The 54,812-nt window shown below is 42.8% G+C and overlaps 5 protein-coding genes across 7 annotated transcripts; 1 reads left to right on the top strand and 4 right to left on the bottom strand.

Moving 5' to 3' along the window:
• Nucleotides 1-1,325: 1,325 nt before the first annotated feature.
• On the bottom strand, nt 1,326-6,754 carry LOC110537321 (uncharacterized). Its single transcript, XM_021623267.3, has 3 exons — nt 6,489-6,754; nt 5,848-5,979; nt 1,326-1,957 (listed from the first exon to the last, which is right to left on the bottom strand). The coding sequence occupies exons 1-3, from the start codon at nt 6,540-6,542 to the stop codon at nt 1,817-1,819; spliced, it is 327 nt and encodes a 108-aa protein (XP_021478942.1). The 5' UTR covers nt 6,543-6,754; the 3' UTR covers nt 1,326-1,816.
• Nucleotides 6,755-10,002: 3,248 nt separating this feature from the next.
• LOC149979124 (succinate dehydrogenase assembly factor 1, mitochondrial-like) lies at nt 10,003-15,823 on the bottom strand. The gene is made up of 2 exons (XM_090192141.1): nt 15,687-15,823; nt 10,003-10,756 (listed from the first exon to the last, which is right to left on the bottom strand). The coding sequence occupies exon 2, from the start codon at nt 10,630-10,632 to the stop codon at nt 10,384-10,386; it is 249 nt and encodes an 82-aa protein (XP_090048267.1). The 5' UTR covers nt 10,633-10,756; nt 15,687-15,823; the 3' UTR covers nt 10,003-10,383.
• Nucleotides 15,824-16,970: 1,147 nt separating this feature from the next.
• LOC110537320 (glutaminyl-peptide cyclotransferase-like protein) lies at nt 16,971-22,231 on the bottom strand. Of its 3 annotated transcripts, XM_036937305.2 has the most exons (7): nt 21,524-22,231; nt 21,029-21,175; nt 20,570-20,872; nt 19,896-20,057; nt 19,698-19,797; nt 19,161-19,277; nt 16,971-18,833 (listed from the first exon to the last, which is right to left on the bottom strand). In XM_036937305.2, the coding sequence occupies exons 1-7, from the start codon at nt 21,755-21,757 to the stop codon at nt 18,688-18,690; spliced, it is 1,209 nt and encodes a 402-aa protein (XP_036793200.1). In that variant the 5' UTR covers nt 21,758-22,231; the 3' UTR covers nt 16,971-18,687. The 3 variants fall into 3 exon arrangements, with proteins under 3 accessions (XP_036793200.1, XP_090048265.1, XP_090048266.1); XM_090192139.1 differs by lacking the exon at nt 21,029-21,175 and having other exon boundaries at nt 22,052-22,227; XM_090192140.1 differs by lacking the exon at nt 21,029-21,175 and having other exon boundaries at nt 20,570-20,763; nt 22,052-22,189.
• Nucleotides 22,232-35,968: 13,737 nt separating this feature from the next.
• Nucleotides 35,969-45,270, bottom strand: LOC110537318 (uncharacterized). The gene is made up of 8 exons (XM_021623263.3): nt 44,971-45,270; nt 43,696-44,095; nt 42,832-43,212; nt 42,382-42,547; nt 41,597-41,825; nt 41,322-41,448; nt 40,982-41,060; nt 35,969-40,847 (listed from the first exon to the last, which is right to left on the bottom strand). Exons 2-8 carry the CDS (start codon nt 44,049-44,051, stop codon nt 40,689-40,691), a joined length of 1,497 nt encoding a protein of 498 aa, XP_021478938.3. The 5' UTR covers nt 44,052-44,095; nt 44,971-45,270; the 3' UTR covers nt 35,969-40,688.
• Nucleotides 45,271-53,745: 8,475 nt separating this feature from the next.
• Nucleotides 53,746-54,517, top strand: LOC149979123 (WD repeat-containing protein 87-like). The gene has a single exon (XM_090191373.1). It carries the CDS (start codon nt 53,891-53,893, stop codon nt 54,515-54,517), a length of 627 nt encoding a protein of 208 aa, XP_090047499.1. The 5' UTR covers nt 53,746-53,890.
• Nucleotides 54,518-54,812: the final 295 nt, after the last annotated feature.

The raw sequence follows: 54,812 nt of genomic DNA, 5'->3' as shown, positions 1-54,812 counted from the left end.
GTATTCAGACCTAGAGCTGGCCTCTCGGCCAAACTGAGAAATCGGGGGAGATGGCCTTGGTCAGGGAGGTGACCAAGAGCCTGATGGTCACTCTGACCGAGCTCCAGAGTTCCTCTGTGGACATGGGAGAAATTTCTAGAAGGACAACCATGTCTGCAGCATTCCACCAATCAGGCCTTTATGGTCAAGTGACCAGACAGAAGCCACTCCTCAATTAAAGACACATGACAGCCCACTTGGAGTTTGCCAAAAGGCACCTAAAGGACTCTCAGACCATGACAAACAAGATTCTCTGATCTGATGAAACCAAGACTGAACTCTTTGGCCTTAATACCAAGTGTCACGTCTGGGGGAAACCTGGCACCATCCCTACGGTGAAGTATGGTGGTGGCAGCATCATGCTGTGGGGATGTTTTTTAGCAACAGTGACTGGGAGACTAGTCAGGATTGAGGGAATGAAGACTGGGGCGAAGGTTCACCTTCCAACAGGACAACAATCCTAAGCACACAGCCAAGACAATGCAGGAGTGGCTTCGGGACAAATCTCTGAATGTCCTTGAGTGGCCCAGCCAGAGCCCGAATTTGAACCCGATTGAACATCTCTGGCCTGAAAATAGCTGTGCAGCGATGTTCCCCAACCAACCTGACAGAGCTTGAGAGGATCTTCAGAGAAGGGCAGATACTCCCCAAATACAGGTGTGCCAAGTTTGTAGGGTCATACCAAGAAGACTTGAGGCTGTAATCACTGCCAAAGGTGCTTCAACAAAGTACTGAGTAAAGGGTCTGACAACTTATGTAAAAGTGATATTTAAGTTTAAAAAATGAAATTAAAAATGTGGAAAAAGTCAAGGGGTCTGAATACTTTCCAAAATCACTGTATTTCCTTTTCAAAACATTAGAAAAAAATTCTAAAAACATGTTGTTTTCACATTGTCATTATGGGGTATTGTGTGTAGATGGGTGAGAAAATATTTAATCCATTTTGAATTCGGGCTATAACAACAAAATGTGAAATAAGTCAAGTGGTATGAATACTTTCTGAAGGCACTGTACAAAATACCCTTCAACTGACACTTCTTTTAGTGATTTCAGATCGTATATCAATGTGTCCAGGAAAGCCTATTTTAAGAGCATATCTGCTAGCACAAGTTTAGTGCTGTAGTCTTGTGTTCAGAAGTTTTTTTGCATCCATAATTTTTCATCTTAAAATGCTCATGTGTCACTTATCATGCTGTTATACACAGAATAAAACATGGCAATATCCCCAAATCCTACAACCCATTCCTTTTCTTTATCCAGTGTTCAATAATTTGCCAAAAAAAGCATCAGAAGAGTCTCCCTTTTAATATCAATTCATTACAATAATTCAAATAAGGCAATATGTATAATATTAGACAATATATGAAGACAACATACAACAGATAGACAACAATTACATCTTCCTTAGATAAGGCTATCTACGTTATGAAAATTATATCAAAAACATGGTTTAGATTAAATTAGGTTAGATAACAATCTAAACAGACTGGCTGGTGGAATTATTGGAATGTTACCAAAATGTACAGTTGTCTGGTCATCTCCTGGTCCATGACATAAAGCTTTTTATCCAGTATTCTTTGTACTGTAGCACAACATTGCAATAGGGTTGTTTGCAATACAGCATGAGAGAGAGAGAGCGCAGATAGAACCCATGTGTGTAGGCATACCTTGATTGGTGTAATAATTTCTTAATTTTAGAAGCTTTTCTATTCAGATACAGTGGTCAGTCAGTGATAGTGAGCTACAACAAAGAAGATGTGTGTAAGCTGTGTGGGACTCATAGTAGGGGTGCAGAATCAAGGGCCTGTACTCGAGCAGCAAAAAGCAAGACATGCTTCTCAACTGCTGTGTTGATTTCCTTTTGTGAAGCACGAGGATTCTTCTGCACAAAGTCTGCAATGCTCTGGATACATTCTTTCTGTGAGGACAGAAGTAAAGCAAGCAGGTCAGCAAGTGTCTACCCAGACACATAAACATGAACCACATGAACACTACAGTCAGGGCCGGCTCTACGGGTTGGTAAAGCCGGGCATGGACAACCTCCAGTTTTGTTTCCCCATAAACATAACAAATGGTATATACCCGGTTTTGCCAGGCCTGCCAGAGACACAGACAGGGACAGAGGCTATATGCCGGGTGTACGCTCATGATCTGAGGAGGGGTGAGGGAGAGGGTATGCAATAATGTAATATTTAGTATTTAAAATAAAAAAATGCATTCAATTGGGCACCTAGCCATGCAATGTCACAAGGTACTGCCTTTATTGCCTTGTTTAGGAAGCTCATTGGATCCCAGGGTCGGTTTTATTTTTTTACAGAGAGGGGGAAAAAGTTATTAACTTTTGCAGACAGCGACAGCTAATAATAGCCTAGCTAGTAGTTTCGTTAAGTTTTGGTAATGGCGCGCTGAATAATTATAGCTAGTTGGCTAAGCTTTTATCAGCATGGATATCCAAAAATGCCTGGGCACTACCAAGAGCAAAAAAACTGATGACCACCATGTCGAGAGTAGAGGTTGACCGATTAATCGGAATGGGCGATTAATTAGGGCCGATTTCAAGTTTTCGGAAATCAGTATTTTTGGACACCGATTTGGCCAATTATTTTATTCATTTTTTACACCTTTATTTAATCTTTATTTAACTAGGCAAGTCAGTTAAGAAAACATTCTTATTTTCAATGACGGCCTAGGAACGGTGGGTTAACTGCCTTGTTCAGGGGCAGAACGACAGATTTTTACCTTGTCAGCTCGGGGATTCATAAACATCAATGCCTTTCTTAAAATAAATACACAGAAGTATATATTTTGAAACCTGCATATTTAGCTAAAAGAAATCCAGGTTAGCAGGCAATATTAATTGTGTCACTTCTCTTGTGTTCATTGCACGCAGAGTCAGTGTATATGCAACAGTTTGGGACGCCTAATTATGTAATTACGTTATTATGACATAACATTGAAGGTTGTGCAATGTAACAGGAATATTTAGACTTATGGACGCCACCCGTCAGATAAAATACGGAACGGTTCCGTATTTCACTGAAAGAATAAACGTCTTGTTTTCGAGATAATAGTTTCCGGATTCGACCATATTAATGACCTAAGGCTCGTATTTCTGTGTGTTATTATGTTATAACTAAGTCTATGATTTGATAGAGCAGTCTGAGTGAGCGGTGGTAGGCACCAGCAGGCCCGTAAGCATTCATTCAAACAGCACTTTCGTGCATTTTGCCAGCAGCTCTTCGCAATGCTTCAAGCCTATCAACTCCCGAGATTAGGCTGGTGTAACCGATGTGAAATTGCTAGCTAGTTAGCGTGGTGCGCGCTAATAGCGTTTCAAACGTCACTCGCTCTGAGACTTGGAGAGGTTGTTCCCCTTGCTCTGCATAGGTAACGCTGCTTTGAGGGTGGCTGTTGTCGATGTGTTCCTGGTTTGAGCCCAGGTAGGAGCGAGGAGAGGGACGGAAGCTATACTGTAACACTGGCAATACTAAAGTGCCTATAAGAACATCCAATCGTCAAAGGTTCATGAAATACAAATGGTATAGAGAAATAGTCCTATAATTCCTATAATAACTACAACCTAAAACTTGTTACCTGGGAATATTGAAGACTCGTGTTAAAAGGAACCACCAGCTTTCATATGTTCTCATGTTCTGAGCAAGGAACTTAAATGTTAGCTTTCTTACATGGCACATATTGCACTTTTACTTTCTTCTCCAACACTTTGTTTTTGCATTATTTAAACCAAATTGAACATGTTTCTTTATTTGAGGCTAAATTGATTGTATTGATGTATTATATTAAGTTAAAATAAGTGTCCATTCAGTATTGTTGTAATTGTCATTATTACAACAACAAAAAAAAAAGTTTAAAAAAATAGACCGATTAATCGGTATCTGCTTTTTTTGGTCCTCCAATAATCGGTATCGGCATTGAAAAATCATAATCGGTCGACCTCTAGTCGAGAGTGATGCCAACTGACCAGCCTGCAAAGATATGGCGGGCCTTTGTCAGCAATGCCTACTGTGCTGTTGGCACTGAAACATGACTAACATTTTGGGGGAATCTACGGCAATGTGTGAAAATTCGTTCTCCAGAACATAGTCAGTGAACACAGAGCATGTTACATCAATGAGAAGCCCAGCTTATCCAGTTAGCCTTTGAGAGGGACCTCATATTGCTCAAATGAACAGCAAACGTGGTTTCTAAAAACAGATAAAGCAACACCTCACGGCACAACGCCTCTACAGTGGGGAGAACAAGTATTTGATAACCTGCAAAATCAGCAGTGTTTCCTACTTACAAAGCATGTAGAGGTCTGTAATTTTTATCATAGGTGCACTTCAACTGAGAGAGACGGAATCTAAAACAAAAATCCAGAAAATCACATTGTATTATTTTTAAATAATTATTTTGCATTTTATTGCATTTAGATTCCGTCTCTCACAGTTGAAGTGTACCTATGATAAAAATGACAGACCTCTACATGCTTTGTAAGTTGGAAAACCTGCAAAATCGGCAGTGTATCAAACACTTGTTCTCCCCATTATTTGACCTAGATAGTTTGTGTGTATGTATTGATATGTAGGCTACGTGTGCCTTTTTAAAAAATATATGTAGTTCTGTCCTTGAGCTGTTCTTGTCTATTAATGTTCTGAATTATGTCATGTTTCATGTGGACCCAAGAAAGAGTAGCTGCTGCTTTGGCAACAGCTAATGGGGATCCTAATATAATACAAAAAAATAACTGACAAGTATATTTTGCCAGGAAGAAGAATGAAAGGTTGAGAGGATGAGAGGTTAAACACAGCATCGAGGAGACTGCAACTCTTATTAGCATCTTTCAGATTTATCTGTGATTCTTAATGTCATCGATTGCTTTTACGGGTCTAATTGCTAATGATAGATATACAGCTTTGAGTTATTTGAAGGGTATAAGGACAATGACCAATGTAGCCTAATTGGTTGTGCTATGAGGTGAGCCCTGGTGCAGTGTTCCTGTTGTCCTGGCTGTCCACTTCAACATCACATGCTTTCTTGTGTGCAAAATGACATGTGTTGTGTATATGGCTGCATTTCAGATTGGCCTACATTTTGTATGTCTCAGTATTAGGACCAATACCATGTGTAGCCTACTAAAAGAAGCAGGCAAACGTTCACTCTTATCATTCATTTGCATTACACAGTCATTGTGTGATAGTATTGACATCACCTTTACAGTAGCCTATGAAAACGACACACAGCCTACTTTTTCACCCCCCTCCCTGCTCTCTTGCTATAGTGTGTGTGTGTGTGTGTGTGTGTGTGTGTGTGTGTGTGTGTGTGTGTGTGTGTGAAACTGTGAGAAACTCTCCCACACAGAAAATATTGTGCACCTGGAGAAGTGGCAGCTTGGTTATGCTTATTGCGTAGTGTCACAAATTCAACAGCAATGTAGCCTATAGTTGTAATGATTGAAGTTGATGCTATGAAGCCTGTAAGAATCTTTGATAGCCTAGTGGTGCTCATTCTGTCGAGCTGATCTGTGTGTGTTGGTAGGCGCAAATTATGTGTAGGCCTTAGACAGCTACGGCTGCATTTCGGATACACTAGTATGTCTAGTGGGGTGCATATATTTATTGTGTTATTATATACAACAAAGGTTGTTGATATTGTATGACCATGGACTTAAAATGCCCCCTTAGGCATGTCATCCTCGAGCGGGGCCTGACTAGAATATGTTTGACAACTTCTGCCAAGATTATTTAGTATGTAGACTGCTCCTATAGATTATAAGAATTGTCTTTCCATTCTGTTTAATCAATTCACCTTAAAAGCGTCCACTTCTCTTTGTCCTGTGAGACGGTTCATGAGCTCTCGTGCCACCTGAATGCCTGTGATGGCCGTTAAGATCTCCTTGTCTTTTTCGCTGTCTGAACGGAGCCAGCCCAAAAGCGCTAACTGGGAAAAGAGAGGGCAGGTTAGCAGCTGAGTACATGTTACAGCAACCACATCTTTAATCTTACAGCACAATTCTTAATGCATTTTTCAGCCAAACGAAAGCCCTGCCCTCCCACTTAGTTTACTATAGCTGAGCTATGGGGCTGGAGAAATAACCACTCTCAAATTCAAAGACGGACCTATAGACGCAAGAACTGACATTGCTTATAACCATCTGAGTAAAACAACCTTGTATTTTGGGACATAATGAAATAAGAAAAATGCTATATGAAGTACCCTGCCCGGTTTTGCCAATGAATGTAGCGCTAGGGATATCATTAATTTAAATAGCCATTGAACAGATCAAACAGGCTCTAACCAATAATGTATATGCCTATGACCAGAGCCATGTATTAAGATACATCTAAATATAGCTATGGCTCTGACTAACCAATCTATCTGCATGACATTATATCTATTATAATTTGTAAACTAAATACGTCCAGGCTTTATCAATCGAAAATACTGACCTGCTGGAACAACTGCGAATTGGACATTTCACCTGGCCTCGATGATCCGGACATGTTCAAATATTTTACGTAAAACAAATATACAAGCTACTATAACAATAATTCTGTAGTAATGTAATTATCCAATTAAAATGAACAAAAATGTAGTCTCAATCTCAAGACTCACAGGCCAAGAACGAACCCCGTGTATCCACTTCCTGTTTACATTTAACTACGCTACGTCGTGTGCTAAGATCTGCTACGCAAGTTACCACCACCGTGTGGCTATAGCGAGAATCTTACATAGTAATATATAATAATAATATAATTAAGCAATAAGACCGAGAAGCCCCTGACTGCAGTGTGCAGTTCCGGTCCGGGATCAATGTGGGCGGAGTCAAACGCGTTTAACCCGAACCCCTCCTTTCGGGTGACCTAAATAGTTTTGTTCACGTCGAAGGTATCAACGTCAACGAAAGCGAGTCTTAATCGAATTTCATCTAGTTACATGGATAAACACATTGGACATTAGGTGTTAGTAAATTTAGTTTTGCCTTTGTTAACTGTAAAACGAAGTTGCTCATTGCCGCTCTGATTCTTTTCTAGAATTACAATGCGTTATAGCTGTTTCATTAACCACTACCTATATAGTTTTTCAGTATAAATCCTACTATTTTAAAGTCATAAGTTTGAAAGTTGTATGTCAAAGTGTGTCTGTTCATATTTGAACACATTTAACAGATACTGAGGCCACAAGCTAGGGAGATTTTCTTTCTTGATCCCCTCCATGGCACTGGCTGGAGAGAAAAGTTGCACCCAACCATTCAGGTTTTTCGGGCACCCGGTTTCATCCCATCTGGATAGTGGTAGTTCAGTTTAAAAATTGTACTTTTTCTTAACTTTCACATACACTGTGTTCACAGAAACATTGCTCGAATCTTGTCCCCTGGACCTTGGAGGACTTTTGGTGTGGATGATGTTTAGGTCAGATATTCCTTTAAATGATTCCACTGAACCATTTGATTGTCATTCCTTTATTGAAAATTGTACCTTGTTCACACCACAGGGCCTACCAACGCAAAGTTTCTCAAACAAATGTGGGGTGTTTGTTTTGATGGTAAGATGCTGGTTATTCAGTATTTTATATTAGTCCTATTTTCTGTTGTTATAACATATGAACAATTATTATTTCTGTGCTTGCAGCACACTATTGTGGTGCCTAGTTCTCCTGCAGAACTTTCCATGTCGTATGTCTTTTTTAATTTTACCTTTATTTAACTAGGCAAGTCAGTTAGTGGGTTAACTGCCTGTTCAGGGGCAGAACGAGAGAATTGTCAGCTCGAGGATTTGAACTTGCAACCTTCCGGTTACTAGTCCAACACTCTAACCACTAGGCTACCCTGCCACCCCAAAGTCTTGAACATTATACAAACTTCCTTAAAATAATTTGTTTCACTGTAGCCAGACTGACCTGAATCTATTTTATGTATGTAATGTACGTCATTCACTCACTAAGGTCTGAAGAAGTGAGGTTGAAAGATCGACGAAAAAGGAGGCGAAAACAAAACACAGGTAGGAGGTATCATATGATGAGTGGTATAGTCTTAAACCAATGTTTAAAGACTTAACCCCCCCCCCCCCTCCAATATATTTCAGGATGATGTATATGACTCTCCCCCAAGAAGTCACAGCATGTCACATCAGCCTCCAGCTCTGCAGGATCAGGTACTGTATAGACTATTAGCTAAAGTAAGGTGCATTCCTGTACACACATCCCTAGAGGTTCCCTTACATTGCTTAATGACAACAATCGGTTTTCTTTCTAGACAATACTGAAAACAAAATGCAAGGCGAACTGGGAGCTGTGAACTGTGTATGTAGTCTACTGTGTGTAATGCTGAAGGCTTGATGCATATAATAGACTTGTTGAGTAGTTATAGATATCACTGAAAACCTCTTTAGTAATGGTGGCTTTTGTTTCCATGGTGGTATTGTAAAAACTTTACTTGATCACCCAATGAGGCACAACTCTTAATTTTTCTTCTTCCTTTTTCTTCAAGGAAGCAGCAAGGTGGTGCGAACGGCAAACATTTAAAGGCAACATTTCCCTCCCTAGTGTAATTGGGATGGAGGGTGGAAGACCGTATTACAACCCTTAAAGAACTACGGTTGTATGATGGCCTGGATGAGGAGGAAAATATTCTCCTTGAGAAACCATTCATGTTCTCGTTCCAGTTACAGAGAGATGATGAGATGTTCTATGTGGAGGCAGTTGACAACAAGAAAATTACTGTCTTTGCCTCTTTTGAGGAGCAGGAGTGAAGCAATTTTTGAGGAGTGGTCAAACCTTGTTTTTGTCTGCTGTGTTAATTGTTTCATTTGTTAGTTTTGTTATGTTGTTTAGTAAAGATGACTTAGAAGTCACCCGAGTCTCTGATCTCTTTACTGGAGCTGGTATAACTTAATGTACAAAGCACATTCAGCTTGCCTATATGGTATAGTCTGTCTCCATTCTGATGAGGAAAGTAAATAGCATTATAAATCAGGATAGCTAGTAACTGTATATTTATTCTCAATTAAATAATATAATTAAAGTTAACATTTATCAACGCAATCTTAACAGTACATGACAAGTCTGTTGTTCACCGCAACAATATCAGTAGCTTGTCTCAAATATAGCATGAAGCAAAAAGTGTTTCAACATATGTGCTGGTACCACTTTATATAATATTTCTTACGATCTTCAAAAAGGAAATATGTTTGTATTCAACGTGTTCCTTGCACAAACGTGTGTGTTTGTATTCAGTGTGTGACTGTCAAACCTGTGGAGGACTTTAAAAAAATACAGTGGGCATGGTCAAATGTTTGACTCCGCCCACATTGAGCCTCACCCCAAACTGCACATTGCAGTCAGGGGTACATTGCCAACATACATAATCAGTACATACACACAATATATAGGTCTAATAGTACAGTGCAAATTACAATACATTATACAGTATATACAATGTCTGTGTCTCTTCACAGTCCCCTTTGTGCAGTAAGGTATTATTTTATCTGTTTTTTGAAATAGGTTTTATTGCTGGCTTGAGTTACCTGGGGTGGCAGAGATCCGTGTAGTCATGGCTCTATTTGAAATCTATTTTGGACAGATTTTGGCGAGAGATAACCCTCTTGCTTCACCTATTCCTCTCTGATAGGGCGTAGGGTCAAGGGGTCAATTTGGGATTGGACCATTAGATTCGTCTACTGTCTGTTGCTGACTGGCAGTGTCTAAATTACTCAGGCATTTCTAATTGACTGTATATTTCATGAGCATTAAATTAAATCAAAGTTTATTGGTCGCATACACAGATGTTATAGCTGGTGCAGAAAAATGTTTATGTTACGACCTAACAATGCAGTAAGAGTACACCATTTCTATTTTTAAAAGTATTATAAAAATCTAAGATCCCATAACTTGACCTCCTGTGACACGTAAGCATATAATAGTATTAACTAGACCTTTTACATAAGTCAAATTCACTTCCCATACTGATGATAAAAGTCTTTAATCCAAAACACTCAACAGGTAAATGTAGCTAGATGAAAGTAAGTATTTTACAACAATGACCAGAGCAACTGGTCTGCTCAACCCAACAAACTCACTGGCCAGAGATTGACTTAAACATTTATCATCATCATCATCATCATCATCAGTGGTATCCAGCTCTATGAAAGAGCACAGTGCATTGGTACTGTCATACAGTTCAGAACAATGGCCATTGCTTAGGACAATGACTGCACTTACTCAGCTGCAGATTGAAAGTAGTAATCTGACTAGTGAATGATGAATGTAACACAATGGATAACGCTGTATTATCCACATAACTAGAGGTAGCTACAACAGAGGGTGTGGAGACGGAAATAGTGTTGGTTATCGCTCTGCCTTAGGTTTGGAGAAAGTTCCTAGTTGCTTTGTGTTCACATCTTTCAGCTGGTCTAGCTGTCTCTGTCCGCGCCGGTAAAGGTATTCTATGTGCATGACATCAGTCTTCTTGATGCTGGAGTTCTCTCGGAACTCATCCCGGATCCTGGGTAGAAAGCCTGGCTTGTCCTGGCCAGCACGCAGGAACTGGCGGTACAGAGACAACACCTGTTTTTGCAGCTTACTGTGGCGTGCCATGGTGTGGAACACAGGGCAACAGCAACACAGTTGGCAAGGGAGGACGACTAACCGAAAGATTAAGCAGTCTCACCGTTGACTAAGTCACAAATGCATCAGAGTGTAGATGAAGTGTCTCCTAAACCTATGGGGAAAAGACATAGTTGCTGGTGAAACAAGGATCTTATCTGGCCTTGTTATAAATCTTATCTTATGGTTGTAGCTAGGTGAATTGCTGAAGATACAACTACTGTCCAAAATAATGTATTAGCGTCATGACAATGCCTCTTCCCCCTCAGGAGGCTGAAAATATTTGTCATGGGCCCTCAGAAAGTAGTACATCTGCACCATTGAGTGTCTGCAGTACTGCTTGGTATGGCAACTGCTTGGCATCCGACTGCAAGGCGCTACACATGGTAGTGAGTATGGCCCAGTACATCACTGGGGCCAAGTTCCCTGCCATCCAGGACCTCTATACCATGCAGTGTCAGAGGAAGGCCCTAAAATTATCAAAGACTCCAGCCACCCAAGTCATAAACTGTTCTCTCTGCTACCGCATGGCAAGCGGTACCGATGCACCAAGTCTGTAATCAACAGGACCCTGAATGGGGCGGCAGGTAGCCTCGTGGTTAGAGCGCTGGGCCAGTAACCGAAAGTTTGCTAGATCGAATCCTCGAGCTGACAAGGTAAAAATCTGTTGTTCTGCCCCTGAACAAGGCAGTTGACCCACTGTTCCTAAGCTGTCACTGTAAATAAGAATTTGTTCTTAACTGACTTGCCTAGTTAAATAAATAAAAAACAGCTTCTACTCCCAAGCCATAAGACTGCTAAATAGTTAACCAAATAGCTACCTGGACTACCTGCATTTAAAGTTTGTCCAAAAAGGCTGACTCATCACATACGCTGCTGCTACTGTTTATTATCTTTCACTTTATTCCTAGCTAAACAGTGCATTCAGAAAGTATTCATACCCCTTGATTTTTTCCACATTTTGTTACGTTACAGCCTTATTCTAAAATGGATAAAAAAATTACAAAAAATAATCAATCTACAATACCTCATAATGACAAGGCAAAAACAGGTTTTTAGAAATGTTTTAAAATGAAAAATTACACTTACATAGTTTATTTTTTTTTATTTCACCTTTATTTAACCAGGTAGGCCAGTTAAGAACAAGTTCTCATTTACAACTGCGACCTGGCCAAGATAAAGCAAAGCAGTGCGACAAAAAAAAAGTTACACATGGGATAAACAAACAGTCAATAACACAATAGAAAATATGTATACAGTGTGTGCAAATTAAGTAAGGAGGTAAGGCAATAAATAGGCCATAGTGGTGAAGTAATTACAATTTAGCAATTAACACTGGAGTGATAGATGTGCAGATGAGGATGTGCAAGTAGAAATACTGGTGTGCAAAAGAGCAGAAAAAACAAAAAGACAAAGATGGGGATGAGGTAGGTAGTAGGTTGGATCGGCTATTTACAGATGGGCTGTGTATAGCTATACCAATCGGTAAGCTGCTCTGACAGCCGATGCTTGAGGTCAGTGAGGGAGATACAGTGGGGCAAAAAAGTATTTAGTCAGCCACCAATTGTGCAAGTTCTCCCACTTAAAAAAATGAGGCCTGTAATTTTCATCATAGGTACACTTCAACTATGAGAGACAAAATGAGAAAAAAAAATCCAGAATATTTACATTGTAGGATTTGTTAATGAATTTATTTGCAAATTATGGTGGAAAATAAGTATTTGGTCACCTACAAACAAGCAAGATTTCTGGCTCTCACAGACCTGTAACTTCTTTAAGAGGCTCCTCTGTCCTCCACTCGTTACCTGTATTAATGGCACCTGTTTGAACTTGTTATCAGTATAAAAGACACCTGTCCAAAACCTCAAACAGTCACACTCCAAACTCTACTATGGCCAAGACCAAAGAGCTGTCAAAGGACACCAGAAACAAAATTGTAGACCTGCACCAGGCTGGGTAATAGGTAAGCAGCTTGGTTTGAAGAAATCAACTGTGGGAGCAACTATTATGAAATGGAAGACATACAAGACCACTGACAATCTCCCTCAATCTGGGGATTCACGCAAGATCTCACCCCGTGGGGTCAAAATGATCCCAAGAACGGTGAGCAAAAATCCCAGAACCACACGGGGGGACCTAGTGAATGACCTGCAGAGAGCTGGGACCAAAGTAACAAAGCCTACTATCAGCAAGGGCATTGAAGATGAAACGTGGCTGGGTCTTTCAGCATGACAATGATCCCAAACACACCGCCCGGGCAACAAAGGAGTGGCTTCGTAAGAAGCATTTCAAGGTCCTTGAGTGGCCTAACCAGTCTCCAGAGCTCAACCCCATAGAAAATCTTTGGAGGGAGTTGAAAGTCCGTGTTGCCCAGCAACAGCCCCAAAACATCACTGCTCTAGAGGAGATCTGCATGGAGGAATGGGCCAAAATACCAGCAACAGTGTGTGAAAACCTTGTGAAGACTTACAGAAAACGTTTGACCTCTGTCATTGCCAACAAAGGGTATATAACAAAGTATTGAGAAACTTTTGTTATTGACCAAATACTTATTTTCCACCATAATTTGCAAATAAATTCATTAAAAATCCTACAATGTGATTTTCTGGATAATTTTTCTCATTTTGTCTGTCATAGTTGAAGTGTACCTATGATGAAAATTACAGGCCTCATCTTTTTAAGTGGGAGAACTTGCACAATTGGTGGCTGACTAAATACTTTTTTGCCCCACTGTAAGTCTCCAACTTCAGTGACTTTTGCAATTCGTTCCAGTCATTGGCAGCAGAGAACTGGAAGGAAAAGTGGCCAAAGGAGGTGTTGGCTTTGGGGATGACCAGTGAAATATACCTGCTGGAGCGCTTGCTACGGGTGAGTGTTGCTATGGTGACCAGTGAGCTGAGATTAGGCGGAGCTTTACCTAGCAAAAAAAATGGTATTCAGACCCTTTACTCAATACTATGTTGAAGCACCTTTGGCAGCAATTACAGCCTCAAGTCTTCTTGTGTATGATGCTACAAGCTTGGCACACCTGTATTTGGGGAGTTTCTCTCATTCTTCTCTGCAGATCCTCTCAAGTTCAGTCAGGTTGGATGGGAAGCGTTGCTGCACAGCTATTTTCAGGTCTCTCCAGAGATGTTCGATCAGGTTCAAGTTCGGGCTCTGGCTGGGCCACTCAAGGACATTCAGAGACTTGTCCTGAAGCCACTCCTGCGTTGTCTTGGCTGTGTGCTTAGGGTCATTGTCCTGTTGGAAGGTGAACCTTCGCCCCAGTCCGACGTCCTGAGCACTCTGGAGCAGGTTTTCATCAAGGATCTCTTTGCTCCATTCATCTTTCCCTCGATCCTGACTAGTCTCCCAGTCCCTGCCGCTGAAAAACATCTCCACAACATGGTGCTGACACCACCATGCTTCATCGCAGGTATGGTGCCAGGTCTCCTCCAGATGTGACACTTGGCATTCTGACATGCACTGTCAACTGTGGGACCTTATATAGACAGGTGTGTGCCTTTCCAAATCATGTCCAATCAATTGAATTTATCACAGGTGGACTCCAATGAAGTTGTAGAAACATCTCAAGGATGATCAATGGAAATAGGATGCACCTGAGCTCAATTTGAAGTCTCATAGCAAAGGGTCTGAATACTTATGATAATAAGGTTAATGTTTTTTATACATTTGCAAAAAATTCTAAAAACCTGTTTTTGATTTGTCTTTATGGGGTATTGTATGTAGATTGATGAGGGAAATTAATTTAACAAATTTTTGAATAAGGCTGTAATGTAACAAAAGGTGGAAAAGGGAAGGGGTTGAATACTTTCCGAATTAACTGTATGTACATATCAACCTCAATTACCTCGTACCCTTTGTACAGGGTTGGTTCCAGGCATAAGCGACATAAGCAGTCGCTTAGGGCCCCCAGCTGCTAGGGGACCCTAAGGAACTCCGTCAGGGTCTAAACTTACTATTTAGACTAGAGTAAGAATAGTAGAATACACCAGGTGCAATTTTGAAATTTGGTTGTGCATCAGCAGTTTTGCACTTGTTATATCAGTGACTGACAGTCACTCAATTAGCCATGTCTGCTAACAACTTTTAGATTGTTAGTTAGTCTAGCCAGTTAACTAAACTTGTAGTATTCATGGCCGAATACCGACCAACATGCAGGGCAAGTGCCCAGGGGCCCTGACCTCCAGGGGGCCCCTATTCCTTTTGTAAGTCATTCTCACTAAGATATCATATTAACAGAAGTCATTACAAAATGTGTAGAATTGCAGGAAATCAGCTTCAAAACTGCAAAAATGTCTCTCCACCGATGGCAAAATGAGTAGCATTGCAGGAAAACATACATTTCTCTCCACCATCAAGAAGGGGGCCACTATAATGTTTTATCATGAGGTGGAGGGCCCCCCAACCTCATTTTGCTTAGGGTCCCCAAAAGTCTTGAACCAATGTATCTATTGTTCCTTTTATTATAATGTGTTTTACTTTTCTATTACTTCTCCACGTCCCATGGCAAAATGTGTAGAATTACAGAAAATTAACTATAAAACGTACAATTCTCTCCACCGTCAAGAAAGGGGGCCACTATGTTTTACCGTGAGGTGGAGGGCCGCGCTTGTATATAGCCAAGTTATTATTACTTTTATATTACTTCTCCCAAAAAATATCTCTATGCATTGTTGTGAAGGGCCCATAACTAAAAATGTCACTGTTAGTCCACACCTGTTGTTTATGAAGTATGTGAGGAATACAATTTGATTTGATGACAGCCCATGAACCTTATTATCCCTGACGATTAATAAAGTATGGACAGTACACCAACAGTATTATACCAGTGAGTCACATCAATAAAATCGGAGAACTTCTAGCTTGCGCGCTTTCTGACTGACCTATACGAACAACAAAGAGGAAAACTTTACAACACATTTTACATATAGACTGATACCCGAAACACCACAATATGGGTTAAAGTCAATTAGCTAGATAGCTAGCGTAGCTTTACAGGGGTAAGTTAGCTAGAACTGCTAGCTAGCCAGCTGACCTACCTTGATAGTCAGTGTCAACTTCGAAAAAAGCTTCGCTTGTCTTTAACAAAGAAGTGCGTCTCATATCAGCTCTGAACCTTTCATTAATAACCTATTTAGCTACAACTTAAACAGCACGAGGAGAATATTGCTAACACACACTACCACAGATGAGCATAATGAGCCAAACTTTTTACCAGATGTGTAAATCTGAAGCATCCGGTTGGCGTTACCACTCACCACCAAATATGGTGATCAAAGCAAGCCCAGTGGCTGGCAGTGGGAGAATATGGAGCGAGATGGATTTTGGCCGACATACTGCACATTTTATCATCGATGAAATATTTGATCTCAAAACAGTTTTCTGTTCCCAAAACTATAATATATTAAGAACAGAGTGAACTACGTTTTGTAGACTTTACACTTAGCAAAAGCTTCTAAAAATGTGCGTTGTTTAGTAGTGCAAGGGCAAATTGAGTTATTGCACATGCGCCCTTCACAGAAGAAGCGTTCCCTAACGGATATATGCAAATTCATGCTAGAACCCGCCAATAGGATCTCGCTAGCTCTTGCTTGACACGGCCCACTATGATTAATTTGCTTCTGTTGGAAACGAGTCTGTGGTCTATCTTGGGTTCGTTAAAAAAATATATACTAGCCACTAGCTAACAGTATGACCTTAATGATAACTCATGTTATGTTCATGTTACGAAAGCCAAAGACGACGGTACTATTGCTTTGGGTATTACACTTCCCTCTATTGGCTTGATTGTCTCACTTCTCAATGTTGCTGTCAGCTCAAATCAAATTAAAGTTTATTGGTCACATGCACTGTGAAATGCTTACTTGCAAGCTCTCAGAAATAGTGCAATACACATTTATACAAACAAATACACAGTAAATGATAATGTTTGTAAATATTTACACATAATAAGAATATACAGACCTAACTATGAATTTTGCTAAAGTGAGTAGGGACATGGTAGAGTAGCTTAGACAAATAGTAGCAGCAATGGTGCATATGTGTGTGTGTAAGGGTGGGTGAGTCTGCAAATAGTCTCTAAGATGCAGGTGTGAAAAGAGCAAGTGCAAATAGTCTAGTGCAGGTGAGTACAGGTAGACAGGTCTGTGCAGGTAGACTGCTTCGGGTTAGCTGTTCAACAGTCTTATGGCCTGGAGGAAAAGTTGTCCCGGAACCGACGAGATCTGATGCTCCGGTACCGCCTGCTGGAAGGTAGCAGCTCAGATGTTGGGGAAATTAACGTTTCAACCATTTTTTTCATTTATGAAATAAAACAAATCAAACAAGTTCATATATTTTTTTATTTAAGAAAATATACTCAGAGGAATTCTATGCAAGCTATCATTCATTTCACATCAGTTTTTTTTTATACCCTACAATGAAAGTATGAGGCAATGTCAGATACTAGTGCAATACAAGGGTTGAGGTACCATTACAAACTGTGTATTTTGGGTCCTGGTTGCTGATTGGCTAAAACAGTATTTCAGTCTTGTATATCAGACAATATACCATGGGTATGACTCAAAAATACTTATTTACTGTTCTATTTATATTGGTAACCAGTTTACAGTTTACAATAGCAATAAGGCTTGTGGTATATGTCCAACATACCACACCCCCTCGGGCCTTATCGCTTAAGTATAGCATCAATCAATCTTTCACATAGGCGATTAGATGACTCAAATTGGAGCCTGGGTGCCTGCTTGTTGTGCATAAACAACTGAGTGTTAACAGACGTTATACTTAGCAAGTACCACTTCTTCTTGACTCAGGTCACATGAGGCTCGTACCCAGGACCTCTGCCTTGCTAACACACGTGACCACCTTCCTGAAGCATCTTACCAGTCGACACCACGTGAAAAGCTAGCTACACACTGGTGCAAGTAGGGACACTTCAGGCTGAGGAGTAAGTTTCACACATCCCCATGTGCTACATTAGCAGAAACAGACTGGAACCCAGGCTATTAACAAAACAGTGGCAGTTTCAGCATCCATTCACACAGTATAATAATGTTGGAACTGAGTATGCTGTAACAAGTATTGCGCATTAAATAGTTTCTCATTATGCATTATTACATTCTGCTGGCTGACACCTCAAGGTCATTGTTATGCTACAATAGTGGATGCATACAGTATGCAATAGATAATAGTTTTCAATGAGTTATTATCACTTTTGGCCAGTTAACTGGTAGATGCAACTCTTTCAGTATACAAGTGATATGTAAAGCATTGGCACTGAACCTAGTTTTGATTTTAGACGAATATCTCTAAATATCTTAATGCTCCATATACAAAGTCATACCAATACATTTGATTCATCTTCATCCTAATACATATATTTCAACAAACAGAGTTCGTGGGTGTATGTACTACTGGAAACTTTTACTTTGTATTACTTGTATTAGCTACATGCAATTATATTCCATATAATCTGGCACTTGTCAAAGCACATATTTATTGCTATATTATTACTGGGCTGGACTATAACTTACTTTTTGGGTGAATAAATATGTACAGTAATGTCTGTATATCACCTCTTTATTTCGCCTTTTAAACTGTTTTTTCTATCCCTCACTGGGAAGCACTATATACTCTAATGTTCACAACCTTATTTACTGAACATATTGAAAAAAGGCACATTATCAAGTTTAGCCATGTGTTTTTGCATAAATATGAGACCCACATCGATTATGAGAATTAGAGGGACAGGGTATGTAAAAGGCCTCTGTAATCACAATCCTAATTTCAACAGTTTTATAGTTTGGCTCCAGAATGGATAAAGAAAAAACAATAAGAATAGGGTATAGAATGTGGGATTATAGGTGATGTGGAAAAATTAGGACTTTGGAAATGTATGATGTGGGGATGTGATACTAAGTAATCAAGTAATTAACTGTAAGTGGGAGAGTGGCTGATATTATAAAACAAGGGTGGGTGATTGTGGCATAAAATTGAACGGATCAATGTGTATGGTCAATAATAATGGGGGAAAAATGTCAGTCAGAGTCCTATGTATTCAGCAAGGAACACCACTAGCACCTTGGTGAGATTCTCGATAGTCTGAGAATGGATGTGTTCCGCTGTGTCCTCCAGAGTGTGCATAAAGGAGGGGAAGGGCGTTGTGATCATGTGTAGTACTGGAACCCCTGCAGGCATAGAGCAGAGTGGGTGGGAATGGCAGAGAGATAGAGGAAGAGAGAAGAAAAATGAGATAGGGTAGAGTGTAGAGGACAGATAGGGTAAACAGAGTTTGATAGAGTGAGAGAGAAAACAGGCAGATGGTACATTAAGTTCTACAGGGATAAAACTAAAGCAGGAGGAAACCAATCTCTGTAGATACAGTACAGTCATAAGGCCATAGTCTAATCAGCTGTGTAGGTATTCAATGTGTACTGTTAAACATCCATTCTTATTAGTCGGTAAATGTGCTCTCTAACCATCTGTCTATCTATGTACAGTAGGTGTGCTCTCACCCTGCTGGAGGAAGGGCACATGGTCGTCCTCCACAGGGCCCAGGTTTATGTCCTTCCTAAAGTAGCTCACCTCTCTGGGGTGGGAGGACAGCAGACCCAGCTTATGGAGTCTCCTCTCTGGCAGACGGACATGACAGCCACCGCGGGCCATGGTCAAGGCCAATGATAAAGAACGGGAGGAATAAGCAGAGGGGAGACAGAACATTGAGGGAGTAAGAACAGCTCACTCCAGGTGTCTTATTACTGTGCCTGAGTGAAATTAAAGTCAGATCAGCACTGGAGAGCCTGGTCCTGTATCAGCATGAGTCAGTCATCCACCTACCTAACTCTCTTTGCCTTGCTCCCTGGCTCTTTCTGTCATTCTAGTGTACCTCTGCCTCCTTCCCTCTACTTCACAATCTCCATTACAACATGTTTTTGCCACATTATGATTAAAGTGAGCAATCAATGTGCTAACAATTCTTTCATTTATCTGGCAATTTTTGTGATACTGTATGTGGAGTAAAAATGTTGAGAAGTGGGGTGGGGGGGTCTTACCTGCATATATGAGCTCATCAAACCAGCGTACAGTGTTGTCAAAGTGGTTGACAAACATAGGGTCAGGTGCACCAATCAGATCCAACAGAACAAACAGGTCCTGCCAGTAAAAAGTCAGCAAATCAACACACAGAACACATTGCATACTACATATGGCTTGGCAAGGGAACATTGTAACATACACTAAAAAAGCCTCACCAAAGCATTTAACAGGGTGGTATGTTCGGCTCCTGGGGGGTGAGGGGTGCGGGACATTTGTTCAGCAAGGTAACGTGAGCCATACAGAGAGTCGGAGGGGCTTGGCTGCTCAAACGCCTCATTACCATCAAAGAAAACCAACTGCAATGTCACCTGTGACTTCTACCAGAGAGAAAAACAGACAGAGAGAAAAAATGTACAGGGGATGGAGTGGTAGATCTTCTTGTAATATAACATACAGTATATGTTTAGAAAAAAAAGTTATAGGTCGAATAATATGTGACTACCATTCAATATCCTTTAAAATGCATTGCTTCTGCTGCCAACATGGGAGATGACAGGTGAGTGTTAATGATGTCTGGGCTCCAACCCATCAATGTCTGCACAGTTTAAATTGGAAATAAATGTATAAATAATTCATGTGTAAGCATGGGTAAAACTCCAGATCTATAAATAGTCTGACATCTTGGGAGAGTGGCAAACTCTTCAGAGGGTAGTCCACCCACAAACGATAGCACATAATTTCATCTATTTCCCTACGCTTTCTGCAAATCCAACATTTTATTTTCCCCATGCAACCGAGAACTTAAAAGGATCTGTGAAGTCATCACTTTCATCCTTGCCCTCTAAAGCATACCTTGGCCCTAAAGTAGCAGAGCAGACACAGTATTTACCTGTTGTTTTAGCACTTTCAGGTGGACGTCCAGTGCAGTCACCAGCTCCAGTATCATGGCACAGGGGACGGCCGCGTCGCTGGCCCCTAGGAACCTCCTGAGAGGACCGTCGGGGGTTTTGGAAGCTGGGGGCATGGCCTTGGAGTCGTAGTGGCAGGCCAGCAGCAGACGACGCGGGGCCGAGGGGTCCAGGACTGCTAGCAGGTTGGAGAAGGTGATTAGTCCCTTTGGGGTAGCAGAATTAAAGGAGTCGACCTCCAACGACCAACCCGCTGACAGGAACTCTAGATGGCTGTAGATGTGCTGTGGCAATCACAGAAAAAAAGTGTGGTTTTAATTCCAGTAAACAAAATGTTAATTGTTAGAATAACATGTAAAACAGAGATTGAGAGATACCAGTTCAGACATTACAGACGTTCTACCCTGATGTCTCTTGCAGGAGTCAATAAATGTCCTAACCTCACGCACCCTACGGCTGCCTCTTGTACCTGGTAGTCTCTCTACCAGGATGGGCCTCAGGAGAGAGTACCAAAGCCTCCCCGAATTTACCTGGCCCACCAGACGTTTGATCTGGGCCACAGTGGACCTACGGGGGTTATGGGTCAACTGCAGAAGGGGAGGACAGCAGGAGAGAGAGGAGGCAGTTGCAGTATTTTTTTCACATATGCATTTTGAAAAACTGTCTGTTACCTTGCAGAAAATATTGTTAATTATTGAGCAATCAAATATCTGACTTGAGGTTAATTTTCTACCATCAGTGAAATGTATCAATATAGATGCTTATATAGCATCTATAGTTGAACAGACAGGGTTAAGTATTCCTGCTAGCTGGGGTGTGTAGGCTGTAGCAAGATAGCATCACCTAAAAAAGTATGCTACTCCTTTCGGATTGGTGCAATATTGGAAAACTGGAGGCTACAATATACAATAAACAATACAGTATCTATCACCTACCTTGTCTCTTATTAGGTCTGGCACACGAAATTGTATGTTATCGTGCATATGAATACTGTCATCATCATCTCTTGTATCATTACTCGACAAATAAAATCCAAGTGTCAGAGCCATAGCCAGCATCCCGCATAGACAAACGAGAAGCATCCGAACTCGGGACATCCGGAGCCGGTTGCAACGTCCCAGTAGCAGCTCCGTGCCCGTAGCAGATCGGTGCCTCCGGATGGTTCTCATGACTTGAAGTATGGATAGATTCACACAACAGTACAGTCTGGTACAGAGCCTTTCTCAACTATTTGCGTTAAAGTGCATATGATTCCAGGCTGGCGTATGGCAATGGAGAAGAACGCGCATGTTAATTATTACAAAAAAACAATATGACACCTTCCATGACTGATTGACTGTTTATGTAATTAATGAGGCCACTGGCTGCTTAGACTCGAGCCCATGTATGACATCTATTATTTCATTTGACACAATCTCAACAGGATATGCTACCATTCAACAAGAACATAGAGGATAATTTACCTGAATGGAACACTTTACACAGTCATGTTGGGACATGCATGCATCGGCAGATCTATTCAATTAAATCTACCAACGTCCACACCAGTCGAATATTGATTCCGCCATATCATTCGTTATGGCCTCATTTTTGCACGCCGAAGTTCCGTGTCTGCTGTTGGTGCAAAAACAAGAGCAGTATTCAGGCAGACAAGTTCAGACCGGTACCTGCTGCGAAAATGGTCGTGCACGAAAAGGTTTAGGTTTACAATCGATGGAGAAAAAAAGTACTGGAAAAGTGGCTTAGTGTTTTTGGAATACATTCTGAAATGACAACAGGCTAGATTTAAACAAATAAAATAATCCCACATTAGCCCCCAAAATATATATGTATTGTTTTATCAATATCTGTATAATTGTACATTGTTGAATAAATGATTGAACCAGACAACTGATTGGTTAATCAAGTAGGCCACATTTCCACATGGTAATGTTCAAATCCAATATATTTCTTACAAATCTTAGAACATTCACTGTACTCCCTAGGATAGGTCTGTGTCTAGCCTCGTGCAAAGGGATTGGCTTTTTTTTTTTATTGCCAATGAGGTGACATGACTAGGACTAGCTGACTAGAGTAAAATGATTTGATAAATAGAGAAAGATAGGCACAATTTCCTTCACTGCTAAACTTCTGCTTGGTAAGTGATTGGCCGTAAATCAACACTAACAATTACGTCCACAGATATTGATATTTTTTATTTAGTAGCTAATAATTGTAATTTATATTTCGCTTGCTTATCTCTGCTCGTCTGCTCACTATCAAAAAATGAGTCAAGTTACTCAGCTAACGTTAGCTGGCTACCTGGCTAGCTAGCTATATCGATTTTGCTATAGAATTAACGTTAGCTCAAAGATATTTTAGTTAAAGCAGCTGAGGAAGAGGCGAAGCATATAAAAGTAAAAAATAATATTTGGTTAAAGGCGTGAAATTAAAACCAGTAACGTTAGCTAGACTGAGAGATGGCAAACTTCAGCTAGCTAGCAAGCTAACGTTACTTTGTATGGGTCTGTGAACGGTAATCGTGCATATTTGACGCCCCCTGTGGCAGATTTGAGCAATGGCACCAGAACCCGCAGGCAGGGACGAGACTCGCTGGAAAAGGTAGTTTTAGCTTCTAAAATGGCCTGTTGCATGTCACTGTCAATAATTAGAAACGAGGCTTGAATGAGATCATGATAATTATTTACTGTAGCTAAACATTTTTACTTATCTTACAGTGAGGATCAGCTGGACTGGAGCACATGCTGGAGGAACAGAGATTGCAGGCCTCCTGCCCATATCTGAGCCTAGGAATGGCCTCACCAAGGTTTATGCACTGACATTCTTGATTTATTTGAATTCATGAATTCTCTGTACAAGTCTTTGTGTCCGTTTATATAGACAGTATGTGGGTGCATGTCTTTGCCTGAATTCAGTACGGTTACATTATGTGGGTGGGTGTTTCTGTGTGTGATGTCTCTCCTCTAATCTATCTTCAGAAGGAGACTCTGGTCCACATGCTGCGCTATTTTGACTTTCTTCAGAGTAGGATGAGGACCCCGCAGTGCCGCTTGCCTCCCCAATGCACCCCCAAGCAGGAACCCGACACAGGTACCACAACCCCAGCATCAAGACAAGTACAGACTATGTGCTTGAGTTTCATATCAATGCATTTACACTATGTGTTTTTGCATGCACAGGTTCTGAGAGTGAAGAGAACACCCCCTTTGAGCCCTGTACTCCCCCTCACAATCTAAAGGCCAAATGCAAGTATGTCTTCAGTCGTTCCCGCAAGAGACCTGCCCCCACCTCAGGTACCACTGCCTGCTGCCTGAGGGAAAGGAGGAGCTCCACGGTAACACTTTTATTAATATCACACGCTCAATATTAAGCTGTTTGAACCTTGTCCTTAGTGACCAAGGTGTTGCTGCTTTATGTTGGGTATGTATTAGAGGTCGACCTATGAATTGGGGCCGATTTCAAGTTTTCATAACAATCTGTTATCGGCCTTTTTGGATGTCGATTATGGCCGATTACATTGAAATCCACGAGGAGACTGCGTGGCAGGCTGACCACCTGTTACGTGAGTGCAGCATCAAAAGGACCTTGTGGCTGCAAGGAGCCACGGTAAGTTTCTATCAAGCATTACACTTATAAAAACAATCAATCTTCACATAATCACTAGTTAACTACACATACTTGATGATATTACTAGGTCAACTAGCTTGTCCTGCATTGCATATAATCAACGCGGGGCCTGTTAATTTGTCATCGAATCACAGCCTACTTCAACTTCGCCAAACAGGTGATGATTTAACAAAAGTGTATTCGCGAAAAAGCACAATCGTTGCACAAATGTACCTAACCATAAACATCAATGCCTTTCTTAAAATCAATGCACAGAAGTATATATTTTTAAACCTGCATATTTAGTTAAAAGTCATTCATGTTAGCAGGCAATATTAACTAGGCAAATTGTGTCACTTCTCTTGCGTTCAGTGCAAGCAGACTCAGGTCAAATGCAGCAGTTTGGGTCGCCTGGCTCGTAGCGAACTGTGTGAAGACCATTTCTTGCAAATAAGACCGTAATTATTTGGCCCGAATTGTATAAAATTATGACATAACATTGAAGGTTGTGCAATGTAACAGCAATATTTAGACTTAGGGTTGCCACTCGTTCGATTAAAATACGGAACGGTTCCGTATTTCACTGAAATATTATTTTTTTAAATCCCAAAATGATAGTTTCCGGATTTGACCATGTTAATGACAAACGGCTCGAATTTATGTGTGTTTATTATATTAGAATTAAGTCTATGATTTGATAGAGCAGTCTGACTGAGCGGTGGTAGACGGCAGCAGTCTCGTAAGCATTCATTCAAACAGCACTTTCCTGCATTTGCCAGCACCTCTTTGCTGTGCTTCAAGCATTGTGCTGTTTAGCCTATCAACTCCCGAGATTAGGCTGGCAATACTAAAGTGCCTATACGAACATCCAATAGTCAAAGGCATATGAAATACATATGGCATAGAGAGAAATAGTCGACGTGTCATAATAACTACAACCTAAAACTTCTTAACTGGGAATATTGAAGACTCGTGTTAAAAGGAATTGCCAGCTTTCATATGTTCTCATGTTCTGAGCAAGGAATTTAAACGTTAGCTTTTTTAAATGGCACATATTGCACTTTTACTTTCTTCTCCAACACTGGGTTTTTGCGTTATTTAAACCAAATTGAACATGTTTCATTATTTATTTGAGACTAAATTGTTTTTATTTATGTATTATATTAAGTAAAAATAAAAGTGTTCATTGTTCATTCAGTATTGTTGTAATTGTCATTATTATTACAAATATATATATATATATATATATATATATAAAAACTGTCAGATTAATCGGTATCGGCATTTTTTGGTCCTCCAATAATCGGTATCGGCGTTGAAAAATCATAATCGTGCGACCTCTAGTACATATAAGACCCTGCCTGCCATTTTATTTTCCTTTTATTTATTTTTTTACCTTCATTTAACCAGGTAGGCTAGTTGAGAACATGTTCTCATTTACAACTGCGACCTGGCCAAGATAAAGCAAAGCAGTGCGACACAAACACAACACAGAGTTACACATGGAATAAACAAACATACAATCAACTACACAATAGAGAAAGCCTATGTACAGTGTGTGCAAATGAGGTAAGATAAGGGAGGTAAGGCAATAAATAGGCCATAGTGGTGAAATAATTACAATTTAGCTATTAAACATTGGAGTGATACATGTGCAGAAGATGAATGTGCAAGTAGAGATACTGGGATGCAAAGTAGTAAAAAAATATATTTAAAAAATAACAGTATGGTGATGAGGTAGTTGGATGGGCTATTTCCAAATGGGCTATGTTCAGGTGCAATGATCTGTGAGCTGCTCTGACAGCTGGGGCTTAAAGTTAGTGAGGGAGATATGAGTCTCCAGCTTCAGTGATTTTTGCAATTAGTTTCAGTCATTGGCAGCAGAGAACTGTAAGGAAAGGAGGAATTGGCTTTGGGGGTGACCAGTGAAATATACCTGCTGGAGGGCGTGCTACGCATGGATGCTGCTATGGTGACCAGTGAGCTGAGATAAGGCGGCGTTTACCTAGCAGAGACTTATAGATGACCTGGAGCCAGTGGGTTTGGCGATGAATATGAAGCGAGGACCAGCCAACAAGAGCATACAGGTCGCAGAGGTGGGTAGTATATGGGGCTTTGGTGACAAAACGGATGGCACTGTGATAGACTGCATCCAATTTGCTGAGTAGAGTGTTGGAGGCTATTTTGTAAATGACATCGCCGAAGTCAAGGATCGGCAGGATAGTACGTTTTACGAGGGTAAGTTTGGCAGCATGAGTGAAGGATGCTTTGTTGCGAAATAGGAAGCCGAATCTAGATTTAATTTTGGATTGGAGATGCTTAATGTGAGTCTGGAAGGAGAGTTCACAGTCTGACTAGACACCTAGGTATGTGTAGTTGTCCACATATTCTAAGTCAGAACCGCCCAGAGAAGTGATGCTGGACGGGCGGACAGGTGCGGGCAGCGATCGGTTGAAGAGCATGCATTTAGTTTTACTTGCATTTAAGAGCAGTTGGAGGCCACGGTAGGAGTGTTGTATGGCATTGAAGCTTGTTTGGAGTTTTTACACAGTGTCCAAAGAAGGGCCAGATGTATACAGAATGGTGTCATCTGCGTAGAGGTGGATCAGAGAATCACCAGCAGCAAGAGCAACATCATAGATGTATACAGAGAAAAGAGTCGGCCTGAGAATTGAACCCTGTGGCACCCCATAGAGACTGCCAGATGTCCGAACAAAAGGGCCTCCATTTTGACACATGGAACTCTGTCTGCGAAGTAGTTGGTGAACCAGGCGAGGCAGTCATTTGAGAAACCAAGGCTGTTGAGTCTTGACGATAAGAATGTGGTGATTGACAGAGTCGAAAGCCTTGGCCAGGTCGATGAATACAGCTGCACAGTATCGTATCAATGGTGGTTATGATATCATTTAGGACCTTGAGCGTGGCTGAGGTGCACCCATGACCAGCTCGGAAACCAGATTGCATAGTGGAGAAGGTACGGTGGGATTCGAAATAGTCAGAGAACTGTTTGTTAACTTGGCTTTCGAAGACCTTAGAAAGGCAGGGTAGGATAGATATAGGTCTGTAGCAGTTTGGGTTTAGAGTACCTCCCTCTTTGAAGCTGACTGCATCAGCTTTCCAATCTTTGGGGATCTCAGATGATACGAAAAAGAGGTTGAACAGGCTAGTAATAGTGGTTGTAACAATTTCGGCGGATAATTTTAGAAAGAGAGGTTCCAGATTGTCTAGCGCAACTGATTTGTAGGGGTCCAGATTTTGCAGCTCTTTCAGAACATCCGCTATCTGATTTGGGTGAAGAAGAAATGGGGGAGGCTTGGGCAAGTTGCTGTGGGGGTTGCAGGGCTGTTGACCGGGTTAAGGGTATCCCGGTGGAAAGCATGGCCAGCCGTAGAAAAATGCTTATTGAAATTCTCAAGTTTCGTGGATTTATCGGTGGTGACAGTGTTTCCTAGCCTCAGTGCAGTGGGCAGCTGGGAGGAGGTGCTCTTATTCTCCATGGACTTTACAGTGTCCCATAACTTTTTGGAATTTGTGCTACAGGATGAACATTTCTGTTTGAAAAAGCTAGCCTTAGCTTTCCTAACTGCCTGAGTATATTGATTCCTAACCATTGAAGTGTATTTGAAGTGTTCTGACTTCAAATAGATTAAGGGAGGCTCGCTGTAGTGTGCATTCTACCAAGCAGTGCAGTCTGTAAAAGCTGGCTTTAACTCAGTTGGAAGGATTCCATCAGATTTGAATCATCTACAGTTCCTGGTGCAAGGGAGAGAGACAGAGAGAGAGTGGAACATAGCCAACATAGCCCTTCATCTTTTTACAGTGCTATTCGAGGATGTTTGGGTCACCCCTAAAACAACCCACACGAAAGTGTCCCGCTTGCCCCGCCATGACCCCACTGACTTGGTAAGCCTCGCAGAATCATGTTTTCACAACACAAATCTTGAGTGTATAGTATGATGCCGGAGAAGAAGGCTGGCGTTTTACATGTCCCCAACCGATAGTTTTTTGTTTGTTTTAACTTTTTTTTTTGTTATTTTGTTCATATTGTTGCCGCTACTGTCTCTTATGACCGAAAATAACTTCTGGATATCAGGACTGTGATTACTCACCACGGACTGGCAGAATCCTGTCCTTTAACGAGTCTGACGAGCCCGACGCAAACGATATACTGCTTTCTCTGGAACAGGCCCAGATTCCCGTGATTTGCATGAAGAGGAGGGGGAGAAAAAGGGGCCAGAGGGCGAGCTGCGTTCTGAGAATTGTTAGGCGATCAAATAAACCTCCACTTCCTTCCATTCTGCTAGTAAACGTGCAATCTTTGGAGAATAAAATAGATGACCTAGGCGGAAGATTAAACTACCAACGGGACATTCAAAACTGTATTAACCTATGCTTCACGAAGTCGTGGCTGAACGACAATACTATCAACATACAGCTGGCTGCTAATACGCTGTACCGGCAGGATAGAACAGCGGCGTCTGGTAAGACAAGGGGAGGCGGATTATGTATTTTTGTAAATAACAGCTGGTGCACAATATCTAAGGAAGTATCGAGCTATTGCTCACCTGAGGTAGAGTATCTCATGATAAGCTGAAGACCACACTATCTACCTAGAGAGTTTTCATAGCTGTTTACATAACACCACAGACTGAGGCTGGAACTAAGACAGCATTGAATGAGCTGTATTCCACCATAAGCAAACAAGAAAACGCTCACCCAGGGGCGACGCTCCTAGTTGCCGGGACTTTAATGCAGGGAAAACTCTGGACCACCTTTACTCCACACACAGAGACTCGTACAAAGCTCTCCCCGCACTCCATTTGGCAAATCTGACCATAATTATATCCTCCTGATTCCTGCTTACAAGCAACAATTTATGCAGGAAGCACCAGTGAGTGACTAGATCAATAAAAAAGTGGTCAGATGAAGCAGATGCTGAGCTATAGGACTGTTTTGCTTGCACAAACTGGAATATGTTCCGGGATTCCTCCGATGACATTGAGGAGTACACCACATCAGTCATTGGCTTCATCAATAAGTGCATCGATGACGTCGTCTCCACAGTGACCGTACGTACATACCCCAACCAGAAGCCATGGATTAAAGGCAACATTCGCACTGAGCTAAAGGCTAAAGCTGCCCTCAGACGAACCATCAAACAGGAAAAGCGTCAATAAGGGACTAAGATCGAATCGTACTACACCAGCTCTGATGCTCGTCGGATGTGGCAGGGCTTGCAAACCATTATAGACTACAAAGGGAAGCACAGCCGAGAGCTGCCCAGTGACACGAGCCTACCAGGCAAGCTAAACTACTTCTATGCACACAGAGGCAAATAACACTGAAACATGCATGAGAGCACCAGCTGTTCCGGAAGACTGATCACGCTCTCCACAGCAAATGTGAGTAATTAAACAGGTCAACATTCATAAGGCCGCGGGGCCAGATGGATTACCAGGACGTGTACTCTGAGAATGCTTTGACCAACTGGCAAGTGTCTTCACTGAGATTTTCAACCTCTCCCTGTCTGAGTCTGTAATACCAACATGTTTCAAGCACACCACCACAGTCCCTGTGCCCAAGAACACTAAGGTAACCTGCCTAAATGACTACAGACCCGTAGTACCCACGTCTGTAGCCATAAAGTGTTTTGAAAGGCTGGTCATGGCTCACATCAACACCATTATCTCAGAAACCCTAGACACTCCCATTTGCATACCACCCCAACAGATCCAAAGATGATGCAATCTCTATTGCACTCCACACTGCCCTTTCCCACCTGGACAAAAGGAACACCTATGTGAGAATGCTATTCATTGACGACAGCTCAGCGTTCAACAAATCAAATCCAATTTTATTAGTCACATGCACCGAATACAACAGGTGCAGTAGACCTTACAGTCAAATGCTTACTTACGAACACCTAACCAACAATGCAGTTTAAAATAAAATAAAAATACAGGTAAGAATAAGAAAAAAAAGTAACAAGTAATTTAAGAACAGCGGTAAAATAACAATAACGAGACTATATACAGGGGGTACAGGTAAAGAGTCAATGTGCGTAGGGCACCGGTTAGTTGAGGTAATATGTACAGTTGAAGTCAAAAGTTTACATACACCTTAGACAAATGCATTTAAACTCAGCTTTTCACAATTCCTGACATTTAATCCTAGTAAAAATTCCCTGTCTTAGGTCAGTTAGGATCACCACTTCATTTTAAGAATGTGAAATGTCAGAATAATAGTAGAGAGAATGATTTATTTCAGCTTTTATTTCTTTCATCACATTCCCAGTAGGTCAAAAGTTTACATAAACTTAATTAGTATTTGGTAGCATTGCCTTTAAATCGCTTAACTTGGGTCAAACGTTTCAGGTAGCCTTCCACAAGCGTCCCACAATAAGTTGGGTGAATTTTGGCCCATTCCTCCTGACAGAGCTGGTGTAACGGAGTCAGGTTTGTAGGCCTCCTTGCTCGCACACGCCTTTTCAGTTCTGCCCACAAATTTTCTATGGGATTGAGGTCAGGGCTTTGTGATGGCCACTCCAATACCTTGACTTTGTTGTCCTTAAGCCATTTTGCCACAACTTTGGAAGTATGCTTGGGGTCATTGTCCATTTGGAAGAACCATTTGCGATCAAGCTTTAACTGATGTCTTGAGATGTAGCTTCAATATATCCACAGAATTTTCCGTCCTCATGATGCCATCTATTTTGTGAAGCGCACCAGTCCCTCCTGCAGCAAAGCACCCCTACAACATGATGCTGCCACCCCCGTGCTTCATGGTTGGGATGGTGTTCTTCGGCTTGCAACCCTCCCCCTTTTTCCTCCAAACATAACGATGGTCATTATGGCCAAACAGTTCTATTTTTGTTTCATCAGACCAGAGGACATTTCTCCAAAAATACAATCTTTTCCCCCATGTGCAGTTGCAAACCGTAGTCTGGCTTTTTTTATGGCGGTTTTGGAGCAGTGGCTTCTTTCTTGCTGAACGGCCTTTCAGGTTGTCGATATAGGACTTGTTTTACTTTGAATATAGATAATTCTGTACCTGTTTCCTCCAGCATTTTCACAAGGTCCTTTGCTGTTGTTTTGGGATTTATTTGCACTTTTCGCACCAAAGTACGTTCATCTCTAGGAGACAGAACGTGTCTCCTTCCTGAGCGGTATGACGGCTGCGTGGTCACATGGTGTTTATACTTGCATACTATTTTTTTGTACAGATGAACGTGGTACCTTCAGGCATTTGGCAATTGCTCCCAAGGATGAACCAGACTTGTGGAGGTCTACAATTTTTTTTCTGAGGTCTTGGCTAATTTCTTTTGATTTTCCCATGATGTCAAGCAAAGAGGCACTGAGTTTGAAGGTAGGCCTTGAAATGCATCCACAAGTACATCTCCAATTGACTCAAATGATGTCAATTAGTCTATCAGAAGCTTCTAAAGCCATGACATAATTTTCTGGAATTTCCCAAGCTGTTTAAACGCACAGTCAACTTAGTGTATGTAATTGTGAATTATAAGTGAAATAATCTGTCTGGAAACAATTGTTGGAAAAATTACTTGTGTCATGCACAAAGTAGATGTCCTAACCGACTTGCCAAAACTATAGTTTGTTCACAAGAAATTTGTGGAGTGGTTGAAAAACGCTTTTTAAAGTGTATGTAAACTTCTGACTTCAACTGTACAAGTGGGTAGAGTTATAAAAATGACTATGCATAAATTATATCAGAGAGTTGCAGCGGTGTAAAGGGGGGAGGGCAATGCAAATTGTCTGGGTTGCCATTTGATTAAATGTTCAGGAGTCTTATGGCTTGGGGGTAGAAGCTGTTTAGAATCCTCTAAATACCATAGTACCCTCAAAGCTAGTCAATAAGCTAAGGATCCTGGGACTAAATACCTCCCTCTGCAACTGGATCCTGGACTTCTTGACGGGCCACCCACAGGTGGTAAGAGTAGGTAACAGCACGCTGATCCACGCAGATAAGAGTAATCCGCCACGCTGATCCTCAACACCGGGCCACTCAGGGGTGCATGCTTAGTTTGCCAATGACACAACAGTGGTAGGCCTGATCACCAACAACAATGAGACAGCCTATAGGGAGAAGGTCAGAGACCTGGCCGTGTGGTGCCAGGACAACAACCTCTCCCTCAACATGATCAAGACAAAGGAGATGATTGTGGACTACAGGAAAAAGAGGACCGAGCAGGCCCCCATTCTCACGGGGCTGCAGTGGAGCAGGTTGAGAGCTTCAAGTTCTGTGATGTCTACATCACCAACAAACTCACATGGTCCAAGCACACCAAGACAGTCGTGAAGAGGGCACGACAAAACCTATTCCCCCTCAGGAGACTGAAAATATTTTGTATGGGTCCTCAGATCCTCAATAGGTTCTACAGCTGTACCATCAAGAGTGGTTGCATCACTGCCTGATATGGCAACTGCTCGGCCTCCGACCGCAAGGCAGAGGGTAGTGCGAACGGTTCAGTACATCACTGGGGCCAAGCTTCCTGCCATCTAGGACCTCTATACCAGGCGGTGTCAGAGGAAGGCCCTAACAATTGTCAAAGACTCCAGCCACCCTAGTCATAGACTGTTCTCTCTGCTACTGCACAGCAAGCGGTACCGGAGCCAAGTCTAGGACCAAGAGGCTTTCTAAACAGCTTCTACCCCAAGCCATAAGCCTCTGAACATCTAATCAAATGGATACCCAGACTATTTGCATTGCCCCCCCCCCTTTACACTGCTGCTACTCTCTTGTTATCATCTATGCATAGTCACTTTAATAACTACCTACATGTACATATTACCTCAACTAACCAGTCACCCCGCACATTGACTTTGTACCGGTACCTCCCTGTATATAGTCTCGCTACTGTTATTTTACTGCTGCTCTTTAATTACTTGTTACTTTTATTTCTTATTCTTATCTGTGTTTTTTTAAACTGCATTGTTGGTAAGGGGCTTGTAAGTAAGCATTTCATAAAGCCACTGTTCCCCCTAGCTGTCGGAAGGTGAAGCTGTGGTGAGGCATGAAGGAGGGTGGCAGTCCTCACCGGGGGAGGAGGAGGACATCACCAGGACCCCCAAGAAACAACTAGTCCCTCTGAAGTCGTAGACCAGCAGCACAGGACGCCGGCGCAGTGGCAACGCCTCCACCAGGGTTCACCCTCAAGTCCCTCCACCCCTAAAGAAGAAGAGTGTCAATGGCTTTATCATGTTCTGCCGCATCAGCAGGAAGACCTACAGTGCCTTGCGAAAGTATTCGGCCCCCTTGAACTTTGCGACCTTTTGCCACATTTCAGGCTTCAAACAGAAAGATATAAAACTTTATTTTTTTGTGAAGAATCAACAACAAGTGGGACACAATCATGAAGTGGAACGACATTTATTGGATATTTCAAACTTTTTTAACAAATCAAAAACTGAAAAATTGGGCGTGCAAAATTATTCAGCCCCTTTACTTTCAGTGCAGCAAACTCTCTCCAGAAGTTCAGTGAGGATCTCTGAATGATCCAATGTTGACCTAAATGACTAATGATGATAAATACAATCCACCTGTGTGTAATCAAGTCTCCGTATAAATGCACCTGCACTGTGATAGTCTCAGAGGTCCGTTAAAAGCGCAGAGAGCATCATGAAGAACAAGGAACACACCAGGCAGGTCCGATATACTGTTGTGAAGAACTTTAAAGCCGGATTTGGATACAAAAAGATTTCCCAAGCTTTAAACATCCCAAGGAGCACTGTGCAAGCGATAATATTGAAATGGAAGGAGTATCAGACAACTGCAAATCTACCAAGACCTGGCCGTCCCTCTAAACTTTCAGCTCATAAAAGGAGAAGACTGATCAGAGATGCAGCCAAGAGGCCCATGATCACTCTGGATGAACTGCAGAGATCTACAGCTGAGGTGGGAGACTCTGTCCATAGGACAACAATCAGTCGTATATTGCACAAATCTGGCCTTTATGGAAGAGTGGCAAGAAGAAAGCCATTTCTTAAAGATATCCATAAAAAGTGTCGTTTAAAGTTTGCCACAAGCCACCTGGGAGACACACCAAACATGTGGAAGAAGGTGCTCTGGTCAGATGAAACCAAAATTGAACTTTTTGGCAACAATGCAAAACGTTATGTTTGGCGTAAAAGCAACACAGCTCATCACCCTGAACACACCATCCCCACTGTCAAACATGGTGGTGGCAGCATCATGGTTTGGGCCTGCTTTTCTTCAGCAGGGACAGGGAAGATGGTTAAAATTGATGGGAAGATGGATGGAGCCAAATACAGGACCATTCTTGAAGAAAACCTGATGGAGTCTGCAAAAGACCTGAGACTGGGACGGAGATTTGTCTTCCAACAAGACAATGATCCAAAACAAAGCAAAATCTACAATGGAATGGTTCAAAAATAAACATATCCAGGTGTTAGAATGGCCAAGTCAAAGTCCAGACCTGAATCCAATCAAGAATCTGTGGAAAGAACTGAAAACTGCTGTTCACAAATGCTCTCCATCCAACCTCACTGAGCTCGAGCTGTTTTGCAAGGAGGAATGGGAAAAATGTCAGTCTCTCGATGTGCAAAACTGATAGAGACATACCCCAAGCGACTTACAGCTGTAATCGCAGCAAAAGGTGGCGCTACAAAGTATTAACTTAAGGGGGCTGAATAATTTTGCACGCCCAATTTTTCCGTTTTGATTTGTTAAAAAAGTTTGAAATATCCAATAAATGTCGTTCCACTTCATGATTGTGTCCCACTTGTTGTTGATTCTTCACAAAAAAATACAATTTTATATCTTTATGTTTGAAGCCTGAAATGTGGCAAAAGGTCGCAAAGTTCAAGGGGGCCGAATACTTTCGCAAGGCACTGTAGCTCTGGTGAGTCAACCCTATAACCCCCATAACCCTGTGTTTCAGCTGGATGTTCTCTACCTCTGTGTGTCTATAACTAAGATGGCTGCCATGTCTCTGAACAGCACTCACCCTGGCACTCCGTCTACTGTGGTCACCAAGGAGCTGGCCAGCCTGTGGCACATCATGCCCAAGCAGGAGAGGTGTGTCTACTGGTCAGTATCCCTCTCACTGTGTTGGTCTCTGTACTCTGATATTGTAGTTTGGTAATGAGAGGATGTGCTTCATTAGTTTCTTTAGAGGAATGTGTGTTCGTTTTATCTCTCTCAGTCTGAAGGCTCGTCGCTTCAGCCGCCAGCAGAACCAGACCGTAAGGAGTGAGCTGGTGGAGGGAGAGGGAGACCGGGAGGAAGAGGACTGTGTACCCACCCCCTCCACATGCTGCTGGCCCAGAGAGACCCTTGTGCTGCAGCCAGAGGAGGCTCATAGAGAAGCTACCTCCTGACACTGACCCTTCACTGACCATATGCATCTAGCATTGGATGTCCATATTTATATCTGTGTCCATATTCAAATATACACTGTTTATTTAAGTCTTACTGTATGAGTTAATTATGGAGTTCGTTGGAGGTTAAATTATATTCACAAACGCAGACACTTAATTCTGTCTTGCACGCCACATTTGAACTGTTACTTATTGTTTTCTACTTCAAGTTGAAATATATTTATACAAAATGTTCAAACTTGATTTTAAAGATATAATTTTTACTTGGGAGTTTTCTATTTACATTAAGTGAGGTCTTCCCTTGGGTTATAATGCCAAGGCAGTGTTTTACTAGTCATGTCATTCTGTAACGATTGTCCTCCTCCTTCTGACGAAGAGGAGTAATAGGAAGGATCGGAGGACCAATGCGCAGCGTGGTAAGTGTCCATAACAATACTTTATTTACATGAACACTAAACTACAAAATAACAATGTGAATAAGCGAAACAAACGAAACAGTCCCGTGTGGAACAAACACTGACACAGAAAATAATCACTCACAACTCAAAAGTGAAACCAGACTACCTAAGAATGGTTCTCAGTCAGGGACAATGAATGACAGCTGCCTCTGATTGAGAACCATACCAGGCCAAACACAGAAATCCCAAATCATAGAAAAAGGACAAAAAAAAATAGACAACTCACGCCCTGACCATACTAAAACAAAGACATAACAAAAGAACTAAGGTCAGAACGTGACACATTCTGACATTTATTTCATCACTGTATTTATGATCATAATGCAGACACCTGTTCGTCAAATATCTTATTCCAAAATAATGGGAATTAATATGGAGTTGGTCCCCCTTTGCTGCTATAACAGCCTCCAGTCTTCTGGGAAGGCTTTCCTCTAGATGTTGGAATATTGCTGCAGGGACTTGCTTCCATTCAGCCACTAGAGCATTAGTGAGGTCAGGCACGTTGGGCGATTAGGCCTGGCTTGCAGTCAGTGTTCCAATTCATCCCAAAGGTGTTCGATGGGGTTGAGGTCAGGGCTCTGCCCAGGCCAGTCAAGTTCTTCCACACTGATCTCGACAAACCACCTGAGGACAGACAATTTTTACGCACTCAGCGATCCCATTCTGTGAGTTTGTGTGGCCTACTACTTCGCAGCTGAGCCGTTGTTGTGCCAAGACAATTCAACTTCACAAAAACAGCACTTACAGTTGACCAGGGAAACTCTAGCAGGGCAGAAATTTTACAAACTGACTTTGTGGGAAAGGTGGCATCCTATGACGGTGCCACGTTGAAAGTCACTGAGATCTTCAGTAGGGGCCATTCTACTGCCAATGTTTGTCTTTGGAGATTGCATGGCTGTGTGCTCGATTTTATACACCTGTCAGCAATGGGTGTGGCCGAAATAGCCGAATCCACTCATTTGAAGGGGTGTCCACATACCTTTGGTCATGTAGTGTATGTTCTGTAAATAAAAGTTATTAAATTGTTATTACTACTTTGTTGAGTTATTTGAGACGAGTTAACATTTATTTTAAATACCACACAATATAGTATTTTAGATTATTAAAAATTAATTATTTGTAAAAATCACATTGTGTAACTCAGTTTTTCATAATCTAAAGTCAAGGCCACTGGCCCTCAAACTAAGTATACTTAGTAGTCCTTTAAAAGTTATTATTACTTGACTTTGGGCATCTCAGGTTAAAGTATATTCACAGTGCTGGTAATTCAATTTGGTAGTCACCAGGTGAAGCTGGTTGAGAGAATGCCAAGAGTGTGCAAAGCTGTCATCGAGGCAAAGGGTGGCTACTTTGAAGATTCTCAAGTATAAAATATATTTTGATTAGTTTAACACTTTTTTGGTTACTATGTGATTCCATATGTGTTATTCTGATGTCTTCACTATTATTCTACGATGTAGAAAATAGTTAAAATAAAGAAAAACCCTGGAATGAGTAGGTGTGTCCAAACTTTTGACTGGTACTGTATATACACTGCTCAAAAAAATTAAGGGAACACTAAAATAACACATCCTAGATCTGAATGAATGAAATATTCTTATTAAATACTTTTTTCTTTACATAGTTGAATGTGCTGACAACAAAATCACACACAAATTATCAATGGAAATCAAATTTATCAACCCATGGAGGTCTGGATTTGGAGTCACACTCAAAATTCAAGTGGAAAACCACACTACAGGCTGATCCAACTTTGATGTAATGTCCTTAAAACAAGTCAAAATGAGGCTCAGTAGTGTGTGTGGCCTCCACGTGCCTGTATGACCTCCCTACAACGCCTGGGCATGCTCCTGTTGAGGAGGCGGATGGTCTCCTGAGGGATCTCCTCCCAGACCTGGACTAAAGCATCCGCCAACTCCTGGACAGTGTGGTGCAAGAGCGAGTGGATGGAGCGAGACATGATGTCCCAGATGTGCTCAATTGGATTCAGGTCTGGGGAACGGGGCGGGCCAGTCCATAGCATCAATGCCTTCCTCTTGCAGGAACTGCTGACACACTCCAGCCACATGAGGTCTAGCATTGTCTTGCATTAGGAGGTTCCCAGGGCCAACTGCACCAGCATATGGTCTCACAAGGGGTCTGAGGATCTCATCTCGGTACCTAATGGCAGTCAGGCTACCTCTGGCGAGCACATGGAGGACTGTGCAGCCCCTCAAAGAAATGCCACCCCACACCATGACTGACCCACCGCTAAACCAGTCACGCTGGAGGATGTTGCAGGCAGCAGAACGTTCTCCACGGCGTCTCCAGACTCTGTCACGTCTGTCACATGTGCTCAGTGTGAACCTGCTTTCATCTGTGAAGAGCACAGGGCGCCAGTGGCGAATTTGTCAATCCCGGTGTTCTCTGGCAAATGCCAAACGTCCTGCACGGTGTTGGGCTGTAAGCACAACCCTCACCTGTGGACGTCGGGCCCTCATACCACCCTCATGGAGTCTATTTCTGACCGTTTGAGCAGACACATGCACATTTGTGGCCTGCTAGAGGTCATTTTGCAGGGCTCTGGCAGTGCTCCTCCTGCTCCTCCTTGCACAAAGGCGGAGGTAGCGGTCCTGCTGCTGGGTTGTTGCCCTCCTACGGCCTCCTCCACGTCTCATGGTGTACTAGCCTGTCTCCTGGTAGCGCCTCCATGCTCTGGACACTACGCTGACAGACACAGCAAACCTTCTTGCCACAGCTCGCATTGATGTGCCTTCCTGGATGAGCTGCACTACCTGAGCCACTTGTATGGGATGTATACTACGTCTCATGCTACCACTAGAGTGAAAGCACCGCCAGCATTCAAAAGTGACCAAAACATCAGCCAGGAAGCATAGGAACTGAGAAGTGGTCTGTGGTCCCCACCTGCAGAACCACTCCTTTATTGGGGGTGTCTTGCTAATTGCCTATAATTTCCACCTGTTATCTATTCCATTTGCACAACAGCATGTGAAATGTATTGTCAATCAGTGTTGCTTCCTAAGTGGACAGTTTGATTTCACAGAAGTGTGATTGACTTGGAGTTACATTGCGTTGTTTAAGTGTTCCCTTTATTGAGCAGCTCTTGAGCAGTGTATATATTTGTATATAAACTCAGCAAAAAAATAAACATCTCTTTTTCAGGACCCTGTCTTTCAAAGATAATTAATACAAATCCAAATAACTTCACAGATCTTCATTGTAGAGGGTTTAAACACTGTTTCCCAAGCTTGTTCAATGAACCATAAACAATTAATGAACATGCACCTGTGGAACGGTCGTTAAGAAACTAACAGATTACAGACAGTAGCCAATTAAGGTCACAGTTATGAAAACTTAGGACACTAAAGAGGCCTTTCTACTGACTCTGAAAAACACCAAAAGAAAAATGCCCAGGGTCCCTGCTCATCTGCGTGAACATGCCTTAGGCATGCTGCAAGGAGGCATGAGGACTGCAGATGTGGCCAGGGCAATACATTGCAATGTCCATACTGTGAGACGCCTAAGACAGCGCTACAGGGAGACAGGACGGACAGCTGATCATCCTCGCAGTGGCAGACCACGTGTAAAAACACCTGCACAGGATCGGTACATCCAAACATCACACCTGTGAGACAGGTACAGGATGGCAACAACAACTGCCTGAGTTACACCATGAATGCATAATCCCTCCATCAGTGCTGAGACTGTTCGCAATAGGCTGAGAGAGGCTGGACTGAGGGCTTGTAGGCATGTTGTAAGGCAGGTCCTCACCAGACATCACCAGCAACAACTTCGCCTATGGGCACAAACCCACCATCGCTGGACCAGACAGGACTGGCAAAAAGTGCTCTTCCCTGACGAGTCGCGGTTTGTCTCACCAGGGTTGATGGTCGGATTCGCATTTATCGTCGAAGGAATGAGCGTTACACCGAGGCCTGTACCCTGGAGTGGGATCGATTTGGAGGTGGAGGGTCCGTCATGGTCTGGGGCGGTGTGTCACAGCGTCATCGGACAGAGATTTTTGTAATTGCAGGCAATCTCAATGTTGTGCGTTACAAGGAAGACATCCTCCTCCCTCATGTGGTACCCTTCCTGCAGGCTCATCCTGACATGACCCTCCAGCATGACAATGCGTGATTTCCTGCAAGACAGGAATGTCAGTGTTCTGCCATGGCCAGTGACGAGCCCGGATCTCAATCCCCTTGAGCACGTCTGGGACCTGTTGGGGTGTGAGAGCTAGGGTCATTACCCTCAGAAATGTCCGGGAACTTGCAGGTGCCTTGGTGGAAGAGTGTGGTAACATCTCACAACAAGAACTTGCAAATCTGGTGCAGCCCATGAGGAGGAGATGCACTGCAGTAATGCTTAATGCAGCTGGTGGCCACACCAGATACGGACTTACTTTTGATTTTGACCCCCGCTTTGTTCAAGGACACATTATTCAATTTCTGTTAGTCACATGTCTGTGGAACTTGTTCAGTTTATGTCTCAGTTGTTGAATCTTGTTATGTTCATACAAATATTACACATGTTAATTTTGCTGAAAATAAACACAGTTGACAGTGAGACGACGTTTCTTTTTTTGCTGAGTTTATATATCCTTGTTCTCTGATCACATTTTGCAGACAGTCCTCCACCCATCTGTTCAAGTTATCCCTCTCTCTTCTTAGTGTTGTTGGTCATTCTCTCTCTCTAGGCACCATTCCTGGGGCCACGTTGAACAACAGGCTGAGTTTACAGAGCTTTTCATTGGATGAAAGAGACTCCTCCCACAGGCGCTGGTTGGTCTCCCTCAGAATCTTCACTTCCCCCATCAGGGCTATCCTGTCCTGCTTCTCCTGACCGTCACAGAGAGAGACAAAGAGAGAGAGAGAGGTCATTGGGGTTATTTAAAAAGAGATGCTGAGGTGGTCAACACATGGATTTAATGATGACAGATGGGGGTTGTGTATCTGAGATAGAAATGTCTCACATTTTCCAGGTTGCTCTCCAAGTGTCTCAGCAGCACCTCCAGGTCGTGAAGTCTATCAGACAGATCACTGGGCACTTCACTTTAGAGAAGCAAAACATATTGTTAATACAGAATAACTTCAACACAAGCTTCATGGGGGAAAAAATTATGTGCTGAAGGTGAATTAAAATATACAACTGCATAATGGCACACTTCATACTATTCCCATGTGCCTTTGAGAATGAATAGCCAGATCTTACAGGACCCACAGTTTCATTAAGTCAGAGTAGAGCCATTATGTGTGTATATCCGCACAATAAAGAGAATGGAACCATAGGGAGAGAGAATGTGTGTACAGTACCTTCTTATTACAGACTGGAAATTGTAGTCCTGAGGAGGGTAGTAATTGGGTGGGCAAGCCGTGGGTCCACCCTTTGATCCATGCTTCATGGACTTACTGGGGGTAATGGGCTCCACTGTCCTCTGTGCTACAAACATGAAACATAAATGCACCATACACTGATGTCACAAAAATCCCTGCATATTCTCATTTAGTCTTAAATGCCATGCATCTCACAAGCATTCATAGGCAAGTTCAGGCACATGGACATGCTTCTTGCACACATACTCTCCTACCCTCATAGGCCTTGGCAGTGTTGACCAGGTTGCTCCACTTCAGGCTCCCTGCAGGGTCCGGTAGGGGGATGTGCCCAGAGTCCCAGCCCTCTGTCAGGGACAGCTCAGAGGCAGACAGGTCCTCCAGCCCCGCCAACTCTGAGCAGTCAGACACTGGGGAACAGGCCAGACTGTAGTCCATGGGACCACTGCCTAGACTGATCTCTGTAGAGAGGCTATGACGGCAGTACTAGGGGACAGAAGCTAAATGAGCTATGGTCAGTTAAATGTGTACATGGACATAATCTTGAACTTTAAAGGTTCAATGCAGCTGTTTTTATCTTAATATCAAATAATTTCTGGGTAACAATTAAGTACCTCACTGGGATTGTTTTCAATTAAAATTGTCAAAATAAAATGAAAATAGCTTCTTAGCAAAGAGCAATTTCTCAAGCAAGAATTTTGCTAGGACTGTCTGGGAGTGGTCTGAGGGGAATGGAAAAACTGAAAACTACCTGTTATTGGCAGAGAGGTTTGGAACTCTCTTTCTTATTGGTTACTTATGATGTCACCAGGCAGGCCAAAACGCCTTCCCACAAGCGGTCTTTTCAAGCAGCTCTTACACTAAAAGGGCATTATCATCATTTTCACAATTTCACAGTATTATTCCAACCTCATAGTGTGGAAATATATATAAAACACAGGAAAATCACATTTGTAAGGTTCGTACTCATATTGAATTTGAGTATGTTAGAACAATATTCAACACCTGTGCCTCTATGATGTGTGTTGAGGTCTTAACTCACTGCATCCCTCCCTGATTCCTCTGATGTGTTGTCCATTATGATGAGCTTCCTCAGTTCCTCCTCTAGATTTGTTGTCTTGCGGGTCTGTCGCGGAGAGAGAGGTCCCCGCAGCGAGGCCAGGACACGTGGCTGACCAAACACGTTCTGGGACGTCATGTCCACCTGTCTGATTACAGAGTGGTACCGCACAGTTACTCAGTAATTAATCATCTCAACACGCTGCAAATCCTGTTTGGATCAACTCAATAGAAATTTTCTTGGAACCTTCCTTTGTCAACTCAGATCACATAGCCTTTTCTCTATACATTATACAACTAGAATCAAATTACAAATCAATGAATTACACATTAATGAAGTAAGTACTTGATACATGCACTATAGAACTGCAATAACTGAAATAATATAGAATAACGTTCTCTCACTCTCTCTCTCTCTTACGCTCAAACTCACCTCTTGATGCTGTTACTGTGAGAGCTGTTGTTGGTCTTGATGGTGTTGCTGTCTATGTTGGTGTTGTCCTTGTGCTGCCAGGTTGTGAGTCTCCTATAGACAGGAAGAGTGGGACTGAGGCTTGGCTGGTAGACCGGCTTGGGACGAAGGCTTGGTTGGTAGAGAAGCTTGGGGCTTAGGCTTCGCTGGTGCTGCTGCTGGTTTGGTCTGGGCTGCTGCTGGTGCTGGAAAGGCTGACTCTGGTGCTGGTCCTGGCTCTGGTGCTGGCTCTGCTGTCGGCCAGACTGGTTAGGGTCCGAGGGGCGGGATCTGATAGTGGCTCTGAGCATGCGAGGTTTGTCCACTGTGGTAGTCTTATATCCCTGAGTGCTGCTGTAGACACTGCAGGCAAAACAAACACACACATATCAGAACCACGGGTATAGCACAAACATAGACAGACACAGCAGTACAAACAAACACACCAAAGAAATGCACACACAGTGCAGATGTGCAAACTCGCACATGGGACGCATAGAGAAATGTCGACATTATTGAGACTTATCCAAGCATTAATCCAATCACATATTGCTAACCCGATGCCGCACCCAGTGTGTTTGTATGTAACAGTTATGTGTCACACGAAGGTTGTGGTCCCCCCATGTGGGACTCTGCAGCTCTCAGCTGACCCGGAATCATTACACACATCAATCTATACCAGGGTCCCTCCCACTATGGTCTCTGTCTCACTATGCCTGTCTCTCACCTGTGTGTCCCTTTCCACCCTCCCTTTTTGCCCCCCTTCCTGTCTCTCACTCCCGCCAGGTGTCTTACCCACCAAGGTGTCCCTCCCTCACTTCCTTACTCCCCCTGTCTGTTACTCACCTGGGTCTGAAGACAGCCAGGGCTCTGCGGGGCAGGGGCAGGGTGTGGGCATGGTAGCCCTGGCACTGGTTGAGGGAGACAGGCCTGGCAGAAGAGGATGCCCCCCCTCTTCTCTCAGTGCTGGGGCTGGATATCTGCGGAGGGGGGCTGTATGTGCCCCAGCCATGCAAGGACCTCTGGGGGGCCCTGGGACAGGCATAGTGTGACTTGGCCTCCTGAGGTTGTTTAGTGTCATTTGGGGAGTACAGATCTGGTGTGTCAAAGTCCCTGCCACTGAAGAGGATGTCCAGTCCAACCCCCTGGTGAACCCCCCTCTCACCAAACCAGCCCTTGTGGGCATTGATACAGGAGGCCATGGCAGAGAGAGTGTCACTGCTGGGGGGGAGCACAGCAACTTCACCTGAGGAATAGAGTGTGTTGGACAGAGGTGATGGTTGGTATGTTCAATGGCAGCTATGGGAGAATATATGACCAGACTGGCTTGAAAATGTAAAACTGAGAATTAGGGGGAGAGAAATTAGTAAGCATGTGTGGTAGTACTAGGCACCCTTGTTCAGCCCTAACACGAGCAAAACTCGTTGCCTGGTTTAACTGAGCTAAGGCTTCACTATATGAGAGGAGGGACTGTCCAGAGCCAGGCTAGAAGAGGCACGGGCTATATGCTCTGGCACTGAGGAATAGAGGGCTGATTGTTAATGTGAGTGTGGTCAATGTTCTCCTTGTTAACACATAGCTGCATTGTGCTGCACTGGGATTCGGGTTGCTCTGAATAGCACAGATTGAAGAAATTAATGTTGAAGGAATTTATTCATGAAATGTCATCAATTGCTTTTTTCTGCAAGACCTTATTCCATTAATATCAATCAATTTTAACATCCCAACCATAATGCATGTTTCAACCAAATCAGTGACCATTCTTCTGGTCATCTTTAGAGAACAGGTTGTAAAACGTTATTGTTGCAAAAGTGTCTTGGCTAACCCCCACAGGTTAGTGCCTACAGGCCTAATGCCAGCACATAACAACTACAGCAGGCTATCTATCTGTGGTCAAGACCATCAGCAAAATTTCCAAAAGCATCCATCAATCATGACCACTCACAAAACAGCTGGATAACTCTTGTCAATAAGTAATTAGACTATGTTATCAGTCATCACTGACGTTCTGTTGTGGACAGCAGACACAATAATACAATTTCTTAGCCATCATCTGCATATGCTAAATCACATTCCAGAGAAATCAGGGAATATCTTGTAGAGGAAAAACAGAATACTTACCTCTCTTCAGTGTCTATGAGCCAGTTCACATATCCTAAATGAACTCACAGTGCTCTCAGCCTCTGTCCACTGTGTGTGTGTGTGTGTCACACAAGCTCCCATAGAATTTCATATTTTTCCTGACAAATTAGCAGCTATGTTTAATACCCTACTCTTTCTAGCAACCTACTAGTTTTTCAAGAATTTTATGGAATTGTCCAACTTTAATCAATTTGTGATTGATTGCATGTGGCCGTTCCTGCATGTGGCCATTCCTACATCTTCCTACAATGCCCCCTCTCGAGCATCCCATTGGTTTCTGCATGAACGTCCTCCCCCTCGAGCATCCCACTGGTTCCTGCATGAACACCCCCCCCCCCCCCCCCCCCTCGAGCATGCCATCTTTATGCTTGTGCGACACTTTTGATATTCTGGATTTCCACTGATTATCTATGAGATAAAAATTTTGGTCAAAAGTTTAATAAAAGTATTATCTGAGTTTTTTAGGGGTGAAGTACACTGTCTATCGGTGTGCTAGCTAGCTACCAATACTGCCTGCTAGCTAACTAGCACACAGTGTCCTTCGCTTCTGCTTGCTGAACACCTGCCCTTGCTGTTGTTAACAGAACTGCAGGAAAACAGTGCCCAACAAGCGAGGGCAAAGGACACCGTCTACCGGTGTCCTAGCTATCGTTAGCTAAATACCTATCCTGCCTCCTGTGAACCAGAGTCCTAGCTAGCTAACTAAATAACTAGCACTCTGTGTCCTCTAATTCCTGCCCTCACTGTCGTTAGAAGGACACGGTCTACCCGTGGCCCTAGCTAGCTGGCTACCGTTGTTGCCGCCGCCTCTTCTGTGGGGTTTATTGACAGTTGGCATTCAATGTTATGGTGCATTACCGCCATGTGAGAACTCCTTCAAGACTGTTGGAAAAGCATTCCAGGTGAAGCTGGTTTAGAGAATGTCAAGAGCGTGCAAAGCTGTCATTAAGGCAAAGGGTGGCAACTTTGAAGAATTTCATGTGTAAAATATATTTTGATTTGTTTAAACACTTTTTTGGTTACTACATGATTCCATATGTGTTATTTCATAGTTTTGATGTTTTCACTATTATTATACAACGTAGAAAATAGTACAAATAAAGAAAAACCCTGTAATGAGTTGCTGTGTCCAAACTTTTGACTGGTACTGTACATATACATATATATATATATATATACATACATACATATGTACATACAGTGCCTTGCGAAAGTATTCGGCCCCCTTGAACTTTGCGACCTTTTGCCACATTTCAGGCTTCAAACATAAAGATATAAAACTGTATTTTTTTTGTGAAGAATCAACACCAAGTGGGACACAATTATGAAGTGGAACGACATTTATTGGATATTTCAAACTTTTTTAACAAATCAAAAACTTAAAAATTGGGCGTGCAAAATTTTTCAGCCCCTTTACTTTCAGTGCAGCAAACTCTCTCCAGAAGTTCAGTGAGGATCTCTGAATGATCCAATGTTGACCTAAATGACTAATGATGATAAATACAATCCACCTGTGTGTAATCAAGTCTCCGTATAAATGCACCTGCACTGTGATAGTCTCAGAGGTCCGTTAAAAGTGCAGAGAGCATCATGAAGAACAAGGAACACACCAGGCAGGTCCGAGATACTGTTGTGAAGAAGTTTAAAGCCGGATTTGGATACAAAAAGATTTCCCAAGCTTTAAACATCCCAAGGAGCACTGTGCAAGCGATAATATTGAAATGGAAGGAGTATCAGACCACTGCAAATCTACCAAGACCTGGCCGTCCCTCTGAACTTTCAGCTCATACAAGGAGAAGACTGACCAGAGATGCAGCCAAGAGGCCCATGATCACTCTGGATGAACTGCAGAGATCTACAGCTGAGGTGGGAGACTCTGTCCATAGGGCAACAATCAGTCGTATATTGCACAAATCTGGCCTTTATGGAAGAATGGCAAGAAGAAAGCCATTTCTTAAAGATATCCATAAAAAGTGTTATTTAAAGTTTGCCACAAGCCACCTGGGAGACACACCAAACATGTGGAAGAAGGTGCTCTGGTCAGATGAAACCAAAATTGAACTTTTTGGTAAAAATGCAAAACGTTATGTTTGGCGTAAAAGCAACACCCTGAACACACCATCCCCACTGTCAAACATGGTGGTGGCAGCATCATGGTTTGGGCCTGCTTTTCTTCAGCAGGGACAGGGAAGATGGTTAAAATTGATGGGAAGATGGATGGAGCCAAATACAGGACCATTCTGGAAGAAAACCTGATGGAGTATGCAAAAGACCTGAGACTGGGACGGAGATTTGTCTTCCAACAAGACAATGATCCAAAACATAAAGCAAAATCTACAATGGAATGGTTCAAAAATAAACATATCCAGGTGTTAGAATGGCCAAGTCAAAGTCCAGACCTGAATCCAATCGAGAATCTGTGGAAAGAACTGAAAACTGCTGTTCACAAATGCTCTCCATCCAACCTCACTGAGCTCGAGCTGTTTTGCAAGGAGGAATGGGAAAAAATGTCAGTCTCTCGATGTGCAAAACTGATAGAGACATACCCCAAGCGACTTACAGCTGTAATCGCAGCAAAAGGTGGCGCTACAAAGTATTAACTTAAGGGGGCTGAATAATTTTGCACGCCCAATTTTTCAGTTTTTGATTTGTTAAAAAGGTTTGAAATATCCAATAAATGTCGTTCCACTATCTTTATGTTTGAAGCCTGAAATGTGGCAAAAGGTCGCAAAGTTCAAGGGGGCCGAATACTTTCGCAAGGCACTGTATGTATATATATATATATATATATATATATATATATATATATATATATATATATATATATACAGTGCATTCGAAAAGTATTCAGACCCCTTGAATTTTTTCACATTTTGTTATGTTACAGCCTTATTATAAAATTGAATAAATGTTTTTTTTCTTATCAATCTACACAAAATACCCCATAATTACAAATGACAAAGGAAAAACAGATTTTTAAAAAAAGTTTTTGCAAATTTATTGGAAAAAAACGGAAATATTAACTTTGCATGAGTATTCAAAACCTTTACTCAGTACTTTGATGTAGCACCTTTGGCAGCGATTACAGCCTTGAGTCTTCTTGGGTATGACGCTTGGCACACCGACTGCAAGGCACTACAGAGGGTAGTGCGTACGGCCCAGTACATCACTGGGGCAAAGCTTCCTGCCATCCAGGACCTCTATATCAAGCGGTGTCAGAGGAAGGCCCTAGAAATTGTCAAAGACTCCAGCCACCCTAGTCATAGACTGTTCTCTCTGCTACCGCACTGCAAGCGGTACCGGAGCGCCAAGTCGAGGTCCAAAAGGCTTCTTAAAAAATTATTTGGGACTGGGGGGCAGTATTGAGTAGCTTGTATGAATAAGGTGCCCAGAGTAAACTGCCTGCTACTCAGGTATATTTGGATAGAAAACACACTGAAGTCTCTAAAATTGTTTGAATGAAGTATGTGAGTATAACAGAACTCACATGGCAGGCAAAAACCTGAGAAAAAATCCAACCAGGAAGTGGGAAATCTGAGGTTTGTAGTTTTTCAAGTAATTTCCCATCCAATATACAGTGTCTATGGGGTCATATTCACTTCCTAAGGCTTCCACTAGATGTCAACAGTCTTTAGAACCTTGTTTCAGGCTTCTACTGTGAAGGGGAAGCGAATAAGAGCTGTTTGAACCAGGGATCTGGCAGAAAGCCATGAGCTAAGTCACGCTTGCGGCCGTGAGAGCGAGCTGCGTTCCCTTTCATTTCTAAAGACGAAGGAATTGTCCGGTTGGAATATTATTGAAGATTTATGATAAAAACATCCTAAAGATTGATTATATACATTGTTTGAAGGTATTTGAGGTATTTGAACATAAATGATGGACTTTATCGAACAAAACAAACATTTATTGTGGAACTAGGATTCCTGGGAGTGCATTCCGATGAACATCATCAAAGGTAAGTGAATATTTATAATGTTATTTCTGAGTTTTGTGACACCGCTCCTTGGTTGAAAAATGGCTGTATGTTTTTCTGTGGTTAGGCGCTGACCTAACATAATTGCATGGTGTGCTTTTAACGTAAAGTTTTTTTTAAATCTGACACAGCGGTTGCATTAAGGAGAAGTTTATCTATAATCGTATGTATAACACTTGTATTTTAGATCAATGTTTATGATGAGTATTTCTGTAATTTGATGTGGCTCTCTGCACTTTCACCGGATGTTTGTTTGAGACAATGCATTTCTGAACATAACGCACCAATTTCAAATGAGGTTTTTGGACATAAAGATTAACTTTATCGAACAAAACACACATTTATTGTCTAACATGGAGTCCTGGGAGTGCCATCCGGTGAAGATCATCAAAGGTTAGTGATTCCTTTTAAAGCTATTTCTGTCTTTTGTGACACCTCTCCTTCTTTGGAAAATGGCTGTATGGTTTTCTGTGGCTAGGCGCTGACCTAACATAATCGCAAGGGGTGCTTTCGCCGTAAAGCCTTTTTGAAATCACACAATGTGGCTGGATTAACAAGAAGTTTATCTTTAAAATGGTGTATAATACTTTTTTAATACTTCATTTTAATTATGAGATTTCTGTTGTTTGAATTTGGTGCCCTGCAATTTCACTGGCTGTTGGCGAGGTCCCACATATCCCAGAGAAGTTAACAGCTTCTACCCCCAAGCCACAAGACTCCTGAACAGCTAATCAAAGGGCTACCCAGACCCCTCTTTCACTCTGCTGCTTCTCTCGGTTTATAATCTATGCATGGTCACTTTAGCTCTACCTACATGTACATATTACCTCAATTACCTCAACTAACTGGTGCCCCCCCATCCCCACATTGACTCTGTACCGGTACCCACTGTATATAGCTTCACTATTGTTATTTTACTGCAACTGCTGAATTATTTGTTGCTTTTATTTTCTATTTTCTGGTTAACTTTTTTTTAAGCATTGTTGGTTAAGGGCTTGTAAGTAAGCATTTCACTGTTAGGTCTACACACCTGTTGTAATCGGTGCATGTGACAAATAACATCTTATTTGATATGTTTGATCGAGTTTAAGTCCGGGCTCTGGCTGGGCCACTTAAAGACATTCAGAGTCTTGTCCCGAAGCCACTCCTGCATTGTCTTGGCTGTGTGCTTATGGTTGTTGTCCTTTTGGAAAAGGTGAACCTTCACCCCAGTCTCAGGTCCTGAGCGCTCTGGAGCAGGTTTTCATCAAGGATCTGTCTGTACTTTGCTCTGTTCATCTTTCCCTCGATCATGACTAGTCTCCCTGTCCCTGCTGCTGAAAAACATCCCCACAGCATGATGCTGCCACCACCATGCTTCACCATAGGAATGGTGCCAGGTTTCCTCCAGACGTGACGCTTGGCATTCAGGCCAAAGAGTTCAATCTTGGTTTCATCAGACCAGAGAACCCTGTTTCTCATGGTCTGAGAGTCCTTTAGATGCCTTTTAGCAAACTCCAAGTGGGCTGTCATGTGCCTTTTACTGAGGAGTGGCTTCCGTCTGGCCACTCTACAATAAAGGCCTGATTGGTGGAGTGCTGCAGAGATGGTTGTCCTTCTGGAAGGTTCTCCCATCTCCACTGAGGAACTCTGGAGTTCTGCCAGAGTGACCATTGGGTTCTTGGTCACCTCCCTGACCAAGGCCATTCTCCCCTGATTGCTCAGTTTGGCCAGGTAGCCAGCTCTAGGAAGAGTCTTGGTGTTCCACATGTTTTCAGTTTAAGAATGATGGAGGCCACTGTGTTCTTGGAAACCTTCAATGCTGCAGACATGTTTTGGTACACTCAACACAATCCTGTCTCTGAGCTCTACAGACAATTCCTTCAACCTCACAGCTTGGTTTTTGCTCTGACATGCACTGTCAACTGTGGGTTCTTATATACACAGGTGTGTGCTTTGCTGCCGGAGGGACTGGTGCACTTCACAAACTAGATGGCACCATGAGGGAGGAAAAGTATGTGGATATATTGAAGAAACATCTCAAGACATCAGTTAAAGCTTGGTCGCAAATGGGTCTTCCAAATGGACAATGACCCCAAGCATACTTCCAAAGTTGTGGCAAAATGGCTTAAGGACAACAAAGTCAAGGTATTGGAGTGGCCATCACAAAGCCCTGACCTCAATCCTATAGAAAATTTGTGGGCAGAACTGAAAAAGCATGTGCGAGCAAGGAGGCCTACAAACCTGACTCAGTTACAACAGCTCTGTCAGGAGGAATGGGCCAAAATTCACCCAATTTATTGTGGGAAGCTTGTGGAAGGCTACCCGAAACTTCTGTAAACGTCTGACCCACTGGGAATATGATGAAAGAAATAAAAGCTGAAATATATTATTTTCTCTACTATTATTCTGACATTTCACATTCTTAAAAGAAAGTGGTGATCCTAACTGACATAAGACAGGCAATGTTTACTAGGATTAAATGTCAGGAAAGTATTAAATACTTGTTTTCTTTACATAGTTGAATGTGCTGATAACACAATCACACAAAAATTATCAATGGAAATCAAATTTATCAACCCATGGAGGTCTGGATTTGGAGTCACACTCAAAATTCAAGTGGAAAACCACACTACAGGCTGATCCAACTTTGATGTAATGTCCTTAAAACAAGTCAAAATGAGGCTCAGTAGTGTGTGTAGCCTCCACGTGCCTGTATGACCTCCCTACAATGCCTGGGCATGCTCCTGATGAGGTGGCGGATGGTCTCCTGGGGGATCTCCTCCCAGACCTGGACTAAAGCATCCGCCAACACCTGAACAGTCTGTGGATGGAGCGAGACATGATGTCCCAGATGTGCTCAATTGGATTCAGGTCTGGGGAACGGGCGGGCCAGTCCATAGCATCAATGCCTTCCTTTTGCAGGAACTGCTGACACACTCCAGCCACATGAGGTCTAGCATTGTCTTGCATTAGGAGGAACCCAGGGCCAACCGCACCAGCATATGGTCTCACAAGGGGTCTGACGATCTCATCTCGGTACCTAATGGCAGTCAGGCTACATCTGGCGAGCACATGGAGGACCCCCAAAGAAATGACACCCAAAAACCATGACTGACCCACCGCCAAACCGGTCACGCTGGAGGATGTTGCAGGCAGCAGAACGTTCTCCACGGCGTCTCCAGACTGTCACGTCTGTCACATGTGCTCAGTGTGAACCTGCTTTCATCTGTGAAGAGCACAGGGCGCCAGTGGCGAATTTGCCAATCTTGGTGTTCTCTGGCAAATGCCAAACGTCCTGCACGGTGTTGGGCTGTAAGCACAACCCAGACCTGTGGACGTTGGGCCTCATACCACCCTCATGGAGTCTGTTTCTGACCGTTTGAGCAGACACATGCACATTTGTGGCCTGCTGGAGGTCATTTTGCAGGGCTCTGGCAGTGCTCCTCCTGTTCCTCCTTGCACAAAGGCGGAGGAGCGGTCCTGCAGCTGCGTTGTTGCCCCTCCTACGGCCTCCTCCACGTTTCCTGATGTACTGGCTTGTCTCCTGGTAGCGCCCCCATGCTCTGGACACTACACTGACAGACACAGCAAACCTTCTTGCCACAGCTCGCATTGATGTGCCTTCCTGGATGAGCTGCACTACCTGAGCCACTTGTGTGGGTTGTAGACTCCGTCTCATGCTACCACTAGAGTGAAAGCACCGCCAGCATTCAAAAGTGACCAAAACATCAGCCAGGAAGCATAGGAACTGAGAAGTGGTCTGTGGTTATCACCTGCAGAACCACTCCTTTATTGGGGGTGTCTTGCTAATTGCCTATCATTTCCACCTGTCGTCTATTCCATTTGCACAACAGCATGTGACATTTATTGTCAATCAGTGTTGCTTCCTAAGTGGACAGTTTGATTTCACAGAAGTGTGATTAACTTGGAGTTACATTGTGTTGTTTAACTGTTCCCTTTATTTTTTTGAGCAGTATATAAATCTGCAACATTTATTAAAACCTGTTTTCGCTTTGTCATTATGGGGTATTATGTATAGATTGATGAGAAAAAAATATTTCAGACATTTTAGAATAAGGCTGTAACGTAACAAAATGTGGAAACAGTCAAGGGGCCTGAATACATTCCGAGTGCATTCGGAAAGTATTCAGACCCCTTGACTGTTTCCACATTTAGTTACTAATCCACAAAACCAATCCATTCTCTATGGAACCCAAAACAATAGCGTTCCAATTTCACGTTCTTTTTCGCAATGACTCTATGATTCTCTTTATGACCATCATAATGCGGAAAAATGGATCACTTCATGAAAAGGATAATTCTGTAGGGGGAAAGCATGTGACTAGTCGCTTAGGAGGTGCGTAGAAGAGTTTGAATACTGTAAATTATGGGATCAATTGGAAGAATTATACCAGACTGGAAAACCTTTATATCACAACTGAAACAAACCATACAGGTAAAAACATTTGTATTGTTTGCAATATAACATTTGAGGACATAATTCATATTCCGATATTTTAATCCATTGTCATTCTAAAGGAGAAAGAGCAGGAGAACCAGGAATCTCAGTCTCATTCTTTAGGAACATCTAAAGATGTGGAGCAAGAAGCTCCACTGTACTTGGATGCCTCCCCAAGTACACAGTTCCACTCCACCTGTGCCCCTAACTACCTACATTGCCTCACAACCTTCTCTGGGTGCAGTGGCACAGTGGTGGCGGGCTTCCAGTTGGGACATATGCTGCTCAGGCATAAGGTGAGTCACCTGTTGGGACTGACTATGGGGAGGGGGTCTTACAATGAGGGAATATGGGTCAGTGAGCTGCACTGTGATGCACTCACCTCTCTTCACTTTCTGCTGATCGTTTATGTGATCATTATATCTCTGCATGCCTCTTAATCCTTCTACTCTCCTTCCACCCCTCTTAAATTCTCTCTCCCTCAGATGGATATGTGGGCAGATGATGGGCAGGGCCAGCTGAGGCACTACTTGAGCATCCCCATGGAGAAGAAGTACCGGGTAGAGCACCTGGTGTTTGTGACGACCCAGCGTGTGCTAGTTGGGGCCTGCAGTGATCCGTCTCTGCGTGTCTACACTGACACCACCCAGGAGATGACCGTGTTTCACCGCGCCACCTGCCCTGCCTCTGTGGTCTGCATGCACTTCTGCCCCGAGACCAACGAACTGCTGACCGGCAGCATGGGCCTCATTGCCTTTTGGGGCTTCTGGACGTCCCCTCAGACCCCCTTGGGTCTTGTGAGGGTGCTGGACTGGAACTGCTGCTCCCTGCGCAGGGATACCCTGGTGGGGGCCCTAGTGACCGAGGGCCAGTCCTCCTCCATCTACGCCCTGTGCAACTGTCACATCAAGAGCTTTGAGCACATGGCCCAGCAGGAGCTGCTACCATTCTGCGGCTGCAGCCGGGCTACGCTGCGCTGCATCACCACAGACTGGCTGCAGCGCTACCTCTACACGGGTGACGCCGCCGGCTACGTGCAGACATGGAGCCGGGACATAGGCGGCCTGCTGATTTCGTGGCCCGGCCCTTCTTCCACCTGGACAAGGCTCTAGGCTTTGCCTACAACCCCAGCCAGGAGGAACTGTTTGTGGCCTACGGAGCCCCAGAGGTCCTAGTGCTGGATACGTCTCTCACCACTGTCCAGTCAAGCACCTCATCTGCACCTCCAAGAACCACAGTGATGGTGTGATGTGTGTGGAGGCATTGCAGACCAGCTCCCAGACACAACACCCCTCATATGTTGCTACGCCACAGACCACCAGTTCAGTGTGTGGTCAGTCAGAGTGGGGGTGGGGCAGGTAGAACTAACCCTGAACACTAAAGTGAACTGCCCTGCCACCCCAGTGC

The sequence above is a fragment of the Oncorhynchus mykiss genome, chromosome 12, assembly GCF_057628025.1.
Source record: "Oncorhynchus mykiss isolate SJ-2025 chromosome 12, ASM5762802v1, whole genome shotgun sequence".
NCBI classification, from domain to species: Eukaryota; Metazoa; Chordata; class Actinopteri; order Salmoniformes; family Salmonidae; genus Oncorhynchus; species Oncorhynchus mykiss.
Note: the sequence above shows the minus strand (reverse complement) of the source record. Positions and strands in the feature narration are given on the sequence as shown.

Coding starts and splice junctions, on each gene's coding strand:
- LOC110537321 (XM_021623267.3), bottom strand. CDS start 6,542: ATGTCCGGATCATCGAGGCCAGGTGAAATGTCCAATTCGCAGTTGTTC. Junction 5,980..6,488: donor ATTCGCAGTTGTTCCAGCAG/GTCAGTATTTTC, acceptor CTCTTTTCCCAG/TTAGCGCTTTTGGGCTGGCT. Junction 1,958..5,847: donor GAGAAGTGGACGCTTTTAAG/GTGAATTGATTA, acceptor CTGTCCTCACAG/AAAGAATGTATCCAGAGCAT.
- LOC149979124 (XM_090192141.1), bottom strand. CDS start 10,632: ATGGCACGCCACAGTAAGCTGCAAAAACAGGTGTTGTCTCTGTACCGC.
- LOC110537320 (XM_036937305.2), bottom strand. CDS start 21,757: ATGAGAACCATCCGGAGGCACCGATCTGCTACGGGCACGGAGCTGCTA. Junction 20,058..20,569: donor TGAAAGTGCTAAAACAACAG/GTAAATACTGTG, acceptor TCTCTCTGGTAG/AAGTCACAGGTGACATTGCA. Junction 19,278..19,697: donor TGATGAGCTCATATATGCAG/GTAAGACCCCCC, acceptor TCCGTCTGCCAG/AGAGGAGACTCCATAAGCTG.
- LOC110537318 (XM_021623263.3), bottom strand. CDS start 44,051: ATGGCCTCCTGTATCAATGCCCACAAGGGCTGGTTTGGTGAGAGGGGG. Junction 41,826..42,381: donor AGGAATCAGGGAGGGATGCA/GTGAGTTAAGAC, acceptor TCTGTCCCCTAG/TACTGCCGTCATAGCCTCTC. Junction 41,061..41,321: donor TTCCAGTCTGTAATAAGAAG/GTACTGTACACA, acceptor GCTTCTCTAAAG/TGAAGTGCCCAGTGATCTGT.
- LOC149979123 (XM_090191373.1), top strand. CDS start 53,891: ATGGATATGTGGGCAGATGATGGGCAGGGCCAGCTGAGGCACTACTTG.